The sequence below is a fragment of the Xenopus laevis genome, chromosome 4S, assembly GCF_017654675.1.
Source record: "Xenopus laevis strain J_2021 chromosome 4S, Xenopus_laevis_v10.1, whole genome shotgun sequence".
In the NCBI taxonomy this organism is placed as follows: domain Eukaryota; kingdom Metazoa; phylum Chordata; class Amphibia; order Anura; family Pipidae; genus Xenopus; species Xenopus laevis.
Genome location: NC_054378.1, coordinates 3,688,139 through 3,760,227, shown reverse-complemented (window position 1 = coordinate 3,760,227; position 72,089 = coordinate 3,688,139). Strand labels below are relative to the sequence as shown.

Sequence of the window (72,089 nt, the reverse complement as noted above, 5' to 3'; positions counted from 1 at the left end):
GGTTTAATAAAATTTTTTAAAAAAACACATTGATGTTAAGTAGAACTGAACTCATGGCTTTGGGTCTTAAGCTTTGGCTCCTTTTGTGGCTTCAGGTCTTTTTGCGGCTTCAGGACTTCAACTTCGGCTCCTTTTGTGGCTTCGGGTCTTTTCGTGGCTTCAAGACATTAACTTCGGCTCCTCTCGTGGCTTTGGGTCTTTTTGCAGCTTTAGGACTTCAACTTCGGGTCCTTCTGTGGCTTTGGGTTTTTTAGTGGCTTCAGGACTTCAACTTCAGCTCCTTCTGTGGCTTAGGGTCTTTTTAGGCTTCAGTACTTCAACTTCGGCTCCTTTCATGGCTTCAGATCTTTTTTGGGGGCTTCAGTATTTTAACTTTGGCTCCTTTCGTGGCTTCGGGTGTTTTAGTGGCTTCAGTACTTCAACTTCAGCTCCTTTCGTGGCTTCGGGTCTTCTCGCGGCTTCAGGACTTCAACTTTGGCTCCTTTTGTGGCTTTGGGTCTTTTTGAGGCTTCAGGACTTCAACTTCAGGTCCTTTTGTGAATTTGGGTCTTTTCGCAGCTTCAGGTCTTTAACTTCAGCTCCTTTTGTGGCTTTGAGTCTTTTTTATGGCTTCAGGACTTCAACTTCAGCTCCTTTCATGGGTTCGGCTCCTTTCGTGGCTTCATCTCCGTTCACAGCTTCACGACTTCAACTTTGGGTCCTTTTTTGGCTTCGGATATTTTTTTGGCTTCAGGACTTCAACTTTGGCTCCTTATGCGGCTACTGCTCCGTTCGCAGCTTCTGGACTTTGGCTGTTCGGGACTTTGGCTGTTTGGGACTTCAGCATGTCTGGACTTCGGCATGTCTGGACTTTGGCGTTTCGGGACTTCAGTGTTAGGCCTGATAACTGTACCCCCTGTGCCGCCCTGATGGCAGCCCTGATACTTAAGAAAACAAGCCGGCACTCTGACCCACAGAGAACAAGGTTAGATGGCTGCTATAATAATCACTGGAAAGCACTAGAATGAGATTAGTTCCAGAACACAACATATCCAAGCAAGGCAAGAAACACAAGGGATAATCTGTCCTGTTATCGTTAAGTTACCTGGATGAGCTCTTCTTTGGTATTAAACTGGGAGAGCAGCACATTCTCCCCATCAGATACCCGAGTAAGGGATATCCCTAGACGACCTGTGGCTTTTTCATGTGCGTCTTCCGGCAGAGTCTTGTAGAGACAGTTCCGGATGATCTTCACCAGGTTGAAGGACGGGTGCAGAGGCCCCAGAAACCGCTTCCTGGCCTCCTTGGACACATCGATTATGTTTGCCCCGGCTTCCCCTAGAAGAGATGAGCACAATGGAATATGAACAATATGGAGTACAAGTGATTAGCATACGAGAATGGGATACAATTGATAGCAATATACATAGACCCGTACTGATGTTGTGATGAAAGTTTATGGGCAGGAGGTGAAAGTGCACAGAGATTCTGACAGCCATTGCTAATCTGCACATTTATTACTCACAGTAAACATCAACCTGCAGCTGTAAAATGTGGTGAAAACACTTTGGGGAATGTGTAATAGAAGTCACAATGTTTTTAACAAGTCTACTAACCCACATCAATTTCAACCTGCTGCCTGGTTGCCACAGATTACTAGTAACTGCACACATTCTGGGGGTTATTTACTAAAACTCAAAATTATTTCACTTTTTTTATTAAACCAAGCTCGACCAATCTCCCATGCATGATTTTATCTTATTTATCAATAAAATCACTCGGCAGGTTTGAGATGGCGGATTTTCAGATATTCGAGGTATAATAAATCTCGACAAAATTAGATTTTTTTTTTTTTACTCTAAAAATTCGTGTTTTTGCCCAGAAAAAAATCGAGGTTTAGTAAATAAACCCCTCTATGTTGCTGATATATAACATATTTTATTTTCAATCTTTTTCATTTTTAAAGGGGTGGTTAACTTCAAGTATGGTATAGAATGTCCTGTTCCTAGCAATTTCCTAAATTTAGAATTATTTGCCTTCTTCTGCCTCTTTCAAATAGGGGTCCCTGACCCCAGCAGCCAATAACTATTGTCCTGTGTGACTAACAGGTTATATATATACCCACAGGTATGGGACCACACATATGGTTTTAGTAAATGTGGCCCAATATTAACATTTGTTGCCAATAGCCATTCACTTCATTAGTGAGAACATTATCAGAGAGGAGATAAAGCCGTTTTTTTATTGCAGATATTTTTGGATTCTAATCACGGTATGTTCAATAAACACTTCCAAGAGAAAAAAAAAACATTTCTGAGAAATACTCTTGGCGGAAAGCCCAAGTGCTGTACGTGTGTAAACAAGTGTATGGCTGCAAATGGGCACTTTGTGTTATCTACACAGTGAGTAACAATCCTCTAGGGAAGAATGGACCTTTACCTTCAGCTCCTGTATCTACGGGAGAAAACATACAGCGAAAAAAACCTTGAATGTCAGGAAGGCCACAAACATCTCCAAATTGCTCGCTGGACCTCTCCCATTGATTTACACAACAATTTGGCAGGTTTTAGGTGGCGAATAGTCCAATTTGAATTCTTAAAGGGCCAGAGTATGATAAATCTCGAATCAAATTCTATTTTTAAAAAAAAAAAAAAAACTCGACTCGAGTTTGGATAATTCCCTAGTCAAATTTGATAGTTTTGACCATAAAAAATTTGAATTTTCAATTCGACCTTTAATAAATCTGCCCCTAAATAAACCCATTTCAGACTGTTTTGCCTCCAATAAGCAGCAATTATCTTAGTTGGGATCAAGTACAAGGTTCTGTTTTATTACTATTGTGGAGACAGCCTTTCTGTAATTATGAGCTTTTTGGATAACGGGTTTCCAGATAATGGATCCCATACCTGTAATAACTATAAACCTGTACACGTTTTTTTCCGGACATTATACGTAATATTTACAACCCAATCAATCAGTATTCTGCTTCCGTTAGCCTTGTTGTTGCCCTATCAAAGTCAATTGCTGGGGGTTCCATAGAATGTCCTTCAGTTTTGTGAATACTCCTTTAATAAAGACACACCGGGGGGTCCACATATTCACTCAGGGTCGGACTGGGGGCCCCCCTTCCTCTGCATACACCGCCCAGCACCATGCGTATGCCCATGCGTCTTTGGGCGTTCACTGCAGGAAAAAGACGCTCAGGGTGAGGATCTGGGCTGGCTGTTCCCACAAGAGCCTGGGGCCCACCATGTTTTATCCCGGTGTCCCGCCAGCCCAGTCCAACCCTGTATTCACTCACCAGGCTTATCAACACTGATTCTTTTCACTATTAGCCATTACTGAACATGGCTTAAAGGTATGCTCGCTATGTGTAACCTTCCTCTGAATGACCAGCTCAGGAATTTTGGAGAGGGATGAAAATAAAGGCACATGGGAGAGGCCCGTGACAAGGAGAAGGTCAGAGCATATTATGCACAGTATTTTCCTACCCTTGTACACTCAATGGCCAGGCCTGCAATATCTTTTTATTCCTCCCGGGGCCCTACTTATTTGCCCACTGGTCACCTGGGTACCCTGCCAAATAACTGGAGCCCAATAAAAATAAATTGTCCTTTGTACACATGAGCAAGCTCTCATCTAACCACAAGCTGCCCAAACTCTGCCCACCCCCATAAGCTCAGCCCCTTTTATTATGCACAAATTGCATTTTTCCACCCGGGGCTACACACTGGCACAGGGCCCCCGATTGCACCCCCATAATTTGGGCCCCGATCCCACTAAATATAAGGAAGATCTGCTTTAAGAGGGTCTTGTAGGGGGTTATTTATTAAAGTCCGAATGCCAAAAACTCTAAAAATTCTAGGTTTTTTTCACTATAAAATCAGAATTTATTGTGGAAATAAAACTAGAATTTTTCAAGATTTATTATACCCCGAAATTGGAAAAAGTCTGAATCCCAAAGACTGAATCCCAAAGTCTGAATCCCAAAGTCTGAATCCCAAAGTCTGAATCCGAAAATCCGGCATCTCAGATCTGCCTGGGTTGTAGAGAGAGGTCCATATCCCATTTGAAAGTTTCTGTGGTCTAAACTAAAATTGGCCAGAAGATCCGACTATTTCGGACTTTTCAGACAAAAATTCGAAAAATTCGGGCTTTTCAGGAAAAAGGCAAAAAAAAAAAATCGATACTGGGAAAAAAACTTGTTCGATTCGGGTTTTTCCTTGGTTTTCTCAAGTTTGTCCCTGAACCGATTAAATCGTGCTCTTTTAAAGGAAAGCTTTATCCCCAAAATGAATACTTGAGCAACAGATAGTTTATATCATATTAAGTGGCATATTAAAGAATCTTACCAAACTGGAATATAAATTTAAGTAAATATTGCCCTTTTACATCTCTTGCCTTGAACCACCATTTAGTGATGGTTTATGTGCTGCCTCAGAGATCACCTGACCAGAAATACTGCAGCTCTAACTGTAAAAGGATGAGATCACCTGGCCAGAAATACTGCAGCTCTAACTGTAACAGGAAGAGATCACCTGACCAGAAATACTGCAGCTCTAACTGTAACAGGAAGAGATCACCTGACCAGAAATACTGCAGCTCTAGCTATAACAGGAAGAGATCACCTGACCAGAAATACTGCAGCTCTAACGGTAACAGGAAGAGATCACCTGACCAGAAATACTGCAGCTCTAACTGTAACAGGAAGAGATCACCTGACCAGAAATACTGCAGCTCTAACTGTAACAGGAAGAGATCACCTGACCAGAAATACTGCAGCTCTAACTGTAACAGGAAGAGATCACCTGATCAGAAATACCGCAGCTCTAACTGTAACAGGAAGAGATCACCTGACCAGAAATACTGGACTTTTTTTATTTGAATACTCAGAAAAATTTGATTTTTGATAAATAAGACCCATAAGGTTCAGTGAAAAAATCAGTAGGCTTCCCTTGAGGAAGGAATCATAGGAATCAGAGGCATATTAGCATAACTGGCCCCTTTTAGTAGCCATTTGCCCAAAATGAACACACATATATTAAATCTTTGAATTAGTCAAAGGACATCAAGTCCTTTGTACTCAAAAATATCCTCCATTCCCCGGAGCCACAGAGTGTGCTGTCCCTTCAGCTTTACCTATGCTGCCTAATGAGCCACTAAATATGATCTTTAATGTCAAGGTTATTAATAGGGAAGGAAGCCGATATGGGTTGGGATGGGAAGTAGGCAAAAGGTGGCAGCACATGTGATAGCCCTGCTGGGAGTTCTTATACAACTGCTGGAAGGCCCATTTCATCAAAATGGTGAATGAGAGACGTGTAGAATGTTCTAACAAAGCACAGTGATTCCCAGCCTTTTCCCTCTTCACTGAACCACAAAAAACTGCTAGATCAGGGGTGTCCAAACTTTTGGCTGGGCCACATTGGAATAAGAAAAATTGTCTGGGGCCGCACATGAAATACACAAACACGTTTGATTTGTAAAAGTAAAGGAAATACACAGAAAAGAACTACAATGCCAGTTGGATAACCAGATGGAGCTATACACTGGAATATGGGACACCTGGATAATAAATTGACATATTATTATATTATTATTACTAACTGGGCAATGGGTAGAGTCCCCCCTTCTCCTATTTCCTCGGGAACCAAGTGTTTCAAACTGAGCCGCATTCATATGCATCCTGGGCCGCATGTGGCCCTCGGGCCGCAGTTTGGACACCCCTGTGCTAGATCCTTGTGCAATCATATGATGGGAACTAAAGGCCAAACCACCAAAAAAAAAATTTGTTATCACTAGGGGTTATTTATTAAAGTCTGAATGGCAAAAACTAGAAAAATTTGAGTTGTTTTTTACTATAAATTCCGAATTTTTAGTGGAAAAAAAAACTTGAATTTTTCAAGATTTTATTATACCCCGAGGATGGAAAAAGTCATATTTCAAAAACCCAGCATCTCAGACCTACGAGGTTCAATGTAAGAGGTCCCTATCCTATTTGCAAGTTTCTGTGGTCTACTCTGGAATTAGGCCAAAAATTCGACTATTTCGGACTTTTCAAGCAAAAATCTGAAAAATTTTCAAGGAAAAAGCCCCAAAAAATTGAGTGATTCTAGAAAAAACTTCCAAAAGATCGTATGATTCGGATTTTCGATCGCTTTTTCATGTTGCCCCTGATCCGTTTAAATCTTAATTTTTTAATAATAAATAAGGTCCAATCGTGGATTCTAGTTTGGTCAGACTTTTTTTTTTATTTAAATAGTCCTAAAAATTCAGAATTTAAAAAAAAAATCGAGTCATTTGAGAAAAAAACTTCCAAAAGATCGTATGATTCGGATTTTCGATTGCTTTTTCCTGTTTTCTCCTGATCCGTTTAAATCTTGATTTTTTAATAATAAATAAGGTCCAATCGTGGATTCTAGTTTGGTCAGACTTTTTTTTTATTTAAATAGTCAGAAAAATTCTGATTTTTTTTAAAAAAATCGAGTCATTTGAGAAAAAACGTCCAAAAGATTTTACGATTCGGATTTTCCATTGATTTTTCATCTTTGCCCCTGATCCGATTAAATCTTGATTTTTTTTAAAACAATAAATAAGGTCCAATCGTGGATTCTAGTTTGGTCAGACTTTTTTCTAAATTTAAATAGTCAGAAAAATTCAGATTTTGAGAAGCTAAAAGAGCAAAAAAATTTAGAAAATATATTTTGTTATTGTTTTATAGAATACTCAACCCGGGAGCATTTCAGCTGTTCTTTAGTTTTTCCCTTTCTGTTCATTTGTTCTGACTCTTGAAACAATGGTCTGTTAATCAGCTGACTTCTCATACATTGCTTCAGGAGTCAGGGCCAACAGTGCTAAGAAAATAAGCAACCAGGCCGATACTGTTTCCGATAATAATTGAAAAATAAATCCCTATGTCAAGAATCGCCAGCAGTTAAACATCAGCTGTTGGCTTTTATAGCGAATAAGCTGTTACCTTTGCTAAACGGAATATTTTTGTTGGCAAATAAAGGGCTAAAGTGCACAAAGAGGGTGGGGCTCATTTATCAACCCTGGGAAAATTAGCCCATGGGCAGTTACCTATAGCAACCAATCAGTGATCAGCTTTTTAAAGCCAGCTGCAAGTAGGACAATGAATGCTGCAATTTGATTGGTTGCCATGGGTTACTGCCCATGGGCAAATTTGCCCAGTGTTGATAAATGACCCCCGGTATCTCCAGGGCAATGTTTCCGTATAATGACTTCACGGCTAAGTGTGCAAAAAAAATTATTTTGTGCACGCGTTTTAAACTTGTGTGCATATTTTAACAGGTCAGAATAAATGCAAAATTTTGTGTTTTCACACAAATTTCTTTGTTCTGTGAGCTGCCCTCAAAACTTGTGTGCACACAGCTTAGAGGGAACATTGCTCCGGGGTAAAATTCAAGGGCAAGTGGACCATAAAGACAAATAATTATAGAGCTTTGGCTTTGGGAAAATACATGATGGTGTTTGTTCCTTGCCCGGCCCTTATGCCTCTCAGAGGAATACTATGGAAGGAATTTCCGCACGTTGTGTCCCTTACTCTGTGCCAAGTCCTAAATATTAATTCAGCTTAAATAACTGGCAGAAAACAGCTCTGTGTGTCTATGCAAAAGGCGATATGTGCCAGGCAGAAAATACTCTGTACTTTAGGAATCCTGGCACAGAAAGGCATCAGGAGGGTTAGTCTTGAGAAACACTTGCCTGGCATACACCTTCAGTCAATGCCATGTATAAATAGGCAACTTTATTTACTTTAATATTTAGGCCTCAGTTAAAGGAATACTGTCACGGGGAAAAGTGCAATCAGTTAAAAGTGCTGCTCCATCAGACTTCTGCACTGAAATCAGTTTCAAAAGATCAAACAAATTTTTTTATATTTAATGTTGAAATCTGACATGGGGCTAGACATATTGTCAGTTTCCCAGCTGCCTTCAGTCATGTGACTTGTGCTCTGATAAACTTCAGTCACTCTTTACTGCTGTACTGCAAGTTGGAGTGATATCACCCCCATCCTTTCCCCCCAGCAGCCTAACAACAGAACAATGGGAAGGTACCCAGATAGCAGCTCCCTAACACAAGATAACAGCTGCCTGGTAGATCTAAGAACAACACTCAATAGTAAAATCCAGGTCCCACTGAGACACATTCAGTTACATTGAGTAGGAGAAACAACAGGCTGCCAGAAAGCAGTTCCATCCTAAAGTGCTGGCTCTTTCTGAAATCCCATGACCAGGCAAAATGAGCTGAGATGCACCTACACACCAATATTACAACTAAATACACTTGCTGCTTCAGGAATGACATTTTATATTGTACAGTCAATTATTTGCAGTGTAAACAGTGTCATTTAGAAATAAAAATGACACCATAAAAATCATGACAGTAAAGGCCTCTCCTGTATATTTCAGGAGTCACATGAATTTATACCCCCAGCGGAAGTAAAGCTGAGGGTGTGGTTGATGCAGAATCTTCCAGTTTCATATAAGATGCGGCTGACCTCTTTGTGTCATCGTTTTGGGTTACCCAGAAGCTTACTCCTTTTTATCTAGTAACTCATTTCCATTTACTGAAACGTAAAGTCGGGGTTCTACTGTGTAAAGTATTACTGATGGTGATATCCAGCTTTTAGTCACACTAACACATTGTCACAGTCTTCCTCTACTAAAGGAGAAGAAAAGAAGCATAACCACTGGTTGGTGCCAAAATGTTAGGAACCCCCTAGGGACTATAATCTATAATTACTAGGCCAGTGCTTCCATTAGCTGAAAACTGCACCAGCCTGGGGTACTAATGTAGGAATTAGAAATCTCCATCTTCTCCCTGGTTTCTCTCTATAGCTAGTCCAGATGCACATGTGCAGTAGAGTGAAGAGCCACATTTTGAAGAATAAAAGACAAAAAAGACAGCTTTTCATTCTATTAGGGGCCACACAGAAGATCCAAGAATAGGAAGATGGTTGCAACATGGTGCACCAGTTGGTGCAGTTTTCAGCATTTTGACACCCCCAATGATTATATCTTTCTCTTTCTTATACTCCTTATTCTACTTTGGGTGGAACCTCTGCTTTGTATCTTTTAGAATGGACTTTGGCAACTGCAAATGGCACATCCTTAATCACCTTTTCTCTCATTGCTGTGCCAAGTGCCCATTGATCCATTGACTTGTTGACTTACATGAACTTTGAGCTGATTGTTGCCATAGTAAGCGCATCACAGTGTCAGCCATTATTTCTGGTAAAATTACACACATGGAACACGCCCTAAGGTGGCCATACACGGGCCGATAAAAGCTGCCGACAGACAGAGTCGGCAGCTTATTGGCCCGTGTATGGGGGCCCCCGACGGGCTTCCCCGATCGAGATCTGGCCGAAAGTCGGCCTGATCTCGATCGGATGGGATTAAAAATCCCGTCGGATCGCGGCCGCATCTGTTCGTTGATGCGGTCCCGCGATCCGACCGCCCGTTTGCGAACGCTAGGATCCGATCGTTGGGCCCTAGGGCCCACAATCAGATCAGCCCGATATTGCCCCCCAAAAGATTGTACCCCAAAGATCTTTATAACTTGTATAAACATGGCTATATATGGGCCAACAGAATCTGCCAAATAAGAGGACCGAGTCAGCAGCTTATTAACCAAGTATTCATTGTGCATTTAAAGTCATGGGTGCATGGATGTGATCCTTTACCAATGGGTCTGGATAGGTCCATATTATAAGCTTATCAGTAGCCTGGGGGCACTATACTTTTTGCTACTATTATAAATATTTTATACTGTATATACAGTATTATTGCATGAGTTTATTTTTCTGAACATCCGTAAAATACTCCAGTCTCTGACAAGGTTTTCCTAAGATCAATGGCACATCTGAGTGAATGCTCTTCTGCCATAACACATGACCAATTGGCTGCCTTTTCAATGGGGGCAGCTATTATTATAACTGTTATTTAACACAGACACATTAACACATTGCCTTACGGAGATTATACATCATTCACATTTAGGGTTGCCACCTTTCCGGATTTGACCCAGACAGCCCGGTTTTCAGGAGGGCTGTCCGGGTCAAAACTCCCTGCCCGGTTTTCCTAATTTGGAAAATCGGCAGGATTTCATAACGTTGATGTGGCGATTGGCAAATCAGCAACTGTCATGTCATAGCTCTGCCTACCGACACACCCATACGAAAGCACTGTCCAGCCCAAAATGCCATCATCCCGCCCCCATGAAGGCATTGGCCCGCCCGGAGCTACAAGGGGGGAAAGCTGGCAACCCTATTAACATTAGTCCCTTCTTCAGTGGAGCTTACAATCTATGGTGACTATCACGTTTACACACAGTAGGGTAAATTTTATCAGCAACCAATTAAACTGCCGGTATGTTTTCGGAAGAAAACCCATACGGACAAAGGGAGGACATACAAACTCAAGCAAGAGAACCCAAGTCAAAACTGATCTCAGGAAAAGCTTAAATATCATCACCCAACTGTAGGAAACATGCTGTATGATTCCATTGTACAAATGCTTGGTATTTACCACCTAAACTTCATCTGCTACTATAAGAAAGGTATTCAAACACAAGTAAAATAAGCTGCACCAAGAGACAGACATACACTGGGAAGTGACTTTATATAGATTTGCTTATGTAAGCAACCTGCAAGGTCATCTCCACTTGTTTGAGTACTTTCGTCTCTAGTTGCTGGATCAGGAGTGGAAAGAATACTTGAAAGAGGGTAAACAAATAGAGGGTGCTTATATTCATATTATTATGGAAAATATGCAGATATATAAAAGATATAAAACCTAAAGGCAAAGACAGACGCTGCGATTCGGGGAGATTTGTCGCCCGGTGACAAATCTCCTCTTCTTCGGGGCGACTAATCTCCCCAAACTGCCTTCCCATTGCCTAGAATGAAAATCACCGGCGTGATGGCACTCGGAGCGCTTCGTCTTCTGAAGTTGCCCAAAGTTTCCTCGTGAGGCAACTTTGGAAAACGAAGCGCTACGAGTGCCATCACGCCGGTGATTTTCATTCTAGGCAATGGGAAGGCAGAGGAGGCAGTTCAGGGAGATTAGTTGCCCCGAAGAAGAGGAGACTTGTCGCCGGGCGACTAATCTCCCAGAATCACAGCGTGTGTCTCTGCCCTAATAGTCTGGATCAGAAACTATTTGCAAAGGAATTTGCTCCCATTCCCCTTGCATATATTGTGAATACGCCTGTTCGGTCTGCACTGCGCTCATGTGCAAAATACAGGGTGCACAGACTCAGAAGGAATCAGAAGGAATCCTGGATACCCAGCACAATTTGTGTTTTGACTGTTGAACTATTTGTTGGATACGAGATATAAAGCTTAAAAGGATAAAGAGTTGTGACAATAAGGCTTAAGGGTCAGATAAGGTGATAATACGGCTGTGACTGGGGTTGCCACCTGGCTGGTATTCCACTGGCCTGGCCGGTAAAAATAATGGTTGATCCCAATGTTATTAATTGGGAATAAAGATAAATATATAGGAAGGCCAGTGATCCCAATGTTATTAATAGGGAATAAAGATAAATATATAGGAAGGTCAGTGATCCCAATGTTATTAATAGGGAATAAAGATAAATATATAGGAAGGCCAGTGATCCCAATGTTATTAATAGAGAATAAAGATAAATATATAGGAAGGTCAGTGATCCCAATGTTATTAATAGGGAATAAAGATAAATATATAGGAAGGTCAGTGATCCCAATGTTATTAATAGGGAATAAAGATAAATATATAGGAAGGTCAGTGATCCCAATGTTATTAATAGGGAATAAAGATAAATATATAGGAAGGTCAGTGATCCCAATGTTATTAATAGGGAATAAAGATAAATATATAGGAAGGTCAGTGATCCCAATGTTATTAATAGGGAATAAAGATAAATATATAGGAAGGTCAGTGATCCCAATGTTATTAATAGGGAATAAAGATAAATATATAGGAAGGTCAGTGATCCCAGTGTTATTAATAGGGAATAAAGATAAATATATAGGAAGGTCAGTGATCCCAATGTTATTAATAGGGAATAAAGATAAATATATAGGAAGGCCGGTATTTTTTTCCGGAAAAGGTGGCAACCCTAGCTGTGACCCTTAAATAAAGATTCCCAAACCATGTGGTTTGCACCCTAAAACGGATGAGGGAGATCCAATCTCAAAAAATGAGGGTTAGATTTATTTGCTGCCCCATATATTATACTTACTACAGTCTTGGTTGACTGACATTTATACCAGTATGCTTAGGATAATGTAAACGGGGCCCCCGCTATATCCAGGACCACAAAAAAGCGGGGGGGGGGGGTGAACCTATAGAACATCCCTGGCATTTACTAATACTTACAACTAGGGATGCACCGAATCCACTATTTTGGATTCTGTCGACCCCCGAATCTTTTGCAAAAGATTCTGCCGAATACCGAACCAAATCCTACTTTGCATATGCAATTTAAGGGGTGGGAAGGGGAAAACATTTTTTACTTCTTTGTTTTGTGACAAAAAGTCACACGATTTCCCTCCCTGCCCCTAATTTGCATATGCAAATTAAGATTTGGTTCGGCCGGGCAGAAGGATTCGGACCGGATTCGAAATGCTGCTGAACAAGGTTGAATCCTGGCCAAATCCCGAAACCGAATCCTGGATTGGTGTATCCCTACTTACAAGTAAAACAGAGATATGTTCCACTATTATGAATGACATACGGAACTGTATCATAAAATATCTTGCAAAGGTAAAACAGACCTGTAGTCTGACATAGAGCCGCTGTATCACCCTATAATTTTATTATTGCTTCTTTAATGTCTGGCACAGAGCATTTAGCTTCCCTGCACAAAAACTGCCATCCTATATATTTCATACACCTGCTAAGGATCAATATTTAGAGGAATAAAAGACCCCCCCTATACTTATGGCACAGAATATAATTTTTAGTGCACAGGTATGGGACCTGTTATCCAGAATGCTCAGGACCTTGGGTTTTCCGGATAACGTGTCTTTCCGTAATTTGGTTCTTCATACCTTAAGTCTAAATCATGTAAACATTAAATAAACCCAAGAAGCTGGTTTTGATTCCAATAAGGATTAATTATATCTTAGTTGGGACCAAGTACAAGGAACGGTTTTATTATTACAGAGAAAAGGGAAAACATTTTTAAAACTCTGGATTATTTTATAATAATGAATTCTATGGGGACTTTCCGTAATTCGGAGCATTCTGGATAACGGGTTTCCGGATAATGGATCCCATACCTGTAGTAGCCAAACACCTTACCACAGCCCCGTACAATTCCTAGGGATACACTGATCACTTACACTGCCTTAGTACAGACTGACAGTGATCAATTACACATAGTACAGTTACTAGGTATACACTGGTCACTCACATACCTTATGTAAAGTATTTAAACACATACTCATGGCGATCATTCTCCCTCATACCCTGATCACACTGCCATGTATGGGATCCATTATCCGGAAACCCATTATCCAAATTACGGAAGGACTGTCTCCCATAGACTCCCTTATAAGCAAATAATTCAAATTGTTAAAACTGATTTCCTTTTTTCTCTTAGTAATAATAAAACAGTACCAGACTATTGGGTATATTTAATGTTTACATGATTTTTTAGTAGACTTAAGGTATGGAGATCCAAATTACAGAAAGATCTGTTATGCAGAAAACCCCAGGTCTCGAGCATTCTGGATAACAGATCCATTCTGGATAACAGTGATCACTCACCCAAGCAGGCTCCGCTCACTAGTGCTGAAGCAGTGAGAGCCCCGGCGGAGGCTCCGTAGATATTTCTAGCATTCTCCACTAGAAAAGGTGTGTGTTCCTTCAGGCAACTGGCAACTCCGATATGATAAATCCCCAAGAAGCCGCAGCCGGCAAAGGAAATATTCCATGGGGAATCCAGAGGAAACATCTCAGTCTGGGAACTGAATGTGCCTCTCCGCTCCGTGGGCAGTCTTTATGTGGATCTATGGGGGGGAACAACATGACAGACATGGGTGGGTAATTCTCCTTACTATCTGCACCCGCTCAGGCACCTCTGTCAATATATCTTAACCCTTCAGCATTGCACATTAAAAAAACATGCTGTCCCTTTACCGAAACCCTGTGCAGATGATTTAGATCCTTTAGCTTCGTCTGTGCCGCAACTCCCGGGATCTCTTCCTAGGGGATGTCGGGAGTTGTAGTGCGCCAAAATAGGCACCGTTGTTACTTCTCACGTATTTAGGGTTGCCACCTGGTTGGGATTTTACCGGTAAAAATGATGGTTGGTCCCAATGTTATTAATAGGGAAAAAAGATAAATATATAAGAAGGCCGGTATTTTTTTACAGAAAAGGGTGACAACCCTACATGTATTAATTCTCCCTAAGCAACATGTGCTCTGACCCGGCCTTCCCATAAATCACTAGTTGCCTTGTACCTTTCTATATCGATCCTTTCTGCCACTTATGTCTCTCTGTATCTCTCCCAGCCTTTCTGCAGCTTTATTTTGCTTCCAATTCCTTCTGTTATATTATGGGAGGTCCAGCACCCTGTTCCTTTACGTCACACACTTTTCCAGCCAGTCAGCCGAATGCTGCTAGTCCAGATGGCCTGGCAGATCAATTCCATGTGCACCAATGGGCTGCCGGGGAACAAGCACGCCCTCTTAGGGGGCAAAGCAGAGGAGGCACGGGAAGGACATGTGAACTTGACGTTCAGTTCTGTGACTCGGTTTCCCAGAGGTGTCCCCTAGGGGCCAAGAGTCAATACAACTGTCCTGCTGCTGTTTTTGCATGTTTATTCTCATGCTAGTTTGTGTTTCCATGTCGCTGTTAGGGTTGTCACCTTTTCTGGAAAAAAAGTACCGGCCTTCCTATATATTTATCTTTATTCCCTATTAATAACATTGGGATCACTGACCTTCCTATATATTTATCTTTATTCCCTATTAATAACATTGGGATCACTGACCTTCCTATATATTTATCTTTATTCCCTATTAATAACATTGGGATCACTGGCCTTCCTATATATTTCTCTTTATTCCCTATTAATAACATTGGGATCACTGACCTTCCTATATATTTATCTTTATTCCCTATTAATAACATTGGGATCACTGACCTTCCTATATATTTATCTTTATTCCCTATTAATAACATTGGGATCACTGACCTTCCTATATATTTATCTTTATTCCCTATTAATAACATTGGGATCACTGACCTTCCTATATATTTATCTTTATTCCCTATTAATAACATTGGGATCACTGACCTTCCTATATATTTATCTTTATTCCCTATTAATAACATGGGGATCACTGACCTTCCTATATATTTATCTTTATTCCCTATTAATAACATTGGGATCACTGGCCTTCCTATATATTTCTCTTTATTCCCTATTAATAACATTGGGATCACTGACCTTCCTATATATTTATCTTTATTCCCTATTAATAACATTGGGATCACTGACCTTCCTATATATTTATCTTTATTCCCTATTAATAACATTGGGATCACTGACCTTCCTATATATTTATCTTTATTCTCTATTAATAACATTGGGATCACTGACCTTCCTATATATTTATCTTTTTTTCCTATGAATAACATTGGGATCAACCATCATTTTTACTGGCCAGGCCAGTTGGTAACCCTAGTCTTCGTTAGTCAGATGCGGCCGGACTTCATCCAGGAGTGGGTCTCAAGTGCGTAACTACTGTGTTGTAATGGCACCTGGGCCTGCAACCCCTCGGGGCTCTCCGTATACTTGCGCCGATGCAAAGGCGCACAGAAAACTGGGTCCAGAGGGGGGGGCTGCATGGCCTGCAGTCAATCTCGACCCTCATTAGTTACGTTACTGATGGATCTGCTGCCTTCACTTCTGTTCCATGCTAGGGACGGGTTAGTAGATCCTTTGAAATTTGATGGAACCTGCTAATAAATGAATGTTGACTGAAAATATCTTCTGAGCAGCACCTGGGCTGTGAAAGGTATAGCAGTAGTAGACCCCTCAGGGTCGGACTGGGCCGGCAGGACACCGGTGGGCCCCGGCTTTTGTGGGCACCGCTAGGCCAGATCCGCAACCAAAACCGAAATATGGAAACTTCTTTGTGCCGCAACTTCCTTTTGTCGGGTGGTCGCAGCAAAAACATTGCATGCGTACACATGCGTCACCACTAGGGTTGTCACCTTTTAAAAAAATCTCTACCGGCTGGTAGAGGGGGCGGGAATAAAAGGGCGGGCCCTGGCTGCAAAGGGGCAGGTCACGACAATTAAGGGGGTGGATCCATGGTGCGTGATTGGCTGGGCCGGTCGTGACGTCAAAGGGGCGGGGCCACAGCGTGCGTTTGGACTCAAGCCAGCAGCAAAAAGGTTGTTTTTTTACTAGGCTGGGTGCAGGCCACGGGCATTTGTTTGATGTATTACAAATTTACCGGCAGCTACATTGCCGGTAAATTTGCAATACCGGCCCCGGCCTTGGCTGTGTTTTACCGGCTAGGCCGCTAAAATACCGGCCAGGTGGCAACACTAGTCACCACGCAAGCTCAGCTAAGGAGGCCAGAGGGGGGCCCTGGCACAGCAGCCCTGGATGCCTCAGTCCAACCCTGACTCCCCTGAAATCCCATGAGAGCGGGGTTAAGTAGGGAGAGCAAGCAGGTGGGCTACAGTGCTGTGGGTCTGCTTCTGTGCTGCCAGGTGGTTTCTCATTGGTGTTTCAGCAGCAACAAGGAGACAAATGAGTTAGATTTCCTCAGCAGAGTGGGCTTAGTCTGTTTCCTAGTCCAGTTAGTGGAGAAAGGGCGCACTTTGTTTGAAGAAGGAGCTGCCTCACTGATCCGCGACCCGCTAACCATCAAAAGTCAGGAAGTGCTGTCATTGTAAACTGGAAGTGACATCATCGGAAGTAGATGTGGCCAGAAAAATGGAGTAAATATCGCTATTGCCCAACCCGCAAACGCGCAGAACCGCCGACCCGCGTCTATACCCGTACCCGGAACTGCTATCCGCAACCCACAGGTTTTTGCGGGTAACCCGCAGGTACCTGACCCACTGCAGGACTCTACTGCAGGGGTTTAATGCCCTGAGTGGCACCTAAGAATTCCCAAGCCTTTGAGAGAGAATTTGGCAATTTGGAATCAATTCTTAGACACATATAACGGAAGGTCATTATGGCAAGCAGCGCTTGCAGACAATGAGGCACTTGACTTATTTACACATGCCACTGGTTTGTGCGTTTATGGAGCATTTCTATAAGATCACTGGAGTGCCGGGAAATAGCCCTCAATGTGGCTAGGGATAGATTTACTAAAGAATATTGTTCTCTATATGTTCTCAAAGCCGGTAAATATGTTAAGTTATAGATATGTTGACCTGGAAGGGGGTGGAGCAGGCTAGAGTCCTACAGCGGGTCGGGTACCCGCAAAAACCTGCGGTACTTTGTGGGTTGAGGGGAGAAGTTCTGGGTGCGGGTAAAGATGCAGGTCGGCAGTTCTATGGGTTTGCGGGTCGGGCCGCGGGTCTTCTCAGTAGCGATATTTACTCCTTTTTTCTGGTCACGGCTACTTTGGATGACGTCACTTCCAGTTTACAATGACAGCACTTCCTGTTTTACTCCTTTTTTTCTGGTCATGTCTACTTCCAATGATGTCACTTCCGGTTTACAATGACAGCACTTCCTGATTCTTGATGGTCAGCGGGTCGCGGGTCCAAGTTGCGGATAAGGTACTTGTGGGCAGGGTCAGGTAGCGGTTCCAATCGGGTAAGAATGCGGGTTCGGGTTGCGGATTGCAGGTTGCGGGTACGGGTCGAGCAGGCCTGTTTTATTCCAATGCCCCCATGGCTTTTCTATAGCATATTAAAAGATGAACCACCTCCTTAATGAGTTATAGACAGTTTTTATGAACTAAGGGCTCTTACACATGGGAGTTTTTACCTGTGTTTTTTTATGCGTTTGATGCACACTTAAGTGCAGGTTTAAGCACATATCCATTATATTCTGCCTGGCTTTACTCATGAGTGTTTTGAGTTGTGTTTTACTCCATTGTATTCCAATGCCTTTGTTTAGATTCAACATGCTCTTGTTGCACATTCAGCTATCAATAGAATAAAGGGTTGCATTTGGAATGCACTTTGTTGCGTAAAAAAACATGCTTACAAGCATTATAGGCATTTTTCTTGCTCAGCATGTGTTTGAAAAATGCAGGAACAAACATTGATGTGTAAGAGCCCTAATAATAGGGTGCTGTTGTCCCCCAGTTGGATGTTGCAAGTTGAGCTGTTTATATTATGCACAACATGGCAGGGATTAATGTGGCACTTGGCACTGTTCTACTGGGAGAATTTCTCAGTAATGGTGTGACTTCATGGAAAAGCAAATGGGTGCGGAGCCCATACAAGTAGCAAATAAAGGTCATGGGTCATCTCATTTCATGTAAACATTAAATAAACCCAATAGGCTGGTTTTGCTTCCAATAAGGATTAATTATATCTTAGTTGGGATCAATTATATGGTACTGTTTTATTATTACAGGGAAACAGGAAATTATTTTTAAAAAATTTGGATTATTTGATTATATGGAGTCTATGGAAGACGGCCTTTCTGTAATTCTGAGCTTTCTTGAGAACGGGTTTCCGGATAATGAATCCCATACCTGTATAAAATCAAATCTGACAGCCGGCAGGGCCTCTGACTTGTATCGAAGGCAGATTTCTGACTGGGTGCAATTTCTACCTATACAATGGATGCAGCAATTAACAATTGCTTATACCACTGCTGCAATGCAGAAACATGGGAAAGATTTTATAGTAAAACAGGATTACACCTGCAATCAAGAATGCTTCAGACTTGGGGGTTTTCTGGATAAGGCATCTTTCCGTAATTTGGATCTCCATACCTTAAAACTGCTAAAATAATCATAAATAAATCTAATATGGTTGTTTTGTCTATACGAAGGATTAATTATATTTAAGCAAGGATCAAATGCAAGGTACTGTTTTTATTATTATTATCCCTGTGTGTGCCATTCTCTGCTTACTCAGTGCTGCTTGTGTGTGCCATTCTCTGCTTGCCCAGTGCTGCTTGTGTGTGCCATTCTCTGCTTGCCCAGTGCTGCTTGTGTGTGCCATTCTCTGCTTGCCCAGTGCTACTTGTTTGTGCCATTCTCTGCTTGTCCAGTGCTGCTTGTGTGTGCCATTCTCTGCTTGCCCAGTGCTGCTTGTGGGTGCCATTCTCTGCTCGCCCAGTGCTGCTTGTGTGTGCCATTCTCTGCTTACTCAGTGCTGCTTGTGTGTGCCATTCTCTGCTCGCCCAGTGCTGCTTGTGTGTGCCATTCTCTGCTTGCCCAGTGCTGCTTGTGTGTGCCACCTCTGCTTGCCCAGTGCTGCTTGTGTGTGCCATTCTCTGCTTGCCCTACGCTACCTGTGGGATGTAAGCCTGTTAGGGTTTTTTTCTTGGGGTTTGTTAGCATTTGGAAATTGTTTTTAAGGGCCCCTAAGGTGTTTACTCATGTGTTGGGGGGTTGTTGTATTATCCACAGGGGAGGATGAGGCATATGGATTTAAGGGTATGTTTTAACATGACTTCAATTTTTCGCATATGAGTGATTTCCCTGAAGTGAGCACCAACCATTTGGTTTTTTGGTGTGTTACCACTGTTAATGTGGATATGATCTTAAAAGTTCTTGTGGTAACATTTACAGTGGGTGTGGTTTAAAAGGGGGAGTGGCCAACACTGACTTCCATTATCGGCCCTCCACCACAAAGGCCAGTAAAATGTTGGCCCTCGGTACTACAGAAGTTGGACAGCACTGACCTAGGTCATCCGTAACTAAAACTTCATGCTAAAATTTAACTTAGCGTGTGTTGCCTTTCTTGTAAGTTCAGTGGGAAAAGACCTATTTAGTTCCAGTGATTTTTTCATAAGGAAACTTTTTATATAGTGGCCAGAATTGTGCAGTTCCATTTTCTTAGACATATACCAGCAGTTTTCCCCCACTGATCCACTACAACAGGGATCCGCAATCTTCTGAACCCGTGAGCAACATTCAGAAGTAAAAGGAGTTGAGGAGCAACACAAAAATGAAAAATATTCCTGGGGTGCCAAATAAGGGCTGTGATTGGCCATGTGGTAGCCCCTTTGTGAATTTTCAACCTACATTGAGACTCTGGCAGTGCACCTGGTTTTTATACAACTAAAACTTGCCTCCAAGCCTGGAATTGAAAAATAAGCTCCTGCTTTGAGGCCACTGGGAGCAACATCCAAGGGGTTGGAGAGCAACATGTTACTCACGAGCTACTGGTTGGGGATCATTGCATTACAAGGCCTGCAATAGGCAAACGTATCTTCCGAACTGGGAGACGCAGGAAACCAAAAGTGACATCACTATGGCACTGAATCTGAATGTATAAAAAAAACCAAAATCTGCTGGAACCACAGGGGAGGGCTCAAGCCCATAGCTTTGCCAGGTTACGCACAGACTGCCGGCACAGCCAGGGAATCGGAGACTTCTTACCTGAAACCCGACCACTTTGCGGGCATTCCGCAGATACCCAGCCCGGTGGAAGACTGCTACGGATTTCAGAGGATCCTACAAATCTTGTGCTGTTGCATTGAAAGATCAGAAAAAATCTGATCAAAATCTCCCACGTAGTTTTACCCATAGACGCAAAGATCCAATCGTACGAAACCTCGATTTGCACCTAATGAATTATCCATGCGTTACTGGTGTACCTACAGTATCCAAAGTGGATGTTAATTTGCATCTGCATCATAAGCAATCTGCTATTTAGAGGTGGCTGGCTATAAGGCTAGGATTCTAGCTGCATTGCTAAAAATTGTTAAGACATCCTGTAACACCAGTCTTTATAGGTTTTATTTTTAGCTAACTATTGAAAACATTTTTTTTTTAATTGTGCACAGCCGATTTACCCAGTTTTTATTTTTATACTGACCAATTCCTTTAAAAAGATTTCCCAGTTATATATGCCAACAGTATCTCAAGGCAACAGTGTATAAGAATCCAGCCGTGTTCCTCTTGGACTTTAGGAGTGATCCCAAGGGTAAGGGCTCTTACACATGAGCGTTTTTACCTGCGCTCCCCTGCGTCCCGTTTTTTGGCGTTCAGCCGCAGGGGAGCGCAGGAATAGACGCAAGTCATTATTTGAAATGGGGCTGTACTCACTCAGGCGAGTGTAGGCGCCGAACGCAGGAAAAATGCAGCATGTTGCGTCTGAACCTGCGTTCGGCGCCTACACGCGCCTGAGTGAGTACAGCCCCATTTCAAATAATGACTTGCGTCTATTCCTGCGCTCCCCAAAAAACGGGACGCAGGGGAGCGCAGGTAAAAACGCTCATGTGTAAGAGCCCTAAGTCTAGAACCGCAGACAATGCAAAGGCTGCTGCTTTACTGCCAGAAAGCGAGTAGAAACAGTCACATAAAACATTTCTACTATTTCTTTTTTTTTTACACTATTTTGCTAGATATTAACACAACTCTGGTAAAACAGAGCAATAACCCAATAAAACCTCATTGAAGAGCTTTTTCCCTCTACTATTATCATTATCTCCAAAATGTTCCACAGACGGGATTCTGTTAAATTGCCTGGGTGCCCTGTTGTGTATTTGAATTCAGAACTACTGCGGTTTTGCATATATTTTTCGCAACTTTTCCCACAAACAATGTCAGTGTATAAAAGGAAATGTGGGATAAGAGTAGTACACTACTGTATAAATAAATGTCTTTTATTGAGCAGTTTGAAAGTGGCGATTGTTCTAATCAAAGAGGCCAAATCCCATATCATCATCAGACTCCTCAGACTCTTCTTTCTTTTCTTCCTTTTTCTCCTCAGCTGCAAAACAGACAACAGATATCAGTCCTCTGTATTAACCTTATAGATAAGAGCAATGTTTATACCATGCACTGCAATGTGTTATTTCTCTGAATCTGAAGGCACACGTCTCCCTTCGTTTTTACAAGCTTTGCAATTTACAGCATTGGATTATTAGAAGTATGACAGTTGTGTTTAAAGGGATACTGTCATGGGAAAAAAATTTTTTTCCAAAATGAATCAGTTAATAGTGGTGCTCCAGCAGAATTCTGCACTGAAATCCATTTCTCAAAAGAGCAAACAGATTTTTTTATATTCAATTTTGAAATCGGACATGGAGCTAGACATATTGTCAATTTCCCAGCTGCCCCAAGTCATGTGACTTGTGCTCTGATAAACTTCAATCACTCATTACTGCTGTACTGCAAGTTGGACTAGTATCAACCCCTCCCTTTCCCCCCCAGCAGCCTAACAACAGAACAATGGGAAGGTAACCAGATAGCAGCTCCCTAACACAAGATAACAGCTGCCTGGTAGATCTAAGAACAACACTCAATAGTAAAATCCCATGTCCCACTGAGACACATTCAGTTACATTGAGTAGGAGAAACAACAGCCTGCCAGAAAGCATTTCTCTCCTAAAGTGAAGGCACAAGTCACATGACTGGGGCAGCTGGGAAATTAACAAAATGTCTAGCCCCATGTCAGATTTTAAAATTGAATATAAAAAAATCAGTTTGCTCTTTTGAGAAATGAATTTCAGTGCAGAATTCTGCTGGAGCAGCTCTATTAACTGATTCATTTTGAAATAAAATGTTTTTCCCATGACAGTATCCCTTTAATTATAGAGGGTGCAGCACACAGTACAGGTATGGGACCTGTTATCCAGAATGCTGGTGTTTTCTAGATAACAGGTCTTTCTGTAATTTGGATCTTCATACCTTAAGTCTACTAGAAAACCATGTAAACATTAAATAAACCCAATAGGCTGGTTTTGCTTCCAATAAGGATTATTTATATCTTAGTTGGGATCAAGTACAAGCGACCGTTTTATTAATACACAGAAAAAGAATAATTTTTAAAAATGTTGATTATTTGATTTTAATGGAGTCTATGGGAAACGGCCTTTCCGTAATTTGGATCTTTCTGGATAACGGATCCCATACCTGTATTTCAAAGGTTTTTGCTTTCACTGACCGATAACGGCCACTTGCTTCTGCCAAGGTATGCCTCTCTCTCTCTATACAAGCCTCCCCCCCCCATCTGTTCCTGAGCTACGATTCCTAGTAATCTAGCTGTCAGTTGCAGATTAAATAACAAGCAATGGCTGGAGATCCAAGTGGCAGTTGTTAAATGATTTCATACCTGGAGCAGCTGATCCTCCAGCAGCGGGGGCAGCAGATCCACCACCAGCGGCAGCAGCTACAGCACCTCCAGATGGCATGCTGGCTAATTTGCTGTTACCTAGAAAGATAAAGATGATCAGTTAATCACATTCATCTATTACACCCAACGCAGAATCTGCCGAGTGTACATATAAATCTAAGAGCTAATGCCATTGATACATACCATAACAAACCCTACCAGCATGATTCACAAAAACGTGCAAATGAAAAACAAGTCCCATGTAGTAACACAAGTACAACATACAATACTTAGAATTCAGGGATCATTTGCACAGTGACTCCAGAGAACAACAAGCCCTCCTTGACTTTTCCCATCATTCTGTACAAGGGGTTAAATGGGAGCAGGGAAGCAAAGCGCCAGCAACCAACACTGCCAGGAAGAAATATTTCAGCTCTGTCCATTGGGATTCCTTGAAAATAGTTTAACAGGTCATTGCTTTACCCTGGCTATCATCTAAAGGCCTTGAAAAAAAGGCAGGGGGACCAGCAGCTTGCATCTGCCGCTACAACAAGCGGTGAGTTATAGTTGAGCATCGCCTGCATTTAATTGTAATATAACTTCCTATCAGTGCTACATTCTGGCTCCTACACTGCCTGTTTCAATATTTATTAAAAGTATACAGGATTCCAGGGTTCTCTTAACTTATTGAAGAAGCTTGTGGTTTTCCATTAATTGATCCTCTTTTAAGGTAAGTTCGCACAGGGCGTTTGGGGAGATTTGGTCACCTGGCGACCAAGCTCCCCAAACGCCTTCCCTGTTCCAGCTAAAATGGAAAAACACCGGCGCTAATCACACGCGGCGATTCGTTTTCCGAAGTCGCCCGAAGTTTCCTCGTGAGGCAACTTCGGGCGACTTCGGAAAACGAACTGCCGCGTGTGATTAGCGCCGGCATTTTTTCATTTTAGCCGGCGCAGGAACAGGGAAGGCGTTTGGGGAGATTGGTCGCTGCAAAAACGAGGCGATTAGTCGTCAGGCGACCAAACCTCCCCAAAACGCCCAGTGTGAAGACAGGCAAGATTGCAAGACAGGCAAGATGAAATAGCAAAACCTCCCTTCCCCCTCAAAAAACAATCTTGATACTAAACTCGGGATACACGAATCCCCAATCCTTTGTGAAAGATCCGGCGGAATACCGAACCAAATCCAAACTATTTATGCACATACATATGCAAATTAGGAAAATAAAACCAAGCACAGAGCACGTGGTTAAACATTTTTTGACTTCAATGTAGGGATGCACAGAATCCAGGATTCGGCCGAATCCTTCTGCCCCGGCTGAACCGAATCCAAATTTGCATATGCAAATTAGGGTTGGGGAGGGAAATCGCATGACTGTCACAAAACAAGGAAGTAAAAGTTTTCCCCTTTCCACCTCTAATTTGCATATGCATATTCGGCCAAATCTTTCGCGAAGGATTCGGCCGAATCCAAAATAGTGGATTCAGTGCATCCCTACTTCATTGTTTGTGTGCCGAAAAGCGACATGATTAGGTTCAGCCATGCACTTATTCAGCTGAATAATCAGCTGAAATCTTAGCAGAACCAAATGCTGAATTCCGTGATTCCCTAACATATTCCATATGAGACTATGCCATTGGACTGAAAATTAAGGTAATGTCTAGAACACCCATTTTTTTAAAATAAATAAAATGCAGTAGTCACAGAAGGGTTAAAAAGCAGGCTTTATGCTGAATAGACTATTATGACAAGCTGGGATTGTCCAGAGAAACTAAAACCAGGAGATCCAATAGAATAAATCTCCTTTATAAAAAAAGCTTCTCTGATTGATTTGGTCCACAAGCGAAACCCAACAGGTACATCACAACCAGTGGGTATTAGGATGGACCGTTCCATAGTTATAGTTATTTCAGCACAGGATGAAAACATTTTCCCTTCGTCTTTAGTTTCCTTTAAAATAACCTGGAGATAAGTGTGTTATCCAGTTAGTGGCACATCTTAACCTAAAAAAATTTGTTTCTACATAACGAAAAAAAAATCATTTAACTTTAAATTCGTAAAGTCATTATTAAGAAATAACTTACCGATTCTCCTCTTCAGAAACATCGACAGGGCGACCATCCATCGTGCAGCACTCGATTTCTACTCCCTGCCTCCAATAGGAGATAGCCAGGGAGGAGAAATCGAGCGCCGCACGGTGGATCGTCGCCCTATCGCCATCTCTGAAGAGGAGCGCAAGCGGAGAATCAGTAAGTTATTTCTTAATAAAGACTTAGCGAATTTAAAGTGTCTTGGTGGTTTTTTTAGCGAAGGAAAAACTAATTTTTTAAAAAAATGTTTTTATGTTACTGGTCCTTTAATCTCTGCTGTTATTTTAGCAGCCCCTTTAGCCAGTGTAAGAAAACCAGCCTAAGTGCCGACTGTTGGCTCCAGTTCAATAAATGGCTATGCTTGCTCCACTCATCTATATGGACGGAAACCTAATAAAGATGTAATAACGATGTAGAACACTGAAATACCAAAATACCAACTAAACCGGGTCAAAAAAGAAGTTTCCAATGACTTACCTTGGGCAATAACCTCATCAATGCTTTTGCCCTTCAGTTCACCAACAACCTATGTAAATAAACAAACAAAAAGTCAACTATTGCAGACATTGAATTAAAAGGAAAACTATACCCCCAAAATTAATACTTAAGCAACACTTAAATTCATATCAAATATTGGCAATATATTTTTTAGAAAGACCTACATTGTTCGGGGGGTATAGTTTTCCTATAGTTAACAATAAAATTCTGTTTTTGTTTTAAAAAAACAACAACAGTATTTTGGGTTTGGAGCAAATGTTAGGACTAATACAGGTATGGGATCCATTATCCAGAAACCAGTTATCCAGAAAGCTCTGAATTTCGGGAAGGTCATCTCCCATAGACTCCATTATAATTAAACAGAATAAACATTTTTAAAAACGATTCAATTTTTCTGTGTAATAATAAAACAGTCGCTTGTACTTGATCCCAACTAAGATATAATTAATCCTTATTGGAAGCAAAACCAGACTATTGGCTTTATTTCATGTTTATATGATTTTCTAGCAGACTTAAGGTATGAAGATCCAAATTATGGAAGGATCCCTTATCCGTAACCCCCAGGTTCCAAGAATTCTGGATAACAGGTCCCATACCTGTAACAAAACAGTAGCTTGTACTTGATCCCAACTAAGATATAATCAATCCTTATTGGAGGCAAAACCAAGCCTATTGGGTTTATTTATTGTTTAAATGATTTTCTAGTAGACTTAATGTATGCAGATCCAAATTATGGAAAGATCCGTTATCTGGAAAACCCCGACTCCATTATAATTAAATCAAATACATTTTTTAAAAAAAAACTATTCCATTTTTCTGTGTAATAATAAAACAGTATCTTGTACTTGATCCCAACTAAGATATAATTAATCCTTATTGGAGACAAAACCAGCCTATTGGGTTTATTTCATGTTTACATGATTTTCTAGCAGACTTGAGGTATGAAGATCCAAATTACGGAAAGATCTGTTTTCTGGAAAACCCCTGGTCCTGAGCATTCTGGATAACAGGTCCTATACCTGTAACTAAGAAAATACTTCAGCAGCACTCTGATTATGGTGAAAAAATTGTTGCTTTATTCGTGCCTCAAGTTAAGCGACGTTTCAAGCTTTTCCAGCCTTCTATCAATCCTTTGCGTTTGTTGGATTATATATACCTGCACAACTGTTCTGGGCAGATTATAAAGCCTACGTTATTAGAGCCTTTATAGGTTATGTCTACTTTACTGCAGTGATTCTTACCTTTATGTCTGCTGAACTAAAACTCCCAGCATCCTCCAATACTCTGGGTGTTTTAGTTCAACAATATCAGAGGCCCTAAGTTGGGGGGAAATAACCTTTTTTTTCCCTAAAAGACGTTCCAGCTAGTGATGTGCGGGCCGACCCGATACCCGTCGGGTGGGTTCGGGTCGACCTCGCACTGCTTCTTGCGGTCAAATGCCGGCATCCGACTTCCGGTTTTAGAGTCTTGCGTCTGCTCGCCCCGCCCCTTTTGTGACGTCATCAACAGGGCGGTGGGCGCGGGTCTATAAAAGGCCCCCGGAAGCGCGGGTGTGGGTGGGCGGCAGCAGGGTGGGTTAGGGTCGGGTGTGGGTTAGGAAAACCCTGACCCGCACATCACTAGTTCCAGCCTAAGAAAATAAACAGTGTTTTATTGATAGTAAGTACCCACCTTCTCTGCACGCTGTTGATCGGTTTCTATACCAACACTGTTGAGGATCTTTGTCAGGTCAGCAATGGTCGGACATTCAGAGCCCCCAAGGACTGCCAGAAGATAAGCGGCTACGTAACGCATCCTGAGCAGAAAGGAAACAACATTATAGAGTTTCAGTTAAAATCAGCAGTCTGGTCTATTTCAGTAACTTTTGAAGACCTTATTAATTCTATTCTCGGTATTTTTCCAGGTCTGGACGCAAACAAAAACCCACAGAGCTCCCGAAGGTCACGGGGAGGATATTATATTTCCCAGTAATGTAGCAACTTGCGTCTGCTCATCAGTTTAATCCCACAGCAAAGATCAGCCTGTCTCTTGAGCAAGAGCGCAGTGATCTAAACAACTTTGCCTCATATCACCTCTCTGATGAGCAAACAAGGAGGAACACGAGCCAACAAATACAATGCTCAGTGTAACAGGCTGTGTTAATGCAACACCATCTATAAACATAGAGCAAAATATCATCTTAATGTTAGTAGGGATGCACTGAATCCAGGATTCGGTTCGGAAATCTGCCTTTTTCAGCCGGATTCGGATGAACCTAAACCAAATTTGCATATGTAAATTAGGGGTGGGAAATTGTGTGACTATCACAAAACAAGTAAATGTTTTCCCAACCCTAATTTGCATATGCAAATTAGGATTCGGTTCGCTATTCAGCCGAAGGATTCAGTGCATCCCTAAGTAAAATCCCTAAATGTGAAAGTGTTGGTGCTGCTACAGAAATCTTAAGATTGTCAACGTTTGTCTAAATGTTCTTCAAAAGGATTATATCCTAATTATGTCCACTTGTCCTTATTATGAAGTGTGACACCAGCTAGAGAGCACAATAGTCATTTTAAAGGAGAACTAAAGAAGTAGGAAGAAATGTTGTACATGATGTTTTGTGCTTCAACCACAGCCGTTTAGCAGTAAAGATCTGTGTCTCCAAAGATGCCCCAGTAGCTCCCCATCTTCTTTTCTGCTGATTCACTGATTCACATGCTCTGTGCTGCTGTCACTTACTGAGCTTAGGGAGCCACTCACAATATACAGTACACATAGAATAGAAATGTCACAATATAAGGCTTGGCTCATTAGGGTAAGTAAAAAACTTTGGCTGGTTTCCAAAGAACTAACCACAGGCCCAAAAAGTAGCTCAATCCCGTACCTTGGCTAGTTTGTATTTGCAAAACCCACCTGGGCTTTAAATTAGTAGCCCAATTGGACTGGAAACCCCTAAGGTTGCCACCACACCCCTTTAATTGAATCTAAGTCCTGCACGGTTCGTTAGAAATGAATTTAGATTCATAGTGCATGGCTGTACATCAATCAGTTCAGTCTGCAGCATGCATGGAAGTTAATGGAATATCCCTGCAGAATGTAGATTCAATATGTGGCTGGTATTAATGGGGGAGGGGGTTAACCCTAATTGTTACTCTTACTCACGAGCCACAGGGTTTACATTGCTGCCAATGGATCATAAAAACATGGCTGTGCCTGGGATACAATGATTTCAGCCTGTGTATTAGACCCAATACTTATTATAGTCAGCCCTGTAACAGCAGCAAAGTGAGGATAATTCAGCCTCACGCCCAGATTCCCCACGTGCTTCCACATAAGAGCACTTCCTGTCACGTTATACACCGGCCTTACCTGGCTGATTGTACTTTATATCACTTTATTTCACCTAAGACCGTGCGCCGCGAAACAACGCGTGCTTCCTCTACAGAAGGCCGGTGGGAAAGAGGGAGATGACGTCTCTGAGGGATGAGTTTAAGGGAGGCGGGTCCTCCGTTTGACATAAAAAGGAAGCGCCGCATGCGTTCCAGCGCCATCTTGGTACTCCTGCTACAGGAAGTCACCGGAAGTTAGCTAGATCTGTATTAAACGTTGCGCTAGTTATTTCATTACGGCCTAAGTGCAATTATGTGGCATTTTCTGATTTCCATGGTCACAAATTTCCTAATAATTTATATATTTTTTTTAGAAAGCGCCCTTTATCTTATCTACAGTAATGAAACAGTTTCGGTTGCCAGGCCATCCTATATTAATGGTGTTTTTTCCCTATTAATAACATTGGCATCAAGCATCATTTTTCCTGGCCAGGCCACTAAAATACCGGCCAGGTGGCAACCCTAGTTCCACAGTATGGAAGCACTGGAGTCAAGCTATCAGACCATTTATTTCTACACACACAGTCAAGTTATCAGACGATGCTTTTAGCAACACATTTCCCGTGCATTCCACCACTAGATCCACTAAGTACAACAACACCTTACTCAATCCACTTAGTTCGGTGAAATTTCACTGTTGAAATTTACCGCGACGCTTCGCCAAATATTGCAAATCGCACTCTGGTGGTGGAATTCACGAGAAATGTCATTTGCTATTGCTAAAAGCATAGTCTGATAACTTGACTGTGTGCGTTGAAATAAATGGTCTGATAGCTTGACTCCAGTATACATACCTCCCAACTGTCCCTTTTTCGGAGGGACAGTCCCTCTTTTGACAGCTCAACCTGAGGTCCCTCATTTGTACTGGAAAGTCCCTCTTTTCTCTGCACTGAACAGCCAGAAAAAGAAACAAAGTTTCTCACTTAATTGGCTTTTAGCAGAGAGCCCAGAACAGCTAACAGGTGCAAATAAGATACTTTGTAACAATTTTGAGACACAAAAACACAGTTTAGATAAGGAGAAATATTTTCAAACTTTTATAACCTGCCAAATTTTGTAAAACAAATTTTGGGAGGTATGCAGTATGGAAGCCTTGTATAGTCAAATCCCTGTAGCTTTAATATGTGCTATCTGTGGGGTACTGGCTAGGACAAATTAGGTATGTTTTAGCAGGAAAACTGTTCTTGGGGTGCCAAGTGCTGTGATTGGACATTTGGTAGCCCCTATGTTGAATGTCAACCAACATTGAGACTCTGTTTGGCCGTACACCTGGTTTTTATCCAACCAAAACTTACCTCCAAGCCTGGAATTCAAAAATAATCTCCTGCTTTGAGACCACTGGGAGCAACATCCAAGGGGTTGGAGAGCAACATGTTACTCACGAGCTACTGGTTGGGGACCACTTTTTTAAACTATTTATCTAAAAATGTTTTATAAGGAAGCACCTACCAGCATTGATTTGTGGCACTCTTCTGCCCCTTAGTGATATAACACTTGCACTACAGGGACCACCAATATATGCATGGGAAACAGACAAAATATAGGAATGTTTCCCACCTGAGCTAAAAGGAGAGTAAAAATGCTTTGGTGCCATAGAAAATGCCAAACATGCAGCCCTTTGCTGTTCGGAACTGCAGAAATGTATAGTCCAACAAGAAACTCTTGACCTGAAACCACCACTCACTGTTTTACAAATCCCTTAAAGGGGTTGTTAACCTTTAAATTAACTTTTAGTATCATGTAGAGAGTGATATTCTGAGACAATTTCAGCCATCTGGTTGCTAGGGACCAAACTACCCTAGCAACCATGCATTGATTTGTATAAGAGACTGGAATATGAATAGGAGAGGACTGAATAGAAAGGCGAGTAATACAAAGTAGCAATAACAATAAACGTGTAGCCTTACAGAGCATTTGTTGTTTAGATGGGGTCAGTGACCCTTATTTGAAAGCTGGAAATAGTATGAAGAAGGCAAGTAATTCAAAAAACTATACAAGATAAATAATGAATACCAACGGAAAAGTTGCTTAGAATAAGCAATTCGATAACATACTAAAAGTTAATTTAAAGGTGAACCAACCCTTTAATAATTCAATTAAATATATATATATGCAAGTCCTGTCTTTAGCAGCAGAGGGTGCCATCCCCCTGTGCCATGTGCTTATGTTGGCAGTCTGTGTGTAAGGTCGCTGGAGCTCAGGCCTCTTTATTGGGTCAAACTGAGCATTTTCCATCTTAGCTGATAAGGACAAATGGCAGATTGTCTGAGGCTGCAGATTTTGCCTGTGTAAAAATGAACTTGAACTGATGACTTCTGTACAGTAGTACTGACTTTCTCTCGCTCCCATACACCCGAAACCCCTTGGCTGCCGACAACAATTCTCTTTGCTGTCTCATCCCTTGGTAACTTTTAAATACACACACGGACCGGCTGGACAGCAGCGAGTTCTGGTGCGTTCTGCAGACTAAACTGGTTTCTGTGTAACTGCGCGGTGTAGCAGAACTGAACTCATTCCTTATTGAGGAATGTTTATTTTTTTTTTTGGTTGGTCGGGTTTCATAATTGTAATATCATTCTCCAAGGTCACAGGACCAGCGCCAGAGATGTTAAGCTGGCCATAGACTCAAAGATCCGCTCGTTTGGCGACATCGCCAAATGAGCGAATCTTTCCCCGAAATGCCACTAACGGCATGGCTATATCGGGGGTAATTTGAACGTTCGGCCGTATGGCTGAACAATCTAATTATGATGCGCCAAGGGGCTCCGACGGGTCGGTCAGTTAAAAATCAAACCTTCCTGATCGATATTGTGGCCAGATATCGATCGGGAAGACCCGTCGGAAGCCCCCATACACGGGCAGATAAGCTGTCAAATTGGTCCAAACGACCGATATCGGCAGCTTTATCCAGTGTCGGACTGGGCTGGCGGGAAACCGGGAAAAAACCCGGTGGGCCCCCGCCGGCCCAGTCCCGGTCCTAGATTGGCCCCCGGACAGCAATAAAAGTTTTCCGGAGATGTTGCGCATGCGCGCGTTGGACCTGACGTTTGCACATGCGCACGTTGGGCCTGACGTTCGAGCATGCGCACTAGTTCTTGCGCATGCGCACGGGGCCCCCGAGGTTCACAACCCGGTGGGCCCCGACTGGCCCAGTCCGACCCTGGCTTTATCTGCCTGTGTATGGCCACCTTTAGGCCTGGGAATTGCGCAGGGGTGTAACCAGGGGCGATGCGCCAATGAGGCAAGTCGACAAACTCATCTCAGGCGGCAGCGCCCTGCTAGGTACCAGGGGAAGCAGAAATGGCGCTCCTGGTACTTTAAGATGCGAATTTCCCGTTTTCAAACCTGGAAAGTCGTCTCTTATAGCGCAGAGAGCACAATTATGCTCTCTACGCTAGCGTCCTGGCCCTTTCCGCCGCCTCGTGGATCCCCCTGAACCGCTCCGGTGCAAAAACGTGAGCTCACGTGGGAGAAGGGGGGTGACAGAGGGGTCAGCATCGCCCCTGGGCATAACTACAGAGGAAGCAGACCCTGCGGCTGCAGGGGGCCCAGGAGATATATAACATATATTAGTAAAACAGGACAACCTCTGTATATGTTGGATGCCCTAAAATGAATTTGCTGTGGGGCCCTGTAACATCTAATTACGCCACTGCAATTGCATTAAGGCTGTAACCACCCCTATAACCCCCCAGATGGAACTATTTTTGCCACTATGCCCCCAAAAGGCTTTGGCTGTAAAGCCACAGGTTGACATCTGTGATATATATAATGATGTATATAATTACTTGATCACATTCTAATCTATAGGTATATACACATACACTAATAAATGAAATGATGCAATAGTGTATTTAGTAATAATAGAATATAATGTTGAGCACTGGATGATACCTCCCCTGTGTGCATTGCCACCCATGTGTAAGAAGCAGCGCTCACACCCCTTTATTACAATCCAGGGCTCCACTTCTCTCATTCACACCCCCCTCCCCTCTGGTGTCTCGTGTAGAGGTTGGCTTGCTGCTTGTATTCCGCCTCCCCTTGCATCCTCTCTCCTCCTCCTCCTCTCTCTGCCACACATCTCTCTCATCCTCCAGCCCAAGGAGTGGATCTCAGCTGTCAGGGACCCCTCTCTCCCCGGTGGTATCACCCAGCAGGTAAGATGTCACAGGAAGTGGCCCCTGCTTGTAGGGAACATCTCTAGTGATTGTGGAGCTGCAATGAAACCGCTCTTCCTTTATGTTCATGAATTATTCATCTGCTCTACCAGCACCTGTATCCTCGTTTATGCTGATTTGTGGGGTCCTGGGGACCCTGTAGCCATAATGTGCCTGTGGCTGGTTGGTTGGAGGGGTCCCTTTAATAACCCAGGCGGCATTAACGATCAGCCTTTCCTCGTTGTTCAGTCCAGGAGATGTCTATTCATACAGTAGAAATGGTAGGAAATACAATTGCTTTTCATTAAACCCCTTTGATCGTTTGCCTGTAGCTCTGCGAGTGTTCTGTACAATTTATTCCCTTTAATACTTAATCATCTGATGGGCACAAAGCTGCACCTGTCACTCCCAGCACTATAATACTGTATTCTGCTACTGCCCAGCACAGAACCTTTTGTCCGGCGCCTGAAAAACTACAGTTCCCATCATACACAGGAAGCCAGCAGCTAAATATCAACGGTAAATTACACCTCTCTACTACACATGTTGCAGCACATTGTAGCTTCCCCTGCAGACTTGACTGTGCGCTGCACCTTCACTTGTAGAATCTCCTTTATCTGTAGAATATGCAGGTCATGGCATGGTCATGGTCGTGACCCTCCGCTTTAAGGATCTATAGGATCTCTCTTTACTGGAATGCAATGTGTAGGTTGTAGAGTTGTTGTATAGCACCGGGGGGTTCTGGAGGAACGACATTCCGTTCCTACTATGTACTGTATTTACTGTATATGGCTGAAATGACAATAAAATCCACTTGACTTGACTTGACTTGAGGTCACTGAGGATCTTGTCTTGTGAAATCTATAGTTTAATACAACTTGCCCTTGTGAAAGTGTGAATATTGATTAATACATTTAGTCATTAGGGTGGGCATTTGTCCTTACTATCAAATGGGCATCTTGGGGGATACATGTGCAAAGTACATGTAATATTGTGTAATGATTGCTGTATTTTTTCAAGATACACATTAGGAATTCCCTACCTACAGGCTGCAACCCTTCAGCAGATGTTAAAGTAGAGTTTCCAGCATCCAGCAAAAGCCAAAGGCTAGGGGGCACATTTACTTAGCTCGAGTGAAGGATTAGAATAAAAATACTTCGAATTTCAAAGTATTTTTTTGACTACTTCAACCATCGAATAGGCTACTTCGACCTACGACTTCGACTTCGAATCGAACGATTTGAACTAAAAATCGTTCGGTTATTCGACCATTCGATAGTCAAAGTACTGTCTCTTTAAAAAAAACTTTGACCACCTACTTCGCCACCTAAAACCTACCGAGCATCAATGTTAGCCTATGGGGAAGGTCCCCATAGGCTTTCCCAGCTTTTTTTGATCGAAGGAAAATCGTTCGATCGATGGATTAAAATCCTTTGAATCGTTCGATTCGAAGGATTTAATCGTTCGATCGGATGATTATTCCTTCAACCGTTCGATCGAACGAATTCTAAATCCTAAGACTTCGATATTCGAAGTCAAAGGATTTAACTTCGAGGGTCGAATATCGAGGGTTAATTAACCGTCGATATTCAACCAATAGTAAATGTGCCCCTATATGTTGAGTAATGATGTAAAGGCATTTCAGTTGGATTTAATTCCCCCCAGGCATCCTGCACTGTAGCCTCTATGAGAGGTTCAAATCCAGGCTGATAAAGGTGGGCTCACCCTTATCCCAATGCCAATGATTATAGAAAATATAGTACATCACCTTATTTTTCTCCCTGGAAAATCTGCAGAGCATGTCTCTGCTACCTGTAGTATCTGCAGGTCCTTGTGTTTTTTCTTTAATAACATACAGAACAATAACAAGCAGGCCTGTTGGATGCGCAGAGCATACACATTTTACCTTTTTAAACGGCAAAGTGTTTATACTCATGTCCTAGTTAAAACTGCTCAAAAATAGTTACACCTAATAGTAACTGCTGGGGATGCCCTGATCTAGGATTATTTCAATATTCAGGCAGTATCCGGGTTTTGTCTAACCGAACCGAATCCTTAAAATCAGGTGACTTTTTGTCACACAACCAAAGACATTGACATTTCTTTACTGTGTGCTGCGCACGTAGTTCCCTGTAACCCTTCTGTGCCTGAATTTGCTAGGCAAATTAGGGTTTAGAGTTGGCCGAAACTTTCATGAACGATTTGGGGTTCGGCAGAATATACAGAATATAACAAGCAGGTCTGTTGGAAGAGGAGAGCATTGCTTTGCAGAGCAACACATTTTACCTTTTTAAACTGCAATTGTTTTTACTCATGTCCTAGTTAAAACTGCTCATAAATAGTTACACCTAATAGTAAGGGTAGGACTACATGGACGATTTTGGAGCGATCCGTTGCGCTGCGCAAAAACGCGTCTGTCGGGTGCAGATGCTTCGCACTGCGTCTGCATCCGACAGTCGCATCGGATCAGCGATTCGACTTCATCCGACAATGCATTCGCTTACCTTATTTCCGTTGCATCCGATTTGACTCCTGCGTTTTTGTGCAGAGCGTCGGATCGCTCCAAAATCATCCGTGTAGTCCTACCCTAACTGCTAGGGATGCACTGATCCAGGATTCTTTCAATATTCGGGTTTTGGCCAAATCCAAGTGTCGAGCCAAACCAAATAGGATTTTGAGTTGGCCGATTCTTTCATGAACAATTTGGGCTTATGTAGAATCCTAAAATAGTAGATTTGATGCATCCCTAGTAACTGCACAGCATTGTACCCATCTCAGGATACCTGCAGTGATCCACAGTGCCCTGGTCAGCCATTACCTTGGATAGGCATCTAATTTCATCTCTAGGCTGTGTGTGTGTCCTGCGGTTTTCGGCAAATTTTCAGATTTCGTGTAATTCATTCTTAATTTTAATGCATTTGCAATTTGGCGACAATTTTTACTTAAAATACTTTACTAATGATGTAGAAAAGGCCTGTGGCACCCGCAGTTTCTTCTCCATTTTGACCTTTTTTTTGCTAAAATTTGCCTTCACAACACCCACAAGTCCCCTCCAGTTGCTGCCTCTCCTGACTGTGAATCACATGAAACTGCAGGCGATTTTCGCACAATCCTTGTGAGTACTGTATATCCATGCAAAGAAATCACCTGCACCGGTGCATTCATGGAATCCCCTAAGGCAGCACTGAGGGTGGGGTGGGATCTGAAGGGATTGGACACAATGTTCTTTGTGTGGAAAAAAAATATGTGAAACCAATACACACATGCAAGGGAATGTCTCACCTTTAAAGGAAAACTATACCCCCAAATTGAATGCTTGAAGGAGACATATAGGACAAATGAAAAAACCCTAACTTTGAAGGCAATTATGAGTAATATATGGTGTTGCTTTTACATGGTGCTAAAAATTTATATTATTTTTAAAAATAGCCCCTTTATTAGAGCTCCCTATAGATGTTCTTTGGTCCCTGTCTGTTTTTCAAATGAGGGGTGGGCGTGTCCTAACGGTCCCTGCCAGAAGCACAGTAGGAGGGGGACAGCCAATCACAACCCTGCAGTCACAAGAACACAGGCAGTTTTCAGTTCCCTATCAGGTCATGATAGCTGCTGATTGGTTCCTGCCCTACAGTGCCATGAGTGCCGCCTGCTCCCCTGCACAGCCTTGGAATTCAGGGAGCAGGAAGTGGAAGGGAGAGATTATTAGGGGGTTTTGCAGAAATATTCAATAAATCAGCCTGAAACACTACTTTTTTAAGCACAATTCTTCTATATATAAATGAGTATAATGCACTGGTGCATTCTTATTTTTTATATAAAATGTCTCCTTTAAGCAACAGATAGTTTATATCAAATTAAGTGACATATTAAAGAATCTTATCAAACCGTAATATATATTTAAGTAAATATTGCCCTTTTACATCTCTTGCCTTGAACCACCATATCGTGATGGTCTGTGTGCTACCTCAAAGATCACCTGACCAGAAATACTGCAGCTCTAACTGTAACAGGAAGAGATCACCTGACCAGAAATACTGCAGCTCTAACTGTAACAGGAAGAGATCACCTGATCAGAAATACTGCAGCTCTAACTGTAACAGGAAGAGATCACCTGATCAGAAATACTGCAGCTCTAACTGTAACAGGAAGAGATCACCTGACCAGAAATACTGCAGCTCTAACTGTAACAGGAAGAAGCATGGAAGCAAATGACAGAACTCTGTCTGTTAATTGGCTCATGTGACCTAACATGTATGGTATGTTTATATGCACCGTGAATCATACGACCCCAGATGGCGGCCCTTATTTATTAAAATGGCTATTTTCTATTTATGATTACCCAATGACACATACTATTAAACGTATTTTATTATGGTTTATTTACATGAAGCAGGTTATACAAATTGAAGTGATCCAACCAATCAGTCTGCAGAGTAGTCATTCATTATATAGAAATATGCTCTGGTCGCCCAGTGTATGTTTCTTTGGCCAATTAACTGTAAGCTAGGGGGGGCTCATACTTGCTTACAGCTTATCAATGAGGGATAGCATATTTGAATTGCTGCATTTATTTTCAATAAAATAAATCATTTATTTATTTGAATTAATATAAGTATGTAGAGCTAATTGCAATACCTGATTAAATTGAGTGTAGCTATACACAATGTAACAATACTCTGAATAAAATAAAATGTTTAATTTAGAAGCCTTAAAGGGGTTGTACATAACTTTTAGTTACATAAGTATATAAATGTAGAGGTATTCTGCCTCTTAGTAGAGAACTATTACTTTCAGCAAGTGCAAGTTGCAACACCTTTTCTTGAACATATAATTACAGCTGCATCTTTAAATCTATAACTCCTGGCAGGCCTATAGTTATCCGTGTAAGGGCTCTTACAGACGAGCGATTGAGGCTGCGCTCCCCTGCGTTCCGTTTTTATGCGTTCAGCCGCAGGGGAGCGCAGGAGTGGACACATTCAGTTTTTTTCAATGGGGCTGTACTCACACAGGCGCGTGTAGGCGCCGAACGCAGATTGAGACGCAACATGCTGCATTTTTCCTGCGTTCGGCGCCTACATGCGCCTGTGTGAGTACAGCCCCATTGAAAAAAACTGAATGTGTCCACTCCTGCGCTCCCCTGCGGCTGAACGCATAAAAACGGAACGCAGGGGAGCGCAGCTTCAAACGCTCGTCTGTAAGAGCTCTTATAATTGGAAATGTTCAAAGATAAAGGGTTAATAGCTGTAGAGAATGGTTAGCAGGCTGAGCGCTTCATTTCCGTGCTGATTGTTGCATATGGTGTTGCTTTGGGAGGAATGTGAGCGCTGGTGGATTTTGTTGCAGTCAGCAGCAGATATTTATATTCATTTCAGATTGCTTGGCTCTTACCTGCATTGAGAAAACAGGACAGATGGCGTCTCCCCGTCCCTTCAGGGAGTAAGATTAAAAATGTGAAAAATTGCCATATTTTCTGTATACAAGAATATACTTACCCTGCTGTTCTATAATCTACAGTAAAGCATATTGGAATAAGCTATTCATCTTACACAAAACTGTTTCCATTACTAAAAATGTTCTCTTATATGGAATGTTCAGGTTTTAGAATCCCAAAAAAGCAATGATTGGAATTCCCATGATTCTCCGCTGCCCAGTCCCCTTAGCCCTGACTTTTATCCTTGAAGAGAGGATCTGGACAGGTCTGTTAATTGGCTCATGTGACCTAACATGTATGGTTTGCTTGGTATGTTTGTGTGCACTGTGAATCATAGGATCCCAGGGGGCGGCCCTTATTTTTTAAAATGACAGTTTTCTATTTAGGATTACCCAATGGCACATACTACTAAGGAAGTATATTATTATAAAAATGGTTTATTTAAATGAAGCAGAGTCTTAGATATGAGCTGTTTTATGCAATATCTTTTTATAGAAACCTACACTGTTTGAGGGGTATAGTTTTCCTTTAAGTATAGTTGAAAGAATTTAGATATTAAATAAACCCAACAGGATGGTTTTGCTTCTGGTAAGGACTTATAATATATTAGTTTGGATCAAGTACAAGGTACTGTTTTATTATTATATCAAAAAAGGCAATGATTTTTAAAAAATTTGGATTATTTGGATAAAATGGCATCGATGGGAGATGGCCATTCCGTAATGTGGATAATGGGTTTCTGGATAACAGATCCCATACCTGTAGTAGTAAGTTCTTTGTTTTGCAAATGATAAGGCTGAATGACTAAAGAGTTTCTGCTTCAATCACTATCCTCTGGGCCTGTAGGGGATCCCTGGTGGAGCATAGAATTTTGAGACATTTTTTTCTGGAAAATAGGCAAAATTATTATTCTGCGTCTACTCACCCACAGTGACCAATCATCAGAAATATATATATATATGTTTTTTTGTATATCAGAGAGAGTAGTGACTTATATTAATGCAATGTGGCACCCCCTGAGTTTAGACCATGTTCTTGGTCATTAAAAATAGCCGTGAGATCTCAGAGTGCTTTGTTCATCTCTGGACGCCAGATCTCCTGGAACACATAAATAAAGCACGGATGTTGTTGCTGCTGGAGGAAAGATGAAAGCTACAGATGTAATAGAAATATTCTCACAAGTTAAATGTCTGAAAAACCCAGGATAAAAGATTGTTTTAAAGGAGGCAAAGGGCATTATGAGGCTGCTGACAGCCTCGGTTAAACCAGAGATGTGCTGTATGTCATGTAAAATTGACTTTATGGGAGGTTATTTATCAAAGGTTGAATTTTAGAGTAATGTGAATTTTTTAAAACTCAGGAATGGTATGTTATTTATGAAAAAATTAGAAAGTCTAAAATTTGATCAAATATTCCCGACCCGAAAACTCAAATCGAATTTGAATCGACTGTTCCTTTAAAAAAAAAAAAAACCTTGACTTTTTTTTCTCCCATTGGAGTCTATGGGGCGTCATTTTCAAATCAAAACTAGGCAAAAATTTGGCTCATCACTACTATTAACATCTTCAAATAGTTCGAGGGACCTCTGCCATTGACCTAAATTATTGTATGTACAGAACAAAATTAGCTGCTATATTGTTGGCCTAGGGTGTCATATTGTCCATTAAAGGAGAAGTTTTTTTTAAAGTTAAAAAAACCCTACCCCCCTACCCTACATAGACCCCCCTCCCTCCTCCCCCCAGCCTAAGTGTTACCCTGGGCATCGGAGTTCAGGCATCGGAGTTCACAGGCGCCATCTTCAGTCACTTCGGTAATCTTCGGAATGAGATCGGCGTAGCACATGCGCAGTTGGAGCAAATTTCACGACAACTGCACATGTGCCGAAACTCACAAATATTGCTGAAGCGCCAGTCTCATTCCGATGATTACCAAAGCGGCTAAAGATGGCGCCCGTGAATTCTGATATCTGAATCTGCACCGATGCGGGATTAGTAAAAAGTAAGGGCCATTTGCCCGTGGTAGCAGCTAGGCTGGGGGTAGGAGTTTTTTACTTTTGGATTTGCTTCTCCTTTAATGGACAATAGGACACCCTAGGCCAGCGATATAGCAGCTAATTTTGTTCTGTGCATAAAATAATTTAGTCCTCCATATTTTACACTCTATTTGAGGGAAATTAAAAAGTCTTAGGGAGCAGCTGGGGATCCGACTTCTATTTGTAAAAGGGTCCCTTACTGGAAACTCATGACTGCCAGATGTTGCTGCCATATGGCTTGCTATCTGCAAAGCTGTGTGTAAAAATGCTGCACAAGCTAATGGCTTAACCAAGACCTTTGGTTGATTGTATTTCTTTTTTACAGTAATCCTTTTCATGTAAGCACTTCCATCCTTGTGCATGTATGAATGATTTAGTATGTAAGCCAGAGGTATGGTGGACCTGGGCCATACATAGAGTTGCCACCTTTGCAAGCGACTAAACCCAAACAAAGGGTGCGGGACAGATAGCATTGGGGTGGGCATGATGACATCAGAGGAAGACATAATGATGTCGGTGGAGTTATGACGCGGGTTGGGGTTATTGCATCACTTATGCCTTGATTTCGGTTCAGTCCGGTTCAAAACCACCGGGGTGGCAACCCTTTTTATCTATACTCTGATGAGTAAGCCCAAACCTCTAATTACAGGTGTGGGATCTATTATACAGAAAGTGGTTATCAAGAAAGCTCTGGTTCTCAAGAAAGCTCTGAAATACAGAAATGCTAATTTAGAAAAACAATTATTTTTGATTAATTGCACACATCTGTAGGACCAAACATACCATACCCGCACTTTATGCATGCAGGGTAATACTCTGTCCTTTTTCTGTGCCAATACTTCATTGGGAGACTAGTGAATCCCTTGGGTACCAGATGTAGTATGAGCAGGTTTCCATAGAAACTATCTCCTAGCATTGAGTCTAGACAGGGGGAGATCAGGCCCTACCCAATAATATTAGTGGTATATAGTTAAACTGCAAATGATGAGGGATTTGTTGAAAAAAATTGTTTTGCCATGTACTATCTTTTATTATAAAACCAGATGAAATAAATACATTTCACCTTCACATATAATGTATATCTCATTTAATCGATAGAGTGGTAATGAACACGTAACCAAATTCATTTATATATTTATCATGAGCCGGTCTAATTTATAGTCCTCAGATGTAGTTGTACTCCCAGAAAAGGATGCTGGGAACAGAAAATTCTGGAAATCCTTGTACTGCCGCAGTGTGATGCCCTCCCCTTTTCTCCTTATAGGCCTTGGAAGCATTTTAAGTAGGTATAAATATTTTATTCATTGTGATCCTACAGCAATATGAGTGGCGCTGCAGATTTGCCAGAATGCAGGTATATCTTGTTCATACAGTGTCTCACACGTTGTGACAGTTCCACTCTCTTTTGTTTCCTAATCCCTTACTCTAAATCAGGGGTCCCCAATCTTTTTTTTGCAAAAATTATTATTATTTTTTTTTTGCAAGGACCGAGGGTGGGGTCGGGGGTGGCAGGGGTCAGGGTCAGCGGAGTCGGGGTCGGCAGCAAGTTTGGACACGCCGGCATCCAGTTTGGGGTGCGCCGGCGTCCAATTCGGTGTGCCTCGTTTTTGCACACTGGGCTCGGCGACCCATTGCAGGAGTGTCCGCGGCCCGGTGGTTGGGGACCCCTGCTCTAAATGCTTTCCTATCATTTTTATTCACTAGCTCAGGGGCCCATAGTGGAACCATTTCAGCCTTTCAATCTCATTTAAAATTGATGAAGTCTGTAGGCTGCATTAGCCATAAAGTGAGACCTTAAAGAATGGTGGCATTTGACTCGAATGATAACTCCAGAATCAATAACAATAGCTACAATGGATAACATAGTCTGGGGCAACAAAATGATTAAAAAGCAGTTTATTTTCTCCAAATCAGTATGATGCATGAATGCCTGCAGTACAAGCCAGGTCTGGACTGGGAGTCGAAATAGGCCGTGGCATTCCAAGTACACAGATGCCCACGCAATCTCCACCAGCCCACTAAATAGTGATTTTTTACAGCAGCCCCTCTGGCATTTGCCAGAACCTACAGATCTGGGCCCGTTACATGCCTTTGCCTTAAAATAAAATTTTGCTTCTCAGTGGCTAAAGGTGGCCATACAAGGGCCAATAAAAGCTGCAAACAGATCGAGTCAGCAACTTATTGGCCCGTGTATGGGGCCCTCTGAAGCACTTTCCCGATCGATATCTGGCCGCAAGTTGGCCAGATGTCGATTGGACAGGCTAAAAATCCCGTTGGATCGCGGACCACATCTGTTCGTTGATGCAGTCCCGTGATCTGACTGCCCGTTTTCCCTTTGTTATGATTAGGGTTGCCACCTGACCTGGCCGGTAAAAACGATGGTTGATCCCAATGTTATTAATAGGAAAAAAAGCTTAATATATAGGAAGGCCGGTATTTTTTTCCAGAAAAGGTGGCAACCCTAGTTATGATCCAATTGTTGGGCCCTATGGGATGAAGCTGTAGGTACACAGTGATCTGGCAACTGAAAGACTGGGCCAGTTATCGGGTTGCTTTGCGGCAGCTAAACCCGAATAAAGGGGGTGGGGCAGATAACATTGGGGGCGGAGCAGTGATGACATAAGACGCAGGCACAATGAAGTAGGTGGTCACTTAGATGCAACTGGCTGGATTTCCATCCAGTTTTCTCAATGTAAACCAGACAGAAAGTGATGTCCAGTTCAAAACCACACTGGTGGCAACCCTATCTCTTATCTATATTTTGCCTGATGATTAAGCCCAATCCTTTAATTACAGGTATGGGATCTATTAAACACAAATCCAGAAACCTCTGAAATACAGCAATGCTAATTAAATAAACCAATTTCTTAATTTTGATTGATTTGCTTTTTTTTGTTTGTTTCTGTAATAAGAAATTAACCTCACTTGATAACTCATTTATTGGCCAGACTATTGTTCAGTTTTCACAAGGCTAAAAACCGAACAGAAGCTTGAGACCCGAACAGGCCTTAGAAAAACCCCAACCCTAGTCATTTATTTGGCCACTTTGGCTACAGATTGTAAGTTTGACTGAAATTCTTGATGAAAAAGAAAAAAACCCCCACTGAAATGAATGTGAATGTTCATATATACAAAGCTGCTAGTGTTGTGGGGGTAACCATTAAGTGAGGCAGTCAGCCATGATGCGACACATGGAACTAACCCCTGAAGTTCCAGTGACTAAATATGTTCAATTTTGACGGCAAAAATCCTGACAATAATCTGTCACTAGTCTGTAAACTGATAATTAGTAGGTACTGCTGAGGTTAATTACACAGGAAAGCTTCCACACAGAGCATTTTAATCAAAGCAACTTGTTGAACAAAGGCCCGGCCCAAGAAGGTCATTTAACAACCAATCAGGATCTGAACCTTCTAGCCTCCCTTTTCCCTCCTAATGAAGGAGCCAATGAGATTGGAGGCTTGCACTTCCCACCCCCTGACATGTGTCTGGATGTGAAAGCTACAGAAAGCACTAGCAGCACTGATTTCTCTGTATAGTCAATGGATTAAAGAGATATTAATCACAATTAAATGTCTTTTTTCAACCTTACTTACTACTGTATGTTACTATGTTACTATGAATCCTTCTGACCAGCCGATCCGAATCCGAATTTGCATATGTAAATAAGGGGCAGGGAAGGAAAATTGCTTGACCTTTTGTCACAAAATAAGGAAGTAAAAAATAGTTTTTCCCACCCCTGATTTGCATATGTAAATTAGGATTCGTTCGGTATTCGGCCAAAACTTTTGCGAAGGATTCAGTGGTTCGGCTGAATCCAAAAAGTGGATTCGGTGCATCCCTAATTTTTACACATTGCAGGAGCGAGTTGCCGTCACTGCGTTTCACACATAGAAATCTTATAAATTCCTTTATTATTGACACAAGGGGTGTGGCTGGGAACACTATGGGCGGGGATGGGTGGGACATGGGCTGAGCTAAAATGGAGCACTGGAAATTCTGCTGACATATTGGGAAAAATGGTTATTTGGACAGATGATAGAAAGGGAACAAATTGTTACATTGCTACACCATTTGTTTGAAATATTCAAAGCCCATTTCCGTTGGGTTTGTGTGCTATAGAACTGCACGAAAAGAATCATAGATGACATGCTTAAAATTGATTTATTGCAATTCATAAGCATCCATTTTCAGTAGAGGTCATAGAGCAGAAATCTTGTTTTTTTTTTTTTTTTTATAATAACGTTTTCAATATATATGGGTTATTTCTGTACATAGAGTCAGAACCCGGTATTGTGCTTAGAAATAACTGATACTTTGCAACTAGGTTTCTGTGGCTTATTTGAATGCCCTCTGTTAATGTTTGGATTCGAGTGTGTTAAAGGACCAGTAACATAAAAAAATTAAATTGTTTTAAAGTAATAAAAAAATAATGCAATGTTGCCCTGCACTGGTACAACTGATGTGTTTGCTTCAGAAACACTACTATTGTTTATATAAATAAGCTGCTGTGTAGCAATGGGGCAGCCATTCAAGCACAGGATACACAGTAGATAACAGATAAGTACTACTATAGTTTATATAAACAAGCTGCTGTGTAGCCATGGGGGCAGCCAATCAAGCACAGGATACACAGTAGATAGCAGATAAGTACTACTATAGTTTATATAAACAAGCTGCTGTGTAGCCATAGGGGCAGCCATTCAAGCACAGGATACACAGTAGATAACAGATAAGTACTACTATAGTTTATATAAACAAGCTGCTGCGTAGCCATGGGGGCAGCCATTCAAGCACAGGATACACAGTAGATAACAGATAAGTACTACTATAGTTTATATAAATAAGCTGCTGTGTAGCAATGGGGGCAGCCATTCAAGCACAGGATACACAGTAGATAACAGATAAGTACTACTATAGTTTATATAAACAAGCTGCTGTGTAGCCATGGGGCAGCCATTCAAGCACAGGATACACAGTAGATAACAGATAAGTACTACTATAGTTTATATAAATAAGCTGCTGTGTAGCAATGGGGGCAGCCATTCAAAGGAGAAAAGACTCAAGTTACAAAGCAGATAGCGAATAAGCTCTGTAGAACATAATGTTATCTGTTATCCATTATTTATCCTGTGCCATATAGCCTTTTTTCAATTTCCACCATTGCTACACAGCAGATTGTTTATATAAACTATAGTAGTGTTTCTGAAGCAAACAGATCAGTTTTACCAGCGCAGGGCAACACTACATGATATTTTCTTTACTTTAAAGCACTTTCATTTTTTGGTGTTACTGTTCCTTTAAACTGCTGCTGAAGATTCTATATATGGCTTTTCTTTCACGGCAGTGCTTGAGCAAAGTCTTCAGGTAACACAGATAGCGGGATAAGAGGCAAGTGTTCTATTGCGCATGAATTTTCCTTCTTTTCCTTCCATAGGAGCTGCCAAGCCAGATAGAGCGCACGCTGATTGCACGGGAGGAAGGAGCTGTGGTTTTTATCTGGGTTAGGTCCTAATTAAATGGCTGATAAACAAATCAAGTGAGTAACAGGGAAGGTATATAGGGGGTATGTATATTAACATCTTCACGTTCAATGAGTTGAAAGCCCTGTTCTGTAGGCTTGCAGTAAGATGGGCAGCACCCAATGTCACCTCAAGGCAGCCGTATTCTGCATTTGTTTTGGATAAGCTCCAAAGGTCATTGTGTGTGTTACCTGTATTTAACCAAAGGTTCTGCCTTTATCGAAATCGGTTTTACCTGCGCTCCCCTGCGTTGCACTTTCTTCCGTTCAGCCGCAGGGGAGCGCAGGAGTAGACGCACTGAATTATTTTCAATGGGGCTGTACACAGACGCATGTATGCGCCAAACGCAGATAAAATGCAACATGCTGCGTTCGGCGCTTACATGCGTCTGTGTGAGTACAGCCCCATTGACAATAATTCAGTGCGTCTACAAAAGCGCAGGTAAAACCGCTCTTCTGTAAGAGCCATTAAGCTATGAAGAGTAATATGTCTTAAACGAGGAACCAGTTCATAAGTGAATCTTGCATTATTACATGTTTAAAAAGTTTCGTTTTTAAATAGGGTAGATTGCTTTAAAATTAGTTAACTGTATCTGGGAATGACAGTCATATTAAATAATTAAAGACAAAAGGGCAACATTTAGGGTAGGACTACACAAAGTTTTCAGCGCGATCCGACGAGCTGCGTCAAAACACCGGTGCCAAATTGGATGCGACGGATAGAAGGTAAGAGATAGAAATGTCGGATGAAGTCGCAGCGTTGATCCAAGGAGACACGGCGGTCGGATGCAGACGCTGCACACTGCGTCTGCATCCGCCAGTCGTGTCGGATCAACGATGTGACACCATCCGAAAATTACCTTATTTTCGTCGCATGCTATTTGATGCATGCGTTTTTGCACAGCGCATCGGATCGCACAGAAAACGTTTGTGTCATCCTGCTACACGAACTACACGAGTGCTTTTACCTGCGATAGCATCCGTTCCGTCGCGCTGAGATGAATCTCAGGTGCCACGTCCGATGCGCCAAATCTAAGGTAAGTTATAGGAATGTCGGACGTTCGTGCGTGCATCCGACACGACTGTGGGATGCGAATGGTGCATGCTGCGTCTTTGTCCAACAGTCGTGTCATCTTGGATGCACGCAGCAACAATGTCCGACATTCCTATTACTTACCTTAGATTTGGCGCGTCCGGCGTGACGCTTGCGATTCATCTCAGCGCGACGGAACGGATGCTATCGCAGGTAAAAGCACTTGTGTAGTTCTACTCTTATAATTAGAACAGGATATATATTTATTACTAATTGAGAATGCTTCTGTGGCTACTACCCGGCATGATCGTATTGCATGAAATCCATTAAATATATTATTCCTTAATACATTTTATATAGTTTTCTATAAAAAAAAAAATATATATTTGCAATCAGTTTGCCGGTATGTGTGGTGACAGAAGGAAAGGAAGAGACATTTTTACACCAAGTAAGTTGAACTGATAGCATGTGTCACGCTTGAGCATGTTATCACATCAACCTGCATATTGCCCTTTTTATGAAAGCATTGACCTAAGGTTAATAGGAAACGGGAAATCCTCCCCTTTAATTGTTGCAGTGTCAGTAACCAGATTGCCACCAGTTATTGTAATATATTAGTCAGTGTGAGAAAGCCATAGTTCTTATACGCTTTATCAGAAGATCCAGAGAAGCAGAAGTGTGTGGGCTGGGACACGGTTTGTGGTATCGTTTGCTGAAGAGCGTTGAGAAAAATGATTCTCCCACCACCCACCTCTATATTGGTGCATCTTCATGCAAAGTGCTTGTAGCAGCTCAACATAGAGAACTGTTGTCTCTTGACTTCACCTTTTCATTCCTGCGTTTCTTTGGTTTCTGTGTATTCACTGGATCCTTTCTGATTTTGTTTCTACAGTTTGCCCGCCAAGCTTATAAATGGAGGTATAGCTGGACTGATTGGCGTAACCTGCGTTTTTCCTATCGACTTGGCCAAGACTCGGTTACAAAATCAGCAAAATGGACAGAGAATGTATACCAGCATGTAAGTGGGAATGAGTAAAAAAAACAAATATCCGACACTTGAAAGTTGGGTTACGAGTTTAAAGCACATCATTAGCCCACGACAACCTGGCTAGCAGGTATTTTGATTGCTGCGATCATAAATGTACAAATCGGCTGCTTTTATTCACTGTGCCCTTGACGAACTTTCACAATTTGGCGGAGGTCAAAACACTTGGGGGTAAATTTATCAAAGAGTGAAGTTCCGCCACTAGAGTGAAATTCCGCCGCTCTCAATTCATTTCTATGGGATTTTGAAAGGCGTATTTATCAATGGGTGAAGTGAAAGTTCACCCTTTGATAAATACGCCTATAAAAATCCCATAGAAATGAATGGAGAGTGGCGGAACTTCACTATTAACTTCACTCTTTGATAAATATACCCCTTGGCTGTTGTTTTTGAATCAAACTATATTTGAGTGTTTCAATAATACTCTCTATCTTACTGGGGATCTACCAGAGAGGTCCCATGCAGTGAGCACCGCATATAAACCGTTTTTTTCACCAATAACACATTTTCTTTATCATAAAGCTGTGTCTGACATTATCTTTAAAGTGACAAGATTCTGGATCTGGAAGTCCTGAAATAACAGGGCCCCGTTTAATTGTATTCTGAAGTTATGCCATAGGCCCCAGGCATAGATTGTAAGCTCCACTGGACAGCAGAGCATTACAGTAGAACATATTATATGTTATATAGTATTGCAGATTTCTGATGTATTCGTGCACAATCCCAGCTGCATTGTGACTATGCGGGAAAAGAAGCTCTATAGGTTTCTTGTATGTTTCTCAGGCAGTGTCCTCTGCAGTGTTCTTGTGGTTAGAAAGGTCACATCATCTGATGCTGAAACCAACTCCTTTACTGCTGAATCTGCAAAAAGAAGGAAAACATAAAATAGGAGAATTCTAGTTTGGAGTGTGAACCCCTTGTTTTCTAGGAGTCCAGTAGCAGCCGGTAGATAGGACTGTAATGATTTCAAGGTCTAGGGGACAAGACAGTGGTTCATTAGAAAATAATATTTGTGGGTAAGGGCAGAGACGCACGCCCAGCGAACTGCCTTCCCGCATGGCTAGAATGTAAATCGCCAGTGGGTTGGCACTCGGATCTCTTCGTTTTCCAAAGTCGCCCGAAGTTTCCTCGTGAGGCAACTTCGGGCAACTTTGGAAAACGAATCGCTCCGAGTGCCAACCCACCGGCGATTCAGATTCTACCTGGCAGTTCAGGGAAACTAATCGCCCGAAGAGAAGCAGACTAATCTCCCCGAATCTGACCGTATGTCTCTGCCCTAAATAATGCTTTATTCATAGTAACAAAAACTGGCAATGTTTATTGTCTTTGTGTTTTATCGAACATGTAAAGTAAGAGCCACCGTTCCCGGTCTGAAATTATGTGGAACTGAAACCAGGGGCATAACTACAGAGAAAGCAGACCCATAAGAGGCCCATGAGGCCCTAATTTATAAAAAATGTCAATAAATATTGGTGAAACAGGTCAACCTTTAGTCATTTTGGGGGCCTAAAAAAATAATTTGCTGTGGGGCCCAGTAATATCTAGTTTCACCACTTTTTGAAACTGCCATATTGTTTAAATGACCATTAGAAAATACGGCAGTTTTGTGATCACTTGATGATGCCTTTCTATAGTAGTCTATGGAATAAGCATCAATCTAGGTGCATGGAAGATGAAACCTTTTGAAACAGTGCCAGTTGGTATAGTGGTTAGAATGAGTTACCAATCTACATTAAGTAGAAATCATGCCCACAACCTGGTATTAGCTCCAGTAAAATCTCTTGCAAAACTTTATCTGCTAATTTTGTTTCTGCAGGTCTGATTGCCTCATTAAAACCATCCGTTCTGAAGGTTACTTTGGCATGTATAGAGGTAGGTGAAGGACTGATTGAGAAACATAAGTATCAAATGCAATGAGCCAACATAATCTCCATGTTTAAACAGACAGTCAGATTCTGTATACATTGGTTACCAATTTATCGACATGTGATAAAATCCAGTGTGCCATTTGTACTAACCAGGCCATCCTCAGGTCCTGCATTAAAGGACCACTAACTCCAAAAAATTAAAGTGTTTTAAAGTAAATAATACATAAGGTACTGTTGCCCTGCACTGTTAAATCTGGGGTGTTTGCTTCAGAAAGACTACTATAGTTTATATAAACAAGCTGCTCTGTAGCCACGGGGGAAGCCATTGAAAGTGCCAGTTACATAGCAGATGCACTCTTAAGAATTCCATTGTATTCTGTTACAGAGCTTATCTTTCTAAATAAAACACATAACTTTTACCAGTGCAGGGCAATAGTACATTATATTTGAATTACTTTAAAACACTCGGGGCGCTTCGTTTTCCGGTGTTGCCTCACGAGGAAACTTTGAACGATTTCGGAAAACTAATCGCTCCGAGTGCCATCCCGCCGGCGATTTTCATTCTAGCCAGTGGGAAGGCAGGGGAGGTAGTACGGGGAGATTAGTCACCTCGAAGGAGAGAAAATTTGTCGCCAGGCGACTAATCTCCCCGAATCGAATCGTGTGTATCTGCTATTAACCCCTGCACTTCTCATCACTACAGAGCATAGAGCAGCTCCAAAATAAGGACTTAATTTGTTTTATCTTTGGGCTTGTATAACAAAGACATAGTGCAAGAGGGCAAACAATAATTAGAACCGAATTGGCCCCCAATTCTAGAACCTGGTCTGTTCAATGCACCTATACTGAAAGTGTGTAAGACTAAAGACCCTATTACTTAATCGGTGTCACTTACAATCTCCCCACAGGTGCTGCTGTGAATTTAACTCTTGTTACACCAGAGAAGGCCATTAAATTAGCAGCCAATGACTTCTTCAGACAAGCTCTGTCCAAAGATGGGTGAGTGAGCTTTTACTGAACTACAACTCACTGCCAGAAAGTAAAGTGGGCTGCTGGAAGTTACAGTTGAGGAATAGCTGGAGCTTTGCAGTTTGGATACTGACTAAACAGACCTGGGAACTGTAATAATAATTTGTTGGAATGCAGTGAACTAATTGCAATGACATTATAAAGGTGAAGAAACAGTGCAGGGAAGGGTGCACCATGCAAAAATAAAACTGTCATTTACTGTGCACTAACAAGCCAATGTCAGGGCACCGTGATGTTGGGGCAGAACGAAGGAGATTTGCTGGTGGGGAAAATGCTTGATTTGACATGGCACTAAAGGAAATATAAACCCTTAGATTAAATAAATGTCAGAGTCCTCTTCTGAAACTGATTATTTTTGAAGAGTTGTTAGGGATTTACTTCATTTTTTGGTGACCCTAGTCAGGTTAGGTAGTCAGATCCCAAGAGCCACCACATCTGCAGCCCATTAGCCCATTAACAGATCGCTGATCAGGTCTTGGTTAGATATGGATCACATCAGGTAGAGAATTCCAGCCTAGAACATGTACCTTTACAGGATACAGTCTGCAGTGTACTGGCCACCCAATGTAATGCAGTCATTAAATTAATGGGCCAGTCAGATTTGGCTCACTGCTTCGGAGGCCCAGTCAGGCAAAGAACTGTTTATTTGAATACCAGGCTAAACAGGCAGATATTTTTGTATCTGGCCAGCTTAATATTGATATTTCCCCTTAGGCTCTAAAGCAGCTGAATTATCTTGTGATTTGCAAAACCGTTCGCTGTTTAGTAAATAAACCACAAAGTTATCATTAAACGTTTCATTAAATAATGGGACTGAAAGCAAAGGTGGGGCTGGATATTTAATTTAGGCCATGAATTATTAATGTATCATTAACCCCCTAATTAATAGCCCCTTTCCCTGAGTGGACAGTGGCTTAGTCACATGCAATGAGGTAAAAGGGGAAAGCACAGATCTCTGGCTTCTTATGAAATGATGATGATCAGAAAAGATGTCACATGCACAAAACAATGGGTGAAACAAAAGCTGAACTGTTGTCTTACAGAAACCATTTATGTATCTATTGGGTTGAACCAAGTCCAGGATCGACCAGAAAATCTGTCCAGGTAAAGATCTATGGGGTATATTTATCAAAGAGTGAAGTTAGAGGTCGCCAGAGTCCTCTAGAGTGAAATTCTGACACTCTCCGTTCATTTTTAAGGGATTTTGAAAGGCGTATTTATCAAAGGATGAACTTTCACTTTGACCCATTGAAAAATCCCATAGAAACAAATGGAGAGTGGCGGAAATTCACTCTAGAGGACTGTGACGACCTCTAACTTCACTCTTTGATAAATATATCCCTATGTGGGCAGTCCTTATCCAGGTTGCTGACTGTAGGCCTGGGGGCCCATGCTTAAGTCAAACAGATTTGATCTAGAACAGAGGTGAAATAACTGAACAAAGTCCTCATTTGTTGACCCTGCCGAACATGTGGTCCAACATAACTACCCATTGGTTACTGAGTGCCTGGGCTGCAAGTAGTTCAGCATCAGCCGCACTGATGAAGGTTACTGTAGAGTAAATAAGGCAGGCAATTCTGCCAGTGCAAATAACACTGCACAAGAATCCAGCTGAAGGTGTAGTGTTGCGATTGTTAAATCATCTAGTTGTGGGAAGTTTTGTCTTTATTCCCTGTGCCAAATCCTACCGACCTTGGGCACATGACATCATCTCCCTGTCCCTTAGATGCCCAGTTAGCTTCGTACATCAAAGCAAATACATTGAACTTCATGGTCACACTCCTTCTGCTTACTCACACTTACTCACACTTGCTCACACTTCGGCAGACACAATCTGTTTGCATGCAGGACTGTTTTTTTCTGCATTGTACTTGAATCATGTACTGCTTTCTTGAGGTAGATCATAAAATCTTCTGCTCCAGCTGTCAACTACCGAACTGCTAGTACAGTAAATTGTACAGCCTTCTCTTTAATCCATGCTGTGCTGCGTGTTTATTGGCTACACAAGGCACATCAAGATCAGAGAGGGCAACAAACAGCAGGACCCACAATAACATTTTATAGCATTGTTGCATAGTTGTTTCTTAAAGGAAAACTAAAGCTTAACTAAAGAAGTAGGCAAGAAATGGTGTCTATTATGTTTTGGGCTTCTGGACCAGCCCAAGGGAACCACAACCCTTTAGCAGTAAAGATCTGTGTCTCCAAAGATGCCCCAGTAGCTCCCCATCTTCTTTTCTGCTGATTCACTGATTCACATGCTCTGTGCTGCTGTCACTTACTGAGCTTAGGGAGCCACTCACAATATACAGTACACATAGAATAGAAATGGCACAATATAAGGCTGATTAGTAATTAATACACATAATTACTACATGGCAGCACAGAAACCAGTGCAATTAGCATCAGAATTGAATAATCAGCAAACCGGTAGCATCAGCTTATATTACAGCCAGGGAAGCTCATTTTCTGCTGGATAATTAGTGACGAGCCCTAAGCTTAGCTTCTCAACAGCCAATCAGAGCCCACTGAGCATGTGAGTGTCACAGACACTTTCCAAGATGGTGACCCCCTGTGACAAGTTTGAAGTCCTGGATCATTGCTGCTATTGACAAGCTCAAACTTTAGCCTCCTGCAATAAGTTCACTATATGAAATAGGACATTTTTAGGGCTTAGTTCTCCTTTAAGTGCAACTCTGGAACTGTAGTATAACAGCAACTACAAAGTCATTGGTCTGAGTCTGGCTTTGTTTAAATAATGGTGCAAGCAAAGTCTTTTCTAGCTGTAGGAGGGTAACCTTTACTTTAATTAGCCTCCAAAAGGGTTAATCCAGCCAATGACTGGATCTTTTCAGAGTTGGAATGGGGGGAATTTCTCCTGGCAGTTCTGTAATTGGCCAGGGGTGTCGGGCTTCTCCAGCCATTAAAAGGGGAATTGTATATCTTTTTGTCTCTTTGGACTTGCTCAGTGTCGGACTGGGATACCAGGAAAACTCCTGGTGGGCCCAGGTATCCAGGTGGCCCCTCCTGCTGTTCGACATTTGACCTATTTCATGGCCATTCCCTATTTCTATGAGAACAAAGAGGCTAAATAGATGGAATAATAGATTATAGTATTATAGTATGTAAAGAATAGAGGTTGAGTGAGGATAACCCTATCATCTCCCTGTAGTGAGGGCCCTGGTGAGTCCTTGTAACACATGCTCTTCCCTGAGTTGTAACTCGCCAGATTTGGGTAAGAATCAGCAAGATCCCATACCTCCCAACTGTCCCTTTTTCAGAGGGACAGTCCCTCTTTTGACAGCTCAACCTGAGGTCCCTCATTTGTACTGGAAAGTCCCTCTTTTCTCTGCACTGAACAGCCAGAAAAAGAAACAAAGTTTCTAACTTAATTGGCTTTTGGCAGAGAGGCAGTACAGCTAACAGGTGCAACTAAGATACTTTGTAACAATTTTGAGATAGGAAAATAAGTAATTTTAACAGTTTAGATAAGGAGAAATATTTTCAAATTTTTATAATGAACATGGTATTTACAGGGTGTGGCCACTAAAATGGGTGTGTTCAAAAAAATTGCCGCACTACATGTAGAAAACATTTTTGTCCCTCTTTTTACTTCCAAAATGTTGGGAGGTATGAGATCCTCTTTACCCAGGAGTGGAAAAGATCCTAAATAACATACTATAGCCTAAGCCCTGCACTGTGTATATATGCAAAACATGATTATTATTATGATTATTATTAATAATTTTAAGCAAAAGAAAGATTATTGGCCTGCAGCTAGGGCTTCTGTGCAACTAACCTGTGGCATGGGAGCTGGGAATTCAGATAAAAAGATAGAAGGGGATGACATACACTGTAGGATTATTTTTTTTTTCGTGGAATTTTTATGAGATGCCAGAAATAGCAGTAAACTCAGACTGCGGTTTTGTAAGGAAGATGTCACTGGGGGCTGTGAGCCAGGGAGAGGAGAACAGGAGGATGGGCAGAAGGATTAACCTCTTTGCTGTCCTGGCAGCTTCACTTTCCCTTTATTTCAACATGTTTATTAGTTTCATAAACAAGTAAAAGTACAATACAAGTGTAAAGATTCCATATGACAGATCCATCTTTAAAAGTAATTGCTTTCCCATAAGAAGTAGGGGAGCTATATAAATATGGCAAGAATAAACTGAAAATAAAAATAATAATATTATAACACAACAAACGGGTTAAAATATGATTATAAATGACATCAGGGACAAATATATCTTTAATGGGGGTGTAGAGAACTTGACTGCAGGAAAACTAGGGGATAATTAACATTTTCCAGTTGCTTTGTATGATCCCACAAAGGCAGCCAGACACACTTGCATTTTTCTACTTTGACCAGGAATGTCAGTCGTTATCCTGTTATAGGAAGTCAGGGCCCCCTGAGAATGTTCTAAATTGTATTTTACAAAAACGGTTACTTTAAAGAGACAGGACAAGTTTGCTGCCTTTCTTCTGATGTAGTAAGGCTGCCCCTTTGTGTTACTGTATAGTGTGCCACCTGCTGCTCATATGGAGTGTTGCAGTATAGAGTTCCAATTTATCATTGGAGTATATATGTATGTGTGCCTACGTATACGCAGCATTGTACAATTTCACAGAGTAAAAAACACAAACAATTCCTTTTTTTCTGTTATAATACAACAGTCGCTTGTACTTGATCTCAACCAAAATATTATTAATCCTTATTGGAAGAAAAACCAGCCTATTGGGTTTATTTAATGTTTATATGATTTTCTAGTAGGTATCAAAATCCAAATTACGGAAAGATCTGTTATTTAGAAAATCTCAGGTACTGAGAATAAACGGTCCCATGCCTGTAATAATAAATATTTAATAAGTAAAAAGCATAGTAATAAATATACTGAGATTTAGTGCCATGTGTTAAAAGACACAATAGGAAGGAGGACCCTGCCCCATAGACAGATTTAATGCCAGTGCCCCATAAATAAGCAGTAAGGGATGAAGGTATCGCCTCTTTGCATTATCTTATTCACAGGTCTGTATTTAGGTTTGGTGCTGAAAACGGCACTGAATCTCAGCCTGTATGCAGTGTGAAAAAGGCTTAAGACACTCTAGGAAGCCACATATAGATCAGACCAAAAACACTGGTTTAAAAAAGTAGAAAAAATCTTTATTTAAACAATCATCTCGAGCCTTACGCATATAGGGGCCCATTCACCAAGCTCGAGTGAAGGATTCGAAGTATGGGGAAGGTCCCCATAGGCTTGGCTAAGTTTTTTTGGTCGAAGGATAATCCTTCGATCGTTGGATTAAAATCCTTCGAATCATTCGTTTCAAAGGATTTAATCGTTCGATCGAAGGATTATTCCTTCGATCGTTCGATCGAACTATTTGCGCAAAAATCCTTCGACTTCGATATTCGAAGTCGAAGGATTTTAATTCCCAGTCGAATATCGAGGGTTAATTAACCCTCGATATTCGACCCTTGATGAATTTGCCCCTTAGTGTCCCAAAGACACTTAATCATCTCAGCCTGCCTTCCCATTGGTGAAATGGTGCATATACAGGACAGTCTGTGCATGTGTTGATCGTGAAGAAGGTGAACACTCATCATGGGTGAACCACGATTTTGGATACAGTGGGGCCTTTCGGGGTGGGCCCGGGCCCTAAATTTACGCCACTAATGCACACAGTCTACATACAAAAAAGATTCTATTAGCTATTTGGATTGCATATGGTGAGACCAATGCCTTTGTATTTAGGAAGAAGCTGACGCTGCTGAAGGAGATGCTGGCTGGGTGTGGAGCAGGGACATGCCAGGTCATTGTCACTACACCTATGGAGATGCTGAAAATCCAGCTGCAGGATGCTGGGAGGCTCGGTAAGATATAGTCTGATAGCAAACAAACCATTCTTCCTATATTATATAATGTTCATTCAGGTTGCTCTGAACTTCATGCTGGGAGTGGAGCCAGACCCCTGACAGAACAGCTGTCTTCATGAGCTTGAACTAAAGCCTAACTAAAGAGGTAGGTAGACATGTTGTACATGATGTTTTGTGCTTCTGTACAAGCCCAAGGCAACCACAGCCCTTTAGCAGTAAAGATCTGTGTCTCCAAAGATGCCCCAGTAGCTCCCCATCTTCTTTTCTGCTGATTCACTGATTCACATGCTCTGTGCTGCTGTCACTTACTGAGCTTAGGGAGCCACTCACAATATACAGTACACATAGAATAGAAATGTCACAATATAAGGCTGATTAGTCATTAATACACATAATTACTACATGGCAGCACAGAAACCAGTGCAATTAGCATCAGAATTGAATAATCAGCAAACCTGTAGCATCAGCTTATATTACAGCCAGGGAAGGTCATTTTCTGCTGGATAATTAGTGACGAGCCCTAAGCTTAGCTTCTCAACAGCCAATCAGAGCCCACTGAGCATGTGAGTGTCACAGACACTTTCCAAGATGGTGACCCCCTGTGACAAGTTTGAAGTCCTGGATCATTGCTGCTATTGACAAGCTCAAACTTTAGCCTCGTGCAATAAGTTCACTATATAAAATAGGACATTTTTAGCCACATTCATTTTTATGGTTTAGTTCTTTTTTAAGGGGTGTGCTTTTGTACCACTTAAAACTCTTCACCTTTGTCCAGGGTCCTTATAATAAACCCCTAATGAATTCTAGGTAAAAAAAAAAAAAGCACATAGGAAACAAAATTTGTATGAATTTGGTGAAACAGCTTCACTATCAGATTGAACATTAGTATTTAACTGTTCACAGCTGCTCAGAGAAAACTCATGGAGTCTCAGGCGGGACCGAACAGCTCTGTAGCGGAGTCCTTAACAGCGCGGCCTACAGCAATGCAGATCTCACGGCAGCTTCTGAGAAGTGAAGGGATTGCTGGATTATACAAAGGCCTGGGAGCCACATTGCTTAGGTGAGCTTTGTCCAGATCAGTAAAAGTATCAAGCCAGTAAGAAGAAATGACATATGTGAATAATAATGTGAATAAATATTTTTTTACTTATATAAAATATATATATATATATATATATATATATATATATATATATATATATATATATATATATATATATATATATATATATAGGGATATATATATTTAAGGATGCTCCATGTCCAGTATTCGGTTCAGGATTCGGCTAGGATTCTGGCTTTTTCAGCAGGATTTGGATTCAGCCGAATCCTAATTTGCATATGCAAATCATGGGCAGGGAGGGAAATTTTTGTCACAAAACAAGGAAGTAAAAAATGTTTTCCCCTTCCATCCCCCTAATTTGCATATGCAAATTAGGATTCGGTTCAGTATTCGGATGAATCTTTTGCAAAGGATTCAGGGGTTTGGCCAAATCCAAAATAGTGGATTCCGTGCATCCCTATTATATGTACTAGAATGTAGTTTGCACTCTGTTTGTATAAACTAATTGCCTGGGTGCCAGAATAAAAAAAAAACTTTATAACATCATATGAAACTGCACTCACGGGTCTTTGCAAAGTGAAAAAAGTGGTAATGTATTGAACCAACATTTTGGTCTCAGCAGAGACTCTATCTATCTATCATCTATCTATCATCTATCTCTATCTATCTATCTATCATCTATCTATCATCTATCTCTATCTATCTATCTATCTATCTATCTATCTATCTCTATTTATCTTTCTATCATCTATCTATCTATCTATCTATCTATCTATCTATCTATCTATCTATCTATCTATCTATCTATCTATCTATCTATCTATCTATCTATCTATCTATCTATCTATCTATCTATCTATCTATCTATCATCTATCTCTATTTATCTTTCTATCATCTATCTATCTATCTATCTATCTATCTATCTATCTATCTATCTATCTATCTATCTATCTATCTAATGTATCTAGAAATATTTTTATGTGTTAGATCTGATTCTTCCATGTAAAGGGGAATCTTAATAATAGCATATGTAACCGGCCCATCTATCTTAAATATCTAACAGTTAGCAATCTCCCACTCTCATTACTGTTGGGTCATAGATATCCAAATGGCCAAATAGGTAGACTTTGCCTTTCAGTCCATCAAGTGCCTTTCACATTCAGTAAGCTGTAAGGCAAGATACACACAACTTAAGCCCATCACAACACCATGGACTAATAAGCATTGGTCCCCAGTACATACAGGGAACCTTCAGACTATGTATAATATCTACAAATACAGCATTTACATAGTAATATTTGGTGTATTATGCCACCGGCCCTTCCTTTAAATTTCTGTTGATTCAAGTCAGATTTTAATCATTTGTTTCTACTTGTCTCTTTCCTCAGAGATGTCCCTTTCTCCATAATTTACTTTCCTCTCTTCGCTAACTTGAACAAGCTGGGCCAGAAGACCCCCGATGGAAAATCCCCCTTTTTTGTGTCTTTCCTTTCCGGCTGTGCAGCTGGGAGCACTGCTGCTGTTGCTGTTAATCCGTGTGATGGTGAGTCCTTGAAAAAAGTGGGTCAGGGAGACAATGGCTGTCATGGAGTCAGTCACACGGCACATGAGTAGATAAACTAATGCCGTAGAAGATGAAGCTTGGGGAGTATGAGGAATAATAATGAAATTTGCATTTCTGGTTGATGAGACATTAGTCAAAGCATTAGCCAAGTACATGACTTGGGGGGAATGATCATATATTTTACTTAAAGGAAAGTCGCCTGCTGTGATTTTGGCCATTTTGTCACTGCAATATTTCCTAGGAATAGTGACAAAGTTCCAATTGCCATTACGCTCTGCGTATTTCAGACTAGATTGTTCCTGTGTAATTTTACATCACAAATGGGCACATTTCTGACAGTATTGATCATATAAGCATTTAGCATTGCCAAAAAAGTACTTTAAAGCTACAATGAATTGTTGTTGATTGAGGAAGAGCCATGAGAGCATTCTCTGAACAGACATTGTGTTCCTCTTGTCAATATGAAAAGCTGCCCAGTAATCAGACTTGTTTAAATGCTACTGTGTATCACAATTCAGTATTGGGGCCTTCCAATTCCCAGTCTGTATTCATGACTGTCACATTACACCAGCTACATGAAAACCCATCAGACACCAGCTCACGACACAATTATGCCCATGTAATTAAATAGATGCTGCCTGTGCCCACACAGAGAAGGAAAGGTTGTTTTGCAGGTCCCCAGACCAGGTCTCATGTGCATTGTTTGTGTTTCAGTGATTAAGACAAGGCTGCAGTCATTACAGCGAGGGATTAATGAAGATACCTACTCAGGAATCATAGATTGTACCAGGTAAATATGTAACCAAAGGTATACACTGACACGAATCAAACATACTGCAATAGTAACGTGGGTAGAAATGGGACTCTTATAATAGATAAAAATGTGTAAATCCTTTATAGAGCTCCACAAGTTGTGATCAATGCAGGGTTTTACAGGTGTGAACATTGGAGGTCCTTACAGGCGTGAGCACTACAGGGTTTTACAGGGGTGAGCAATGCATGGGATTACAACTTTAAACAATGCAGTGTTTTTACAGCCTAAATCTGAGGGTGAGCAATGCAGGGGCCACTTAATCTGAATACTCATAAATTTTGAATCGTACACAAAAGTATGTAATCAAAGAAACCAGACTTCAATGGAGGACCACAAAAGGGGGGCTGCGGGCTACCAGTTGGACAGCACTGCTCTGTAGCATTAAAATCCCCCCTCCCACCACCCTTCTTGTCCCACACAAACATACGGCAGGGAGAGGGGTTCCTGTCAGGGGCAGCTATGCATGCTGGGCCCCACTTCCATGTAAAGAGAAATTATTATATAATAAAGGAAAAAAAACAGGAGAACACTTTGGCGCACTAATACTGACTGGCAAAAGATGAAGAGGGAGTCTGTCTCTCATCTCTAAAAAGGAAAGGGGCTGAATTTTACACATAAAAGATTAAATATAATGAATATAATTTTTAGACAGTATTAATGAACCATATATAAACCCTTTATTAGTTCAATGCAAAGAGTGATCTCCTTATACTTGACCTGTTACTCTGTAAATACATTGAGACTGTTGCTATTGTTATTATGGATCTATAACCCTTGTTGTGCCTTTGCAGAAAGATCTGGAGAAGTGAGGGTCCTGCTGCCTTCTTGAAGGGAGCTTACTGTCGAGCCCTGGTCATTGCTCCACTTTTTGGCATCGCTCAGGTCGTCTACTTTATTGGAATCGGAGAATTCTTGCTGGGATTTTTACCTTCTCACCGTAATTAATGTTGATGCAAGTACAAAAGCCTGGTTTAGGGTATCCTTAAAGTACCCTTGTTTTGGCTGCTCTTGCCACATTCCTTCTATAATGGGACATTCCTGTCTCTCCATCATAATGATTGGTTTATATGAACCATAATAATGGTTGTTTTATAAAACCCCAATTCTCAGTACAGTGGTATGGTCCACAATTGTCCTGATGTGCTGCAGAACTCCTCAGCCAATCAAATTACATCTTTTTCTGTGGTATACAGAAGAAAGCCATCTTGTTGGGTAACATAATCCCCGCTAATGTTTGGGGGTTCAGACAACTTCACCCTGCTACTTGTCAAAAAGGGTTATTGCTGATGGGTCTAACAAAAGATGGTAGCAATATATGTTTTAGGTGTAATCAGCTTTAGGTAACCATTTTTCTTGCTGCATAGGCTAGCAACATGCGATAATTACAGGGTAGGCTCTAATTATCAGTTTGATGCTGACATCAACATTTTAATATCAAAATGTCGGGTCACGAAATAGTAGACTTTTAGGGGCACATTTACTCAGTTCGAGTGAAGGAATAGAATAAAAAAAACTTTGAATTTCGAAATGTTTTTTTTTTGGCTACTTCGACCATCGACTTCGAATCGAACGATTCGAACTAAAAATGGTTCGACTATTCGATAGCCGAAGTACTGTCTATTTAAAAAAAAACTTCGACCCCCTACTTCGCCATCTAAAACCTACCGAACCTCAATGTTAGCCCACGGGGAAGGTCCCCATAGGCTTTGCAAGCTTTTTTTGGTCGAAGAAAAATCGTTCGATCGATGGATTAAAATCTTTCGAATCGAACGAACGAATTGCGGTAAATCCTTCAACTTCGAATATCGAAGTCGAAAGATTTACCTTCGGCAGTCTAATATCGAGGGTTAATTAACCCTCGATATTCGACCATATGTAAATCTGCCCCTTAATGTAGGCCTTTTTTAAATGTGTGATGATGAATTTGCCTCCAGTCTCCTGCCTTTATCTTGAGCTTTTGATTCTATTTGCTCTCGGATGTCCAATCTCTATGTGCAAATCAGGAGGCATCTGGTTGCACAAAATTACCATTGCATATGCTTTTGTCAAATTACAGAATAATGCCCAATGTAAGACATATATTAGCACTGGCAGTGATATATAGAACAGACACTAGCAACCAATCAGATATTTTTTATTTAATATTTAGTGATTATTTTATTCTTTTAATTGTGGGGCCTCTATACTCTTTTAATTGTAGGACCCCAATGCGCCTTCTGATGCACAGCCACATTATTTGCAAATTAGGGGGTGGGGTGTCCTATGTGCTCCCTCCACTCAGACAGCACTCTATCCAGTATGCAAGTATTCTACACTCTTAAAATGAGCGCAGAGGCCTGAAGTTACTTACACAATTTAGGAAGCAAAGTGCAAAAAAATGGTTGATTGTGGTTTGCATTGCAAAAATATATTGTATCTATATACAGTAATAAGAACAATAACTTGACTCAGACCTTTTTAATTGGATTGTAATTATTGTATTCATTATTAGTAGATATCATTCCCTATAACACAATATGGAATGATTTAACAGAGCCATGCAATATGACATCTTCCATTCATATGCAGAAGAGAAAATAGATGACCAAATAATATTTTGGGCACGTAATGTTATACCCTCATGTTACGGCTCAGGTCCAAGTCATGCATTTTAATGCAGCAACCTATTTACAACTTCAGCTGTTGCAGCATTACAAATCCAACCTTCAGCTTGCAGTTGAATTCCAGAAAGGTTTGCATTTGTCCCTGTTTCCCAAAGTACAGGTCCCTTTTTAGAACTTTGGTACCCCACTACCCAGAATGGTACCCGAAACTGTCCCTGTGAAATGTTCCTTCCCGGCATTAAAGTCCCCACGTAGTATGAGCCGCAGCATTTTCTGCCCAGATGAAATAGAAGACATGCAGAAGAACACAGCAAGCCTGTTTATTTTCATATTATGGTTTAAGCCCTCAGTTAAAATGCTGGAAAAAGTGCGAAAAGGGTACAAATTGAATACGTATCATATGTATTGCTAACTGTACATTATGTATAAATACTAAATACATATGTGAATTTTCAATGCTGTGGCTCCTTTTAATTTTCTGTAACATGTTGAACCCAATTTAATTTGAAAGACATCACTAGTTACTTATGAAAACACCATTGTAATCTAGGAGTAAATCTGAAAATGAACGGGATGATAGGGGTTTAAATCAGACCTGTCCTTCTATTTCCCAAACCTGTATCATTAATGAGAATATGGCTGTTTATCATCCAAATTTTGCACAGTTTAGGGAAGATTAGGGCAAAACTGCCAATTACTTTTACGTCCCTTAGAAACTCTGATGTCAGCACTTAAGGAGGGTCAAAGTAATACTGAAAAAATGTATTTTTTGGTGATTTGATCATAGTGATAAACCTTAGTGGTGTTGAGACCAAATGAATGAATGAAAACGTGTGTCCAGTAAAGTTATAGTACTGGGATCTTTCATCAGAAAATATGTATTTATTTCTCAAGTGCATCGAAGCAGATTTTGGAAGCAGTGTAACCGTCCCATGCAGCAGTAAAATGGTTAAGAAAGGGCAAGATTCATATAGCCGACTGTGAATTTCTAATCTCTTATGAATGTGACTGTTCATTGTGTAAGCAACTGTAGAGCTCATTTACAACCATAGGTGCTATATTGTATATATAGCGTTATTATAATATTACAGATCTCATCTGTTATCTGCTAAGCAGCCTGTGCCTTTTCTCCTTTTTTAGCTTGAATGGCGGCTCCCATGGCTACATAGCAGCCTATTTAAATAAACTATACAGTGTACGTTTTGCTATTATATGCACCTGTTTTCAATTTCTGGGTGTCCCTCTTTATTTGGCTCCCTCGTGGCACTTACAAAAGGACCTGGCCATATTGGGTTCCACTGCACAGGTGCTTAGTCGCAAACACGTGGAATGGGTTGGCCTGAACGGAGAGGACAGAAGGAATTAGCAGGAAGGAAATGTTTTAATGCATAATCCAAAATGATCTAGGTACGTTTCTAACTTGTACCAGAAAGCTGTGGAAGAATTTGTTGATACCGTGCAGAATGTGTTTTTACCAATCCTTGTAATCTCGTTTATTGTTTCTGTACCAATTACTGAACTGTAATTTTGCCATCATATTAAGGTTAAACCCAAAGAAGTCAAATACATTCTGTGAGAGGTTGAAACAATATCAGAATTATTTATTTATTTGCAGAATTTATTTAAGAACCAATGGACCAATTATATAGAGGAGAGGTTAGGGTAAATTATTGAAGCACATGAGTGGCGTGTTCATGAGGAGAGGATGATGCTACCACTGCCTATTGTTTGTTATATACTGTAAATGTTTTATCACTTAGAATATTGTCAAAGATAAACTGCAAGGGTGCCAAATCCAATTTAAGTAAAATGACACTGCATACGGAGGCTAAAACAAAATTCAAATCAATTGAATTAAGAATACCCTGGATTATTTTGGAATGAAGGCAGAGAGCACCTCGTTGGGAAAAAAAATAGAATTAAGATTGTTGACATCTAGAATTGAAGTACAAGAAGGAAAAGTGTGTCCCATGTCATTGCACCATCCCATTATTTAGTCCGAGATCCCAACCATATAAGGTAAAACTTAACTTTTATTAAATCAACTGAATTAACACGAGAAGAAATGATAATAAGAATTAAAAGCAAGATTAGGTAGGGTAGCTGTATCGACACGAGGTCATCAGCTGATATACGATATATAAGGTCGAGAGTGTGACGTGGGTTTATGCTACAGTAGCAACTGTTGCCCACCATCAATCTCAACTGCTGCCATGCTGGCGTGCCTCTGTGCGTATGAGGGATGAGTGGCATTTGGAGTTAGGTAGGCACATAAGAAACAAGCTCAATATGTACTCTTTAAACTCAGATGCCGTAATTGGCAGCTTCCACCTAAGAGTCCCCGTGTCAACTGCGGGGTGCTTGCACCTCGCCCCTTGTCTCATGGAAGAGGTAGTTAAACAATTGGAGGCGGAAGCGAACTTCCGATATCGAGAGCCCTCGTATCCTCCCACACCACCCTTCCTTTGTGATCAGTCCACGGTTTAGAAGGGAGTAGCCGATCGGCAGAATGCCCTTAAAGTGGATATCGGCGAATTTAAGGTGCCCTTCTCCAGCCCTTCCTCCCTTCCACAGAGCCGCCCGTCCCAGCAAGTAATCGTCCCTGCCTAACAGTTTTAAAATTAGATGCGCCTGACGCGCGTTTCGCTTGTCAAACTACAAGCTTTATCAAAGGCTGTATTCTATATGTCATGTGACCCTGCACACCATTAATTTGCTATCTCTCTATCAATGGGAGGTGCTACCTATTACCTTTGCTGCAGATTGTTGACATCTACTGTGTTAAAGATGAGCTTAGTGTAAAGCTCCCCATAGACGCGACGATTCTTCTTGCCGAACGACCGATTTTAGGGAAGTCCGACCAATCCTTCGAAATTATCGTGCGGTTAGTGGTATTCGAACGATCGTACATCTTACGATTTTTCGGCCGACATCTGTCAGGAAATTGATCGGCCAGGTCAAAAAATCTTTGTCGGCCCCAGTGCAATGTATCTATGTCTGCAGGGCCAAGCAGCTCCCCTTTGTTTTCCTGCCAAATTGGTCTTTTTAGTTGATGGAAAATTCGTACGATCGTTCTGAGAAGATCGTGGTCTCACGATCAGGATCTGATCTTTTAAAAATCTCAACATCTATGGCCAGCTTTAGGGTAAGAAAACCAAACAAAACCACAGGATGGGGTGTTCCTTACAGCTAGGAGTGTTTTGCCTTCATTGTTCAGTTATTCCAACAAAATATACCAAACAGGTATATAACCTCATCAGTTTCATAATACTTCTATGGGCAGTTCTCTAGGGTCATTCAAAAGTGTATAGGGCCACCTGTGCTTGTGAGTTGTCTCACGAGGAAACTTAGGGCGACTTCGGAAAACAAAGCGCTCCGAGTGCCAATCCTGTCGGCGATTTAGATTCTAGCCGGCGGGAGGCAGTTCGGGGAGATTAGTCTCCCCGAAGAACTACAGTAAATCTCCCCGAATCTGAGCGTGTGTCTCTGCCCTAATAGTTTTAGAGATCCCTAAATTAGAAGGGGTTTTAGTAATAGGTCAATTTTTGTATGGCCAGCACTAATGGTAAGTTATTATGGATTGAAGGATAAATACAAGGGGTTAGAGTAATGACATGACATAAATAAGATCTAATCAAGCAAACGCCCACTTTGTGGTTCTCCAGCTCCCAATGACACATCCAAGCACCCCCTGATAGCCTGAACCTGTCTGGTGTTGTTGGCAACATTGCAGGGAGCCACTAGCCTCCAACTAGCACAGTAATGTTACCGTATATACTCGCGTATAAGCCGAGTTTTTCAGCACCCAAAATGTGCTGAAAAACTCGAGCTCGGCTTATACGCGGGTCATACGCCAATCCCTCACCGGATCCCTCACCTCCCTCTCCCATAGCGCATCAGGACTCTGTGACTGACGATCGCCGCCCGGACCTGCTCCGGGCGGCGATCGTCAGTCACAGAGTCCTGATGCGCTATGGGAGAGGGAGGTGAGGGATCCAATATTACGGGATCCAATATTACGGGATTTGAATTTCTACGCTGGACCTTCCTTACGCCCGGATTTGCTTGCGGCCAGGTAGGCTTTACATTCGGTGCTTTCCTTCTATCTTGGCGCAGTCGCTCTTTATTCTCCCTCGCAGTGCAGGGGAGCCGGCATCGATCGCGTGTAAAAAAACTTTCAGGAGAGATGGTTGGGAAGTAAAAATGGCTCCCCCGCCTCCCTCTAAGCCGCCTTGGCCCGGTGGTGGAATGTTGTGTGTGCAGTTGAGTTGGTTGGGGGCTAGAAGTAAAGCCGGCACCCCCTGTCGCTACACATGACGGGGCCTGACACCTCCTGACGACGCCTTCTACTTACGGTAACTGGGGGAAGCAGCCACTCTGTATGGTTAGGGGTAGAGTCGCTGGGGAACATGCCTTCTACTGTTTCCCTGTGGCCCCTAACTTTTTGTCTTCCTACTGTCTACTACATACTGTACTATCCTGGCTAGCCCCATATCTATCATCTATCTATCTATCACTGCTGCTCTTAGCACCTGTATTTTATTTATATATGTGGCTATTGAGTGGATCTGTTGGGATGTTTGTTCCCTTTGTTATGAGATGGGTACGACTAGCTGCTGCCTGGCCAATCAATTACATTTTTTTTTAAACTTGTGCTTGTTTTTATGAATTAATGTTTTAAGCATCATGGCTTGATTTTTAACATTAAACCGACTGTTTGATATTTCTGAGACTTTTCTGAGTTGTGTCTAGGCTTATACGCGAGTCAATACGTTTTTCTGGGTTTCATAGGTAAAATTAGGTACCTCGGCTTATACGCGGGTCGGCTTATACACGAGTATATACGGTACATTAATATGTCAATAATAGGCATAAAGCAACCAACTCCAATGGACAGTGGGCTGCTATTCAGTGAAAACCCTCTTTGGCTTTGCCCACAAAGCCACATTAGATCAGCACAAAGTGAAAGACAGAGGGGCAGATTTACTAACCGGCGATAATTCGTCAGCGTCCACTTCGCACCCAGCTCAACACTTCACCAGGCAAAAATTCGCTCAGACAACGCCAATTCACTAACATGCGGAATTTTGTACTAGGCACCAAACTCAGGCGACTTTTCGCTAGCGGTACTTCGGTAATGCGAGCATTTCAAAGCAGAGATACGCTAGCGTTTATTTCTGCCTAGCGAAAATTCGCTAGAGATCTTTCGCTCAGGTTAATTTACATATGGTGGGAAATTTACAGTTGTATGGACATCTTTATGTTATATGTTGCAGCAAATACTTTACATTTACTCTGTTTATTACACATGTCCAGGGAACTTAATAAAGACATTAGAGTTAATATTATGCCCTACACATGAGCCCACTGTATAATTAATGTTCCATACTGTATGTTAGAAAATGTATGGAGAAAACCGGTTACCAACTTTCCGACTTTCTCTTTCGCTAGTGAATTGGCGCCTGCGCCGTTAGTATATTGGTGATGTCCCTGATATCGTTTAGTAAATCTGCGCCAGAGAAATGGAGTCCCAACCTAGCAGAGACACTATTAGGGGATCACCACCCAAGCTCTTCAGGACAACAGGTAAAAGCAGAAGGGAAAGTATAAAGACTCCATGGGGCCCCAAGTTAATAGTGTATGCAGGAAGGTTGTAGGAACACTTTGGGGCACAGTTACCTAGGGTCGAAGTAAAATCCTTCGAATATCGAAGTCGAAGGATTTACCGATATTCCTACGATCGAACGATCGAAGGAATAATCGTTCGATCGAACGATTAAATCCTTCGAATCTAATGATTCGAAGGATTTTAATCCATCAATCGAAGGATATTCCTTTGATCAAAAAATTGTTAGGAAACCTATGGGGACCTTCCCCATAGGCTAACATTGGCCTCGGTAGGTTTTAGGTGTGCGAACTAGGGGGTCGAAGAATTTTTTAATGAGACAGTACTTCGACTATCGAATAGTCGAACGATTTTTAGTTCGAATCGAAGGTCGTAGTCGAAGTAGCCCATTCGATGGTCGAAGTAGCCAAAAAAAACATTCGAATTCAAACTGTTTTTCCTCTATTCCTTCACTCGAACTAAGGAAATGGGCCCCCTAATATTGTAACTGTCTCTAGCTGATGTTGAATTGCTGAGAACTCTAGTACAACAGCAGTTGGGTAGACCTGCTTTTAAACATAATGGGGCCCCAATACCTATACAGGCTCCCTAATACCTATACAGGCTGTGACTATGCACTTTTAATAGCACAGTGGCTTCTAATGAAACATTTTCTGCACCAGAGCATTCCGGCTCCAAGACAAACCGCTGGCACTTATGGTTGCATTTCACTCTACGTTTGTACCGGTGTTTTTGTTTCTTTTGTTTTCGATGAATTTTTTTTTTTGCAAAGTGATTTACTTATGTGAACATCTGTTATCACCGTCGGACATGTAACCTATCATGTGAAAAGTACTGTACTTATGCAGACAATGAAATGTCATTTGAAATGCTGCTTTAGAAAAACAAATACAAAAATCTTTTATTTTGAGAGTTTTACAGAAAAAAATTGTAAAAAAAACATGTGATGTATTGTCGTGTATAATAAATCTGAAATAAGTTGTAACGGTATCTGCGCAGTTTGTAAAACAGATATATAACTTTTGATGGTAAAATATTTCGACAGTATTTCCATTTTCTCTTATCAGTTAAAGGAAAACTATACCCCCCAAAATGAAGATTTACATCAAATTAAGTGGCATATTAAAGAATCTTACTGGTATACTGTATATATTTAAGTAAATATTTAATGGCACTTGGATCGCTTCGGCTTTCTGAAGTCGCCTGAAGTTTCCTTGTGAGGCAACTTTGGGCAACTTCAAAAAACGATGAGTTCCAAGTGCCATCCTGCCGGCCATTTACGTTCTAGCCGGCAGGAAGGCAGTTCCCGAAGAAGTGATTTGTCAATGGGCAACTAATCTCCCGAAATAGCAGTGTGTCTGTCTGCCCTTACTGTTTCCAACTCCAGCTGCAGGGACAAAGATCATGGAGCCAGATTTAAACAGATAAACTGGGATTCTATTTGGAGGATTATTTTGCTGCAGCCACTGGTTCTGCAGAGTTAGAGAAAGTTTGTATTAAACAATACAAAAACTATAAAATCCACATTAGATTACATGACAACACAGGAGCCAGTGCAGTCTGTATATTCTGATTATTAATCAGTCTTGTTGTATCAGCTTCTGGCAGATATTATTTGACTTGTGCTGTTTTGATCATTTATAACGATCCCTAAGCAGCCCAGATCACACTGAGCATGTGCACAGTCTTGGTCTTGCAAAGATGTATAACAAAGTTACAAGATGGTGACCCCCTGTGGCCAACTTTGAAAGCATAAATCATTTGTTTGATTAGACTTGTGGTGCAGTAAGTTCATGTTTATGTTTAGTATACAAAATACAGCATTTCTAGCCTTATTCTATTTTAAGCTTTTTGAAAAGTAAACACAATTTCAAGCAACTTTGCAATATACATCATTTAATAAATATGCAGACTTTTCATGATTTTTAATGGTTTCTGACAGTTCCCTAAGCCTAGCCCCCTGCTCTCCTGTTGAACTGTCTGACTACTTTGCTGAGCTGACTGACTACTGTTACTTTGTATCAACATCTGTCCTCAGCCTGCATCCTCCAAACCCCACAATTCCCTGCACATGTGATTTCAATAAGGAACAACCTAGTGCAATGCATTGTGGGTTATGTAGTTCCTGCATGTTGTCTGTAAATACAATGTGTAACATCAGTGTTTAGTCCCTCCTTCCCTGCCATGTTACACAGCTGGATTTCAGCATAGAAAATGCCATTTATTCAGACTTTTTGAAGAAACAGGGAACTGTGATGGGGATATTAGGGGTTTCTGTGTTATCAAATTTTGGTTTGGAAGCCGGAGTTCCCCTTTAAAGATAGGAAAAGCGTAATGACGCTGTAAATAGGGCTCAGAATAGCAGGACTGGATTATTAATTTCCTGATGATTTGGATTAAATAGGTCTCTTTCTATTTACGTCTATGAATACTCGGAGCTAAGGCTATACTAGTATGTTCAGGCCTAGTAGGTTCTAGTGCTAGGCAACCATTGCCTTGGAAACTGTGACATCATAAACACCTTTCCTTATCCTTAGAGTCCTGCAAGGTCATGCACACAATGTAGGGAATGAGGGTTTTCCCAGTGTTGTTCCCAGTCCCTTGATTTCAATTCAAAACAAAACGTAAAGACCACAGTGTTTCTCCTTTTTATTCTAATGCTTTTAAAGCAAGCACATATTTTTTTAAAAAAAACACCCTTCTCAAGTGGTACATTCCAGGCTGTTCCTTCCTCCTCTCTGACTGGCCAGTCACTCCTTTGCCCCCTCTCTTCCCTGCAGCAGGGAGAGATGCATTGTGGGAAACTCCCAGGCTGGTCCCTGCAGAGCATCCTCCGAGCTGCACGGCGGAAGAAGCAAAACAGGTAATGTATCAATATCAGCTTTATATATATATAAATATACATGCAGGAAGAACAATAAGGACTTATAGCATTGCATTTATTGCTTCACAATATTCATGTCTCTGTATTCCTTCATTATAACACACTATGGCTGTATAATGCCATTAACTGGAGTTTAATGAACTAATCAGAATTATTACCTGTATATACACACACACACTTTAATCAGGATTTAAGGATTTAGAAAACCATATCTTCTTTGTAACAGTAAGTAGACTCTAATTTTTATTGGGATGTTTTTCCATCCTCATCCCCACTTAAAATGCACCAGTGATCGATGGCTTATAGTAGTACCGGTATGGGATCCGTTATCCGGAAAACCGGTATCCAGAAAGCTCCGAATTACGGAAAGGCC

At 41.4% G+C, this 72,089-nt stretch overlaps 4 protein-coding genes and 1 non-coding gene across 5 annotated transcripts in view; 2 read left to right on the top strand and 3 right to left on the bottom strand.

Moving 5' to 3' along the window:
• The window catches only part of pnpla2.S (patatin like phospholipase domain containing 2 S homeolog), a 24,860-nt gene extending 9,997 nt beyond the window's left edge, over positions 1-14,863 (bottom strand). Inside the window, exons 1-3 of the mRNA XM_041560796.1 lie at positions 14,457-14,863; positions 13,761-14,002; positions 1,085-1,317 (exon numbers count right to left, since the gene is read on the bottom strand). Of these exons, the coding sequence (XP_041416730.1) occupies positions 1,085-1,317; positions 13,761-13,947 (420 nt within the window). The 5' untranslated portion in view covers positions 13,948-14,002; positions 14,457-14,863. The remainder of the gene's footprint in view (positions 1-1,084; positions 1,318-13,760; positions 14,003-14,456) is intronic.
• Positions 14,864-21,748: 6,885 nt separating this feature from the next.
• Positions 21,749-29,230, bottom strand: rplp2.S (ribosomal protein lateral stalk subunit P2 S homeolog). The gene is given in 5 exon segments (NM_001092006.1): positions 21,749-21,876; positions 23,221-23,319; positions 25,788-25,836; positions 27,480-27,603; positions 29,157-29,230. Coding segments are annotated over 4 exon segments (348 nt in total). The 5' UTR covers position 27,603; positions 29,157-29,230; the 3' UTR covers positions 21,749-21,799.
• LOC121393457 lies at positions 24,977-25,110 on the bottom strand. Its single transcript, XR_005961077.1, has one exon. It is a non-coding gene; the product is annotated as a small nucleolar RNA SNORA52 (small nucleolar RNA).
• Positions 29,231-33,227: 3,997 nt separating the features above from the next.
• On the top strand, positions 33,228-62,137 carry slc25a22.S (solute carrier family 25 (mitochondrial carrier: glutamate), member 22 S homeolog). Its single transcript, XM_018260086.2, has 10 exons — positions 33,228-33,333; positions 46,231-46,332; positions 48,240-48,365; positions 50,209-50,264; positions 51,169-51,259; positions 57,040-57,158; positions 58,065-58,221; positions 59,614-59,768; positions 60,504-60,579; positions 61,395-62,137. Exons 2-10 carry the CDS (start codon positions 46,313-46,315, stop codon positions 61,546-61,548), a joined length of 954 nt encoding a protein of 317 aa, XP_018115575.1. The 5' UTR covers positions 33,228-33,333; positions 46,231-46,312; the 3' UTR covers positions 61,549-62,137.
• Positions 62,138-71,589: 9,452 nt separating this feature from the next.
• Positions 71,590-72,089, top strand: part of LOC108715055 (cell cycle exit and neuronal differentiation protein 1) — a 6,874-nt gene continuing 6,374 nt past the window's right edge. Inside the window, exon 1 of the mRNA XM_018259906.2 lies at positions 71,590-71,695. The gene's annotated coding sequence lies outside the window, so the exon portion shown is untranslated. The remainder of the gene's footprint in view (positions 71,696-72,089) is intronic.

Coding starts and splice junctions, on each gene's coding strand:
- slc25a22.S (XM_018260086.2), top strand. CDS start 46,313: ATGGCTGATAAACAAATCAA. Junction 51,260..57,039: donor CAAGCTCTGTCCAAAGATGG/GTGAGTGAGCTT, acceptor CTTTGTATTTAG/GAAGAAGCTGACGCTGCTGA. Junction 58,222..59,613: donor CTGGGAGCCACATTGCTTAG/GTGAGCTTTGTC, acceptor CTCTTTCCTCAG/AGATGTCCCTTTCTCCATAA.